At 40.9% G+C, this 63649-nt stretch overlaps 2 protein-coding genes and 1 long non-coding RNA gene across 12 annotated transcripts; 2 read left to right on the top strand and 1 right to left on the bottom strand.

Moving 5' to 3' along the window:
• Positions 1-3372: 3372 nt before the first annotated feature.
• Positions 3373-10370, top strand: LOC104605022 (Pentatricopeptide repeat (PPR) superfamily protein). Of its 7 annotated transcripts, none has more exons than XM_088902771.1 (6): positions 3373-5797; positions 7832-8013; positions 8273-8562; positions 8667-8798; positions 8892-9063; positions 9165-9672. In XM_088902771.1, the coding sequence occupies exon 1, from the start codon at positions 3734-3736 to the stop codon at positions 5711-5713; it is 1980 nt and encodes a 659-aa protein (XP_088758897.1). In that variant the 5' UTR covers positions 3373-3733; the 3' UTR covers positions 5714-5797; positions 7832-8013; positions 8273-8562; positions 8667-8798; positions 8892-9063; positions 9165-9672. The 7 variants fall into 7 exon arrangements, with proteins under 7 accessions (XP_088758897.1, XP_088758896.1, XP_088758900.1 ...); XM_088902770.1 differs by lacking the exon at positions 7832-8013 and adding an exon at positions 9992-10370 and having other exon boundaries at positions 3374-5797; positions 9165-9325; XM_088902774.1 differs by lacking the exon at positions 7832-8013 and having other exon boundaries at positions 3374-5797; positions 8273-8429.
• A 30765-nt stretch (positions 10371-41135) lies between these two features.
• Positions 41136-48374, top strand: LOC148800743 (uncharacterized). Its single transcript, XR_016085401.1, has 3 exons — positions 41136-41435; positions 47367-47598; positions 47722-48374. It is a non-coding gene; the product is annotated as an uncharacterized LOC148800743 (long non-coding RNA).
• Positions 48375-49868: 1494 nt separating this feature from the next.
• LOC104605020 (long chain acyl-CoA synthetase 1-like) lies at positions 49869-61985 on the bottom strand. Of its 4 annotated transcripts, none has more exons than XM_010269610.3 (21): positions 61606-61695; positions 61198-61256; positions 60712-60932; positions 60104-60167; positions 59894-59983; positions 59740-59796; positions 59451-59499; positions 58385-58461; positions 58253-58292; positions 58064-58158; positions 56791-56958; positions 55917-56027; positions 55671-55758; positions 55500-55566; positions 55070-55145; positions 54255-54372; positions 51542-51787; positions 51315-51454; positions 51017-51199; positions 50205-50324; positions 49869-50113 (listed from the first exon to the last, which is right to left on the bottom strand). In XM_010269610.3, the coding sequence occupies exons 3-21, from the start codon at positions 60909-60911 to the stop codon at positions 50066-50068; spliced, it is 2037 nt and encodes a 678-aa protein (XP_010267912.1). In that variant the 5' UTR covers positions 60912-60932; positions 61198-61256; positions 61606-61695; the 3' UTR covers positions 49869-50065. The 4 variants fall into 4 exon arrangements, with proteins under 4 accessions (XP_010267912.1, XP_088759582.1, XP_010267913.1 ...); XM_088903456.1 differs by having other exon boundaries at positions 61151-61256; positions 61606-61630; XM_010269611.3 differs by lacking the exon at positions 61606-61695 and adding an exon at positions 61386-61501.
• Positions 61986-63649: the final 1664 nt, after the last annotated feature.

The raw sequence follows: 63649 nt of genomic DNA, 5'->3' as shown, positions 1-63649 counted from the left end.
TAAGTATCCGCGACGGATGAGCTCTTCTATCTCGTCGCGGAGGTTCTTACAACTTTCGGTATTATGACTGTGATCTTTATGAAAACTACAATACAGATTCTTATTTCTTACATTGGGGTCCCCTTTCACTCGGGGTGGCCACTTCACATACGGGGCATCTTTGATCGCCATAAGGATCTCCGCCCGCTTCGCGTTCAGGGGTGTGTAGTCAGTTCTTTCTGTTGGAGGAGCTCGGAAAGGCCGTCCTGGCCTTGCCCCCTGAGCTAGGTCTTTTTTCTTCTTGCTATCACCTTGGATCGAGGACTCACCTTCCCTTTTCCTTTTCTCGAGCACACTTTCATTTTTCTGGTTGATCTCCTCCTCCGTCCCTATGAACTGGTCCGCGAGCTTGAGGAACTCGGTTACAGTCTTGGGCCGATTGACCACCACGTGCCACTTGAACTCTTTGTGCGTGATGCCGCTCTTGGCTGATGTAAGCCGCACTGCGGGGTCCAGGTCGGGTATCTGCAAACAAGCATCATTGAACCGCTTGATGTAACTCCGGATGGGCTCTCCTTCCCTTTGGACTATGCCGGGGAGGCTCTCTTGGGTTTTCGGGCACTGCTTGCTGGTGACGAAATGAGAGGTGAAGACTTGCACGAACTGCGCCCAGCTTTTTATTGACCCAAGCGCAAGGTTCATGTACCATGTGCGAGCTACTCCTTTGAAAGTGGTGGAGAAGGCCACACACATGTAGGACTCACTGGCCCTTGCCAAGTGCATCTGCGACTGGAAGGCGTCGACATGGTCATTTGGATCGAACGATCCGTCATACTTGTCCAAGGGAGAAAGCTTGAAGTTCTTTGGCATAGGGACAACTAGAAGTTCTAGAGATAGGGGGGACGACACTGAGAGGAGCGAAGTGGCTTTCACTTCATCCAAGCTCACCTCTTCCTTATCCTTGAGCTCGGGCAGGTTGTGAGTGGCAGTTCGGCGAGCTCGGCGACGTCTCCGCTGCTTTGTTGGCTCAGCATTAGTACTGCTTGCTTCTGTGTTGCCGAGCTCGATGGGCCCAGGAAGGGGCTTGGATTGTTGCTGATGGCTGTGAACTAAAGGGCCTTGTCTACAGTCCGCGGCCAGGACCTCGAACTGGTTCTCGACGAGCAGGAGCTCGAACTGTGAAGGCCGAGGCGACGCGGGTCTGACTAGCTGAGAGGCCCCCAACCTGACTACAGGTTGCGAGGTGGGGGGAGTAACTTGTCTTTCCCTCTTGTCGTGGGATGAGACCTAACTCCCAAGAGGGTTCTGAGTTCAGGAGGTCTCTCCTCGGCGGGGAGACACTCGCTACAACGGCGGGGTTGGGCCTACTACGTAGCGGGGTGTCGAGGTGGAACTTGCTGTTGATGCTGAGGCAGCGGTGGGAACTGCTGCTGGTACTGCTATTGGTAGACGTGGTGGAGCATTTGCTGCTGGTTCAGCTGGAACTGGTGGACCTGCTGCATTTGAGCCTGCATAGTTCGCACGTAGTGTACCAAGTTTTCTAGCTGGTTCTATCCGACCACCGGGAGAACTGACGGTTCTGCAAAGGTCACCTCCACTGGCGAAGGGAGTGGAGCATTTACTGGTGCCATGACCAGAGGCGCGCTCAGGGTAGGGATTCCATCCGCGGAGAGGGGTATAGTGAACTGGCCAATGCAGACGGTATGGAGCTGAGGTCGTTCCCCGGAGGTGTTTTGGTTGGCACTTTGTCCGGCGTTGTTGGAGGAAGCCATTGAAGTCTTACTAAAAGTTGCAGTGTTTGGTGTAGGAAGGCCTTTTGAAGCGATTCCCACAGACGGCGCCAAATGATGTAGCGAGATCTAGTCACTCCTAGCTGGCAGGGACCTCGCTCCTAGCTGACGACAGACGACACCTGAGAAGGAGAAGATGAAGGATTCACGAGGAGCTCGCCCGGTGGGAACACTCCGATGGTTAAGTTAGAACTCGGTAGAGAGCTTAGGGAGTTGCGAAGAAATAAATGCTAAGAGTGAAGATGCGCAATTTTGACTACCTTTGCCCCTTGGAAATCGGGGCCTTTATATACTGATGCTCTGTCAAATCGGGTGTAACCGCCTCTGATTCTTTGATACAACCGTTATTCGCCAGGCTGTCATGCACGATGCCGCCTGGCGTTGAGATGTGGGCGCAGTCCTCTGGACTGGCAGGTGCTGCGCCGCCAGACAAGAGATGTGGGAGCAGTCTGACAGGCACGGTCTTGTCGAATAAGAAGTTTCCCGAAGACTCCGGGTTGCTCAATAGCGAGCTCCTTCGTAGCGAGCTCCTTTGTAGCGAGCTCCAATAGCGGTTGCCTTGCAGCAAGCCGTTCTGCACCGAGCTGTAGCGAGTTGTCTTGTGGCGAGCTGTTCATGTTGGGTTTTCAGCGAGCTCCCTCCCTACGCCGAGTTGTGGCCAAGCTGTCATGCTGAGCTGCCATTTACGTCGAGTCATGTCCACGTGTCCCCTGGTTAGGAGGTCGGGTCAAATAACCCTCCATCACCCCCCATCCCTGTCCCCGATCCCCAGCGGGGAAAGGAATGACCCTCCATCCCCGACCTCGACGGGATGAATTCCCCGTCGGAGACCCAAATCCCCAACGAGATATGTATTTACACATCCTAGATCATACTGTGAGAGAAAGACTGAGAGTCTGAGACAAAGAGGCTGAGATTGAGAGAGAGAGAAAGAGAGAGAGAGAGAAAGAGAGAGAGAGAGAGAGAGCAAACCATTGCGAGAGTTGAGGTCGGCGACGAGAGAGAGAGTCTGACGGGTGACGACGATGGCAGTCAACAAGACGACGACGATAGACAAAGGTTGAAGGAAGATTAAAGAACTGAAACTCTTCTTTAAGTATCTCTTCTCTGCCCTCTGTCGAGACTCGAGTATCTCTGTCCTCTGTCCGATGTCCGACGGGCGAGTGGCGACAACGATGACGGTCGGCGAATCAATGACGAAGACAAAGGAAGACAAAGCTAGGGTTCAGAGAAAGTGTTCTCTCTTCTCTCTGTCAAAGACTCAAAGTTGAAGTGTTTTGTGTTTTACTGTCGAGGGTTTTGTGTTTTACTTTTAATCTTTTGAAGAAAACGAATAATAATTATTATAATTATATAATATTATATTATATCATATTATATATACTAAATTTATATATTAATCGGAGCTGAGTTGGGGCGGGGATTGCATTCCCCATCCCCGACCCTGATCGAGGATTCAGAGATCACCCTATCCCCGACCCCGACCCCGACCCCAACCCCGACCCCGACCCCAATCCCACCAAAGTACCCCATACCCGACCCCGTCGGGTCGGGGAGCCCGGGTAGCCGTTGGGGACGGGGAAAATTGCCACCTCTAAAAATAAGCAAAAACCTAATAGAAAATTTCGATTTATTCGATTCATTTTAACCGAATAAACTCCGGCTGATATAAAAGCGTTTACGGTGATCACTTCCGAACGGACCCTCGTGAAGATTGTGTAAAAGATTTACAGTTGATAACTTGATACTGCTACCGATACACCGCCCTGCTACCGTATAATGCAATCTCCTTTATCACCAGCTTCCTCTTCGCAAGTAATGAAATCAATGATATAGCGAAGTATCTTCTGAAATAAAATGTTCGTATTTTAGGGTTTCGTATTCTAAATTTAGGGTTCACTCTGTTATGTAAGTCGAATACCAGAGGTTTTCTTTTTTGACTCTTTTTTGAATGCGAGCACCTGATGATTCATCTGAAAGGGGGGCGCGCATTGCTTCTAAAGTACCGAAAACATCCGATTCCTTTTGTTCTCGACACCACCCCAAGTCTTAAAAAAGAACTTGAACCCAACGAAACTGCTCTGAAGGAACCCCATGTTGTGAAGCGATTGAAGCAAGAGAGAGACATCACAGTGGCTATGGAGTACTTCAAGTACGTGACCAATTCGAAAGGTTTCAGACATACCTATCTAACGTATCAAATCATGATCGAGAAGCTCGGGGAGGAGCGTCAAATTGATGGCATTCAGTACCTCTTACAGCAAATGAAATTAGAAGGAATTAGCTGCTCGGAAGAATTATTTATCAACGTCATAAATTCTTATAGGCGAGCTGGGGCTGCCGATCAGGCTTTGAAGACATTCTACCGGATGCAGGATTTTGATTGTAAACCTACAGTCAAGATTTACAATCATCTCTTGGATGCATTGCTTAATGAGAGCAGGTTTCAGGTGATCAGCCCGATCTATAATAATATGAAGAAAGATGGTATTGAGCCTAACATTTTCACATACAACATTCTTATGAAGGCGTTGTGCAAAAATAATCGAGTGGATGGCGCTTGCAGACTGCTCGTAGAGATGTCGAAGAAGGGGTGTTCTCCTGATTCAGTAAGCTACACTACCATAGTATCCGCTCTATGTAGGCTCGGTAGGCTGGAGGAAGCAAAGGAGCTTGCAATTCAATTCACTCCCTTTGTCCCTGTCTATAATGCTTTGATAAATGGGTTTTGCAGAGAATCCAAAATCAAAGATGCATTCCTCTTGGTAGATGAAATGGTGAATCGGGGAATTGGCCCTAATGTAATTACATACACAACTATCATCAATGCACTTTGTGAGGTTGGGAATGTTGAGCTGTCTCTTGTTGTTTTGGCCCAAATGTTGGTGAGAGGGTGTACTCCTAATATTCATACTTTTACTTCCTTGATAAAGGGTTTCTTCCAAAAAGGAAGAGTATGTGAAGCTGTCAAAGTATGGGATTGGATGGTTGGAAATGATTGTTGCCCTAACATTGTTGCATACAATACATTGATACACGGTCTCTGTTCTAGGGGGGATGTCAATAGGGCTATATCCATTTTTTTCCAAATGGAGGAAAAGAGATGCCCACCAAATGTCAAAACCTATACTATACTACTTAATAGCTTTGCAAAAGGTGGAGATATAGAGGGTGTGGCAGAGATATGGAACAGGATGATAAACCGTGGTTGCCACCCTAACGTTGTGGCATATACTTGCATGGTGGACGCCCTTTGCAGGAATTCAATGTATAACCAAGCCCAGTGCCTTATTGAGAATATGGATTTGGAAAATTGCTGGCCAAACACAATAACATTTAATGCATTTATCAAAGGTTTATGTCGAGATGGAAGAGCAGGTTGGGCAATATATATGCTTGATGAAATGGAAAAGCGAGGGTGTCTTCCTAATGTCACAACCTATAATGAGCTGCTGGATGGTCTCTGCAGAGAAGGAAACATCGGAGAAGCCTCTCTGCTTGTGAAGAAGATGTCTGAAAAGGGAATTGAATTCAATCTTGTGACTTACAACACAATTATGCGTGGCCTTTCTTCTGTTGGTCTGGTGGCAGAGGTTTTGCAGTACTTAGGAAGGATGGTAGTTAAGGGAATTAAGCCCGACTTGATCACATTTAACACAATTATCCATGGCTACTGTAAGGAAGGTGAGGTCAAGACTGCCATCCAACTTATGGATAGAATGAGTTCAGAAGGGTGCTCTCCAGACTTGTTAACATACAGTTTTCTGATATATGGCCTTTGCAAATGGTTTAGCTTAGAAGAAGCCATGGTTTTTCTTTTTAAGATGCTTAATGAAGGCCTTTCCCCAAATGCAGCCATATGGAATATCTTGGTGCGGTGTTTTTTCAGCAAGATGGGTCCTCCAGGGTCAATTCAGTTGCTGAATACCTTGGCAAATGGATAGGATTTCAGTGCTTTCAGATTTCCTTGTGAAGATTGAGATTACCCAAGAATCTGTCTCCTGGTTTGATGATCAATAATAAAGAAGGTAAGCAGCTAAGAATATCTAGTAAATAGTTTTAGAATTTTAAGTTGGAGGGTCTCATCTCTGATCTAGGTCTACAATCTTGAAAGCAACTGATTTATGCTAGCTTCTCAAATTTCAAATATTGGCACAATATGAAATTCTGTCAGCAATATGGCCATAACTACCATAGGTGACATCTCATTCAGATAGACCCGGAGATCAACAAACACTTTGGTGATAGTTTTACTAGGTAAGGATGGAGAGGGTTAATTTGGATTGGTGAAGCAGTGCTCCTGCTAGACCTCACCCAAAATAGAGCTCCTAAAATTTCAAATATTGGCACAATAAATTCTGTCAGCAATATGGCCATAACTACCATAGGTGACATCTCATTCAGATAGACCTGGAGGTCAACAAATACTTGTGGGATAGTTTGACTAGGTAAGGATGGAAAGGGCTAATTTGTCTTGGTAACTTTTTATCTTCATATTTTTGGGTTAAAAAAGTTTCTCTTATTGAATCAGAAAAAAAGAGAACATTTATTAAATGACATTAGATTTGCAAGAGTTTGCCTTGTTGGTGAGATAGCCTATCCAGTGCCATCAAAAATCAAAGCAATGCACAAGTTTTCCACCTAAAACTTAGGCTGCAAGAAAAGTACTGGGCTCGAAACTTCCATTTTTTTTTGATAAGTAAAAGGAAAATTTTATTAAAGAAACATTCACAACATCTAAAAACTCTCTAATAAGATTCTTAAACCAAATAATATGGAACTCCAATGGGAAGACAGCTATCTAGTGACACAAGGATAATATGGTTTCCACATAACCATGATATGGCTAACCAAATAATATGGAATCAGTTAACTTTTCTCAAAAAAAAAGAAAGATATGGCTAACCAGTTGAAGGATACCAACAGTACCAAACATGCTAATAATAATGCAAATTTCTATGAGCTTCTTAAGGATTTTTATGCCTTTCTCCAAGGATCTTGGAACAGGCTGGATACCCCTGCACCATCCAGGTAGACAGTGGCTTGCAAATTCCAGCAAAATGCTACTATATTTCTAGGTTAAGAGGCTGAGGATCCAACTGGGCCAGGGTTATTGATTGGGCTGTCATGAAAATTCACTTCGACTTCTTGATTAGGTCTCAGTATTACATGGATCCAAGTCAGTATTTCTTGATGGAAATTCTCCAAAATGTCTCTTGCAACACTATTACACTGAATCCCCAATGTCAGATAGGAGATGATCCTGTTAAGGAGAGGAGGCTGATTTACCTTTGAAAGTGTGGATATTCCTTTACTCCCTATCATCATCATCCAAGCCTTATCCCAACTATATGGTGATGGCTACATAAATCCTGTTTCACCATTCTGTTTTATTTAATGCCATATCCATTGTTAAATTTATGGGTGCTTAAATCATTTCTCACTGCTTTTACCCATGTCCTTTTTGGCCTACTCCTAGCCCTTCTAGCCCCTTTAACTTATAACAAATCACCTCTTCTTATGGGTGCTATTGATGGTCTTCTATGCACATGACCAAACCATCTTAGTTTACTTTCTCTCATTTTATCACCTATTGGAGCTACTTCTTAGGTTCCCTCAGATGATTTCAGTACTAATCCTATGCTTCTAGTTTTTCCACTCATTCATCTCAACATATGCAATTCTGCCACAATCCTTACAACTGTTTTATAGAATTTTTCTTTCAATATAAGTGGCATTTACCTATCACATTGAAATCCGGATTCACTCCTCCATATGACCCATCTTGCTCTAATTCTTTGTGCAACAATAACATCCTCTTCAATCTCTCCCTTGTTATGAATTATCAAACTAAGGTATTGGAAACGGTCACATTATGTTATCTCTTGGTTTCCAATCCTAATTGTATCGTGATTTGCACTCTTATTATCACTATATACATATCATATATTCTGTTCTAGTCCTACTTATTTTAAAACCTCTTGTTTCTAAGGTATTTGTCTATAAGCTTAATTTTGTATTCAATCCTTCATTAATTTCATCAATTAAAACAATGTTATCAGCAAACAACATGCGCCATGGGACCTTCTCCTCAATATTCTTAGACAATTCATCTATGATCAATGCAAATGAATAAGGGCTAAGTGCTGAAACATGGTGAAGCATGGGGACAACTTTGCTCTGCATGACCAGCATGTAGGCCATTCACATGTTAATTCAATGGAAGGAAGGGAAATGTTTCCTGGTAAGAATCTGAAAGGAACACTTTACAAAGAGTGCCCTTGAAGTTTATAGGTAGGCTGATGCAAAATGAATGATGAGATAACTTGGAACATGGTAGAAGAAATTGATTATATAATGTCATTTGCCATGTCTAAATGGTTTTTAAAATATTAATTATTAATAAATTTACAGTAATTAGAAAATATTCTACACTTCCAGCTCCTGTTGTAAGCAACCAAAATTCTGGTGCTTATTTTTTTGATCCTGGTGTTCTCTGACAGTTGGAAAGTCTTCTGGCAATAGTACAAGGGGTATGGTCAGATAATCCTGCTTTGCAATTGGCAGCAACTACTCAATTCAGGAAACTTCTATCAATTGGCAAGTTTGACATTCTGTGCACTGGGATGGTTTTTTCACTGGTCTTTCCCTGGTTTCCTGGTAATTAGTTCTGCTGGGTTTTGGTTTACATACTTGTGCAGAGTGCAGCCCTCCCATTGAGGAGGTAATCAAGGCAGGTTTTGTACCTTGGTTTTTTGAATTTCTTGAAAGGCATGATCTGCCTCAACTGCAAGTATGGACCATTTATAACCATCTCTCTCTTCTTTCAATTATATACTGTATGCAAAGGATCCATTCTGTAATTTTCATTAGGTTTAATGAAACCTTTGTGTGCAGTTTGAGGCTGCATGGGCTTTGACTAATATTGCATCTGGGGTATCAGAACATACACGTATTGTCATTGGCCATGGTGCTGTCCCTAAATTTGTGCAACTTCTTTCTTCATGAAGTGGTGATGTCCGAGAACAGGTTAGTTCAAGTTTCCTTTACTTTGTCATTTTTTTGGTCCTTGGAGAAGTGGTCTCATTCTCTCTCTCCCTCTTTGGCTATGTGGGCCTTCAGTAATGTAGCTGGTGACTCACCAACCTGTAGGGATCTTGTCCTTGGTCATGGTGCCCTCATGCCATTACTGGCTCAGTTAAATGAACGGTCAATCTATGCTACGGAATGCTGCCTGGACCTTATCGAATTTCTGTGATTCTGTCATTGGAGACCACCAACACCATTTGACCAGGTGAGACATCTATGGAGTTATGTTAATTTGGTAGGATTACTTTTGAAGAGGATGTTAGATTCTTAGACGTGTTAATTTACTATCGTGTTGTCTTTTATCAGGTGAAGCCTGCACTGCCAGCCCTTCAGTGCCTTATCCACTCAAGTTATGAAGTTCCAAGAGATGCATGCTGGGCTTTGTCTTATCTTTCTGATGGCACAAATGACAAAATTCAGGCTGTGTTTGAGGCAAGAGTCTGTCAACGACTTGTGGAGCTTCTCCTGTAAGATTCTATTGAAGAACTTCTCAACCTTGGGGTTTACTTAAAAAGAAACTTCTTGTAACAGATATATAGTTGCTGTTACTGGAACCTTTTGGTTAAGTGTAGTGAGGATTTTTGTAACTACTATTTTTTCCCCAAGAGCTGGCTTTGTTTATCTTCTCTATATTGTATTCTTGGTCATGGATGGAAATAGTAAAACTACCATTACCAACTTCTTTTTATTTTTTTAACAGACACCACCTACTGTTCTTGTGCCTGCTCTTTGGACAGTTGGAAACATTGTCACAGGAGATGATGCCCAAACTCGTTTATTTATCTCGTTGCCTTGTTAGTTTGTTCTCATTTGAGCACTTATCATTTCTTGACATGTGACTCTAAATACTCCATCTTGGGAAATTTGGTGGTTCTAGTCATTCCGTGGTATGTGAGTCTCCATGGCTTTTTATGGGAGTATTGTTTGAAAAGGGAATTCTCAGTTGGTGATTTCTTGGGCAGGCAGTAGGTTTGGTAGTCCTTGTAGATTGCTGCATTTTATTAGGGGACTTGACAAAGTGCATCTAGAGCAGATTTACTTGGGATTATTTGCTACTAAAGGTGTTTATTCTATGTTGTATGCTTTTGGCCTTCTAGGCTTTTGATTTGCGCTTTCTGTCCCCCCACTTCCAGGTTGCTTAAAGAAAGAAAGGGATTGGTAGTACAAAACTGAATATAATCAATGTTGGCAAAAGAAAAAGGCTGACTCTCTTTGTATCATTGCTATGCGAGTATTGTTGTGGAAGGGTATTCTCAGTACAGTTTGTCATTGCTTGGTCAGGCAGCAGGCTTTGGTGGTCCTTGGAGATTGCTGCATATATCATGGGGGTTCATGAAATTGGCATCTAGCGCAGACCATTTTGGGGTTATTTACTAATGTTGTTTCTTTCTTGTATTCTTTTGGCCTCTTAGGCTCTTGGTTCATGGGTTTCTACACCATTGGCTTTGTGTTTTCTACTAGCGGGGACCCGTGCGATGCATAGACTTTGGTGAGGAGAAGTGAAATAATGGAAATACATAATAGTAAACACTTTTTTTTTTCTATTTTTCATTGTAACACTATGAACTAATATCATTATAGGCAAGGATTATAATGTTTAAATTATATAATTCATAATTTATATAAAAAAACAAATGTATTTTAAATACAATATGAACCATTAACTTCTTTGAAGATTATTGATAATTAGTACATATTTTCAAAAAGTAATTTTAATGGTTATATTTTTTAATTTTTGGTAATTTATCATATTTATTGGAAATCATGTTAATCCATTTTTGATGAATTCTTGGATAATTTTTGGTAATTATGACAAAATTATTGGTACTTTATTTATGGTTATCTTCTTGGCTAATTTATGTTCATTAAATATAATTTTCTGCTATTTATAGCTTAAATTATATTTAAATATAACCACTTTTAATTAAAATTTAATTATATTACTTACAGTTTAAAATATAATTTAAATTATAACTTACATTAACTAACAATTTAAAAAACTGTTAATTAATGAATTAATAAAAATATTAATATTTTTTAATAAATACAGCATTTTAATAAATACCGTTAATTAATAAATATGGCAATTAATAATACTGCAATTATTGAAAAACTATAAAATATGGTTAATTATTAATACTGTAATTATTAAAAATACTGTTAATAAAAATAAATTATTTTTAATAAATAATATTAATTAATTAATTAAAATACTATAATTATTTAAAGTACTATATTAATTAAAAAACTGTTAATTAATAAATTTGGTATTTCAATAAATACTTTTAATTATTAATAATACTGCAATTATTATAAATACTGTATTAATTAAAAGTACAATTAATATTGTTAATGAATGAAATAATGTAATTATTTAATTATTGTTAATTAATAAATACTGTAATTGTTAATACTGTTTTTGAATAAATTATAGTTTACATTATATTAATTAATAAATACATTATCTAATACTATTTTTTGAATAAATACTGATAATTATTTAAAAATATTATAATTATTAAAAATATTGTTTATTAATAAATACGGTTAATACTGTTAATTAATAAAACATTGTTAACTATTAAAAATATTGTATTTATTATTAATACTTTAAATTTTAAAATATAGTAATTATTATTACTACTCCCAAATCTCTCTCTCTCTCTTCAATGTCTTTTTGAAATGTATTAATAACTTACATTAAAATAAAAGGCATTGGAAAACCCAAAGGTCTCTCTCAGTAATAGTGTGTAGCTTTGCTAATCTAATCAAGATAAGCAATGACTACTTTTTTATATTTTTAAAACAAAAGAAAATAGAAAAAATGCAAAAAATTGAAAAAATAGATAAATAGCTTCTCTCAAAAAGTAATTTTAATGGTTATATTTTTATTTTTGGTAATTTATCATATTTATTGGAAAACATGTTAATCTTTTTTTGGTTATTTTCTTCTATGATTTGTGCATTAAATGTAATTTTTTGCTATTTATAGCTTAAATTATATTTAAATAAATAATTTAAATATAATTACTTTCAATTACTATGTAAAAATTTATCTAAAAATACTGTTAATTAATAAATACATTATTATTAATAAATATAGCTTAAATTATATTTAACATTGTTAATTAATAAAAATGTTGTTAATTATTAAAAATACTATAAATTTTAAAATACAGTAATTATTATTACTACTCCCTCCCTCCTTTCTCTCTCTCTCTCTCTCTCTCTCTCTCTAATAGTGTGCATCTTTATTAATCTAATCAAGATAAGCAATTATTAATTTTTTATATTTTTAAAACAAGAGAAAATAGGAAAAAATACAAAAAAAATGGAGAAAATAGATAAATAGCTTCTCTTAAAGAGAGACATGCTGACATGGACCGCCCGATTTTATTATATATAGATACCTCCCCAGGTTGCTAAAAGAAAGAAAGATAGGAATAGACAAATATACGAGTAGATAAATCAAATTTTGCTAAAAGAAAGGAAGAAATGTATCAATGGCATCCTTGAAAATTTGGTGTACATGAGTGATAAGGACCCAGGCCATTGCAGGTCCAGAAGCCTAAGCCTCTAATCATTCACACTTATTAGAGGAAACACCAAAGGAAGCTGGCCCAGGCCCATGCATCTAGGAATGACATGTTAGTTGGTCCCTCGATCTGAAATCGCTACACTGATAGAGTTAGTTAAAGATATTTTGGTTGTAATCACAACTTTATATATATCATGGTTGGCCATGGAATGAAACACGAACATTACAGAGCCTATCCTCTCTCTCTCTCTCTCTCTCTCTCTCTCTCTCTCTCTCTCTTCTTCTTCCATTCTATTTCAAGAGGTTGTGTCTCCCTCTAAGAGACTCCTGCCGGTGAGCAGTATCTCATCAGATTGGTATCAGAATCAGGTTGAATAACACTCGATTGGTGAAACTGGATGATCGGGTGGATAAAGTGGAAGTGGAAATCCACCAGGTGATGACCGACCTTAGGGAGATTAAGGAAGCAATCACTGCAATGGCATCCCAAAAGGAGAAAACCACCACCGTTGTTGGTCGCGACAACGACAATGAGGAGTCTAGTTGGGGCAGCAATAGAAGAGGAGGTTTAACTCCAAGAAGGGTCACTAAACTAGACTTCCCGACCTTTTACGGAGGAGATCCAATCCCCTGGTTCTTTAAGGCGGAGAAATATTTCGAATACCACGAGGTGCGGGCTCATTAACAAGTGATCGTCGCTTTGTTCCACTTGGAAGGCGAGGCGATATTATGGTTCCAGTGGTCCAAGCGTTCTCGTCCCTAGATAGCATGGTCGGAATTCATGGAGGCACTGTGCATTAGGTTTGGACCAATGGGGTTCGACGATTACAGCGAGATGTTGTCCAGAGTGAAGCAAACCGGATCGGTGCGGGATTATCAGATCGAGTCCGAGGATGTGTACAAAACGGCCTTCCAAACCCATGATAGTCATTACTAATTCTTGGTCATGCCTTGGGCTCTCTCCAATGTCCCATCTACCTTCCAATCCATTATGAACAATGAATGCCTTCAGGCCTTACCTTCGGTGATTTATTTTGGTTTTCTTTAACGACATCTTAGTACACACTAGGGACTGGGGCCCTCACCTTCAACATTTGAGATAGACCTTGGAAATACTTAAGCAACACCAGTTTTTTGCCAAACTATCAAAATGTGTTTTTGGGAGAACCGAGGTTCACTACCTGGGTCATGTGGTTACCAACGGCCAGGTCATGGCTAGACGTGTTCATGGCCGGGTCAGACGGGCTCGGGCCGGGCTTTTACTCTTTATCAACATGATATATTCAGGCCCGAACTTGAGCCTGGCCCGACCTTCGGGCTTAGATCTTAAGCCAGAGCCCGTTCCTCAAAATCCCGAAGCTCAAGCCCAAGCCCAAGCCCGAAGCCTGACCTGAGAGAGTTATTGATCATATTCTCTATTGCATAAAATTGAGAAAAGGAGATAGATAATAGTAAACAACCTCTGGTTTGGATGGAATCGAAACAAAAAGCCAAAATGAGTAGTGATTGACAATAAAAGGCAAATCCTTATGAGCTAAATTACTTGGGCAAAATTCTTCTATAGTGATTTTTTTACAATATTGTAATTTCCTTTTTGTATTTGGTATTGCTGAGTGTACTACATGCTTTGATTCCAAATTTCTAACAAGAAATTAGACAAAAATAAACACTTGTTGGAAAGAATCCCCATGGAAAGAGCTTATATACTTTAACCATCGATTGAATCTAATGCAAGCAAACCCATTAACATTAAACAAATATGGGGTCAGTGAATGAGAGAGAGGGAGGGGGGTGTTAGACAGTTTTGTATGCCCTTAGCTTCAATCAGAATGATGTGCTTTATGAGTTTATTGTAAATGAATAAAAATGCATATTTGATTCATGTTCCCTTGGTATGTTTCTGTGAAATACCCTTAAACTGGACACCTAATGAGACTCGTGTTAGTTTAGAATGTTCACAGCCAGTGGGTCGGTCTAGGGAGACCTATCCTGATAAGGTTGACACGGTTGTGCCACCAAGTCGGTTGGGGTGGCCTGTCTCAGCTGCCAGGGTGAGACCCTAGGCGCATACAGTGTATGATTAATTGAATCTTTGAACTGGACCAGATTTCCAGTGTTGCCCTGGACCTTGGAGATTAATGGGCAAAACTGGAAAGTTACACCCGACCCCTAGACTCGATTATGATACTGCACTAGGTGTCGGATTGGGTTGTCTTTGATGTACCAATCAGTGAGATCCTTAGCAGGGGTCAAAACCTGGGTATGTTGGGACAGTCTGAGAATTCATCTAAGTGGGTGATCATAGTGACAGGATCAGCCCCTTTGTCGGACAAATGTAATGATCAGGGATGCACTCTTACTGATGGAAACCAAGACTGCCGGTAGCTGATTTCAATCATTGAGATTTGTTTTGCAAAATATATTTTATATGAGATATAATATGGTTTCTAAAATGTTTGCAAAAGTTTTTAATTCCCGGGATCCATATAAGTAGAGAGTGCAACACTGTTCCTTGCAGCCGAGGGAGAGGTCATCTCTTGTCTGTTAGACAGTTTTGTATGCCCTTAGCTTCAATCAGAATGATGTACTTTATGAGTTTATTGTAAATGAATAAAGATACATATTTGATTCATGTTCCCTTGGTATGTTTCTGTGTAATACCCTTAAACTGGACACTTAATGAGACTCGTGTTAGTTTAGAATGTTCACAGCCAGTGGGTCGGTCTGGGGAGACCTATCCTGACAAGGTTGACACTGTGGTGCCACCAAGTCGGTTGGGGTGGTCTGTCTCAGCTGCCAGGGTGAGACCCTAGGCACATACAGTGTAGGATTAATTGAATCTTTGAACTGGACCAGATTTCCAGTATTGCCCTGGACCTTGGAGATTGATGGGCAAAACTGGAAAGTTACACCCGACCCCTAGACTCGATTATGATACTACACTAGGTGTCGGATTGGGCTGTCTTTGATGTACCAATTAGTGAGATCCTTAGCGGGGGTCAAAACCTGGGTATGTTGGGACAGTCCGAGAATTCATCTGAGTGGGTGATCATAGTGACAGGATCAGCCCCTTTGTCGGACAAAGGTAATGATCGGGGATGCACTCTCACTGATGGAAACCAAGACTGCCGGCAGCCGATTTCAACCGTTGAGATTTGTTTTGCAAAATATATTTTATATAAGATATAAAAGTATATATATATGGTTTCTAAATTGTTTGCAAGAAGGTTTTAATTCCCGGGATCCATATAAGTGGAGAGTGCAACACTGTTCCTTGCAGCCGAGGGAGAGGTCCTCTCTTGTCGGGCAGTGTATGATCATTATGGGCTGAGAGGTTAAGTGTAAGACCATTGAGGATAATGCCTGATGGGCTAATCTTGCATCTGCCCACAGTTCCTGGGTGTTACAAGGTGGCTTGGCCCAGGGACCACTTAGTGTAAGTGTTGGACCCATAGAGCTCATTTGATGGGTTTCAGGGGGTACACTGTCTTCAGCAGCATTCGGCCAGGCCTTGTAACAAAGGCTGGGCTGAACCCATGTTGCTGATGTGTAGATCAATGCTTGGGTCCCACGCCATACAAGGAAGCCCAACTGGGCAGCAATTTGGAAGGTTTTTGAGTACATAACCTTAATGGGCCTTAAGCCCATTTCGAACTAGGCTGATTTGATCAGTCATCTAAAGGGGGCGAATTCTGAAGTGGGTCAGCTAAAAGGATTGGGCTTAGACCCTATCCACTCAGAGAGTCCAAGATCTAAATAAGATTTAGATCTGGAAACCTCCTAATTAGATTAAGAGACAGCTGATCTGATTTGCAGATAAGATAAGGATTATCCCTTATCACTAAGGGACTTCTAACCCAAATATGATTTGGATTAGCAACTCCTAATCTGATTAGGAGCTGATCCCTTTGAGATTATAAAAGGGGAAGGGGGCGGCAGCCTTTTACATCATCAACAGCATTCTTCTCTTAAAGAATGAGAGATTGAGAGATTTCCTGCATACTGCGAATTCTCTCCTGCCGCCACCTTCCTGCCATTGCCATTCCTTCAGTTCGATCTCCAGTTCTTGGGAGCAATCAAAATTGGATCTTGATTTCAATCTTTTGGGAAAAGATTGATTGGAGCTGTACTCACAAGCCGTCCAGTTGATTCTTGTGAAGGGTCAAGTTCTTTTGAAGAACATTGCTGATTCTGCTCCATCCTTTACTGCGCCATCTTCAGTGGGAGCAGATTTTGGATCCTTCCTTGGGCGTGAACACCTCCATTGGGAGATAGTATTTCTCCGTATCAAGTATAATCCTCTCCCACTCCTTTTGGTTCAGATCCGGTTCAGTTTATGGTTCAAGATTAATCCTTGAAAATATGATTTTCTAAATAGGGAATACGATTCCCAGTTGAAGGGAGAGATAAAATTTTTGAAATTCGCCCCTTATTCCGCAATCTTTGGGCGTCCATAGGATGAATCTCTCATCCCTTTCATTGTTGGGTAGTGTTTGATCATTATGGGCTGAGAGGTTAAGTGTAAGACCATTGAGGGTAATAACTGATGGGCTAATCTTGCATCTGCCCACAGTCCCTAGGTGTTACAAGGTGGCTTGGCCCAGGGACCACTTAGGGTAAGTGTTGGGCCCATAGAGCCCATTTGATGGGTTTCAGGGGGTGCACTGTCCATAGCAGTGTATTCGGCCAGGCCTTGTGACAAAGGCTGGGCTGAACCCATGTGGCTGATGTATAGATCAAAGCTTAGGTCCCACGCCATACAAGGAAGCCCAACTGAGCAGCAGTTAGGAAGGTTAAGTGAGCACATAAGCTTAATGGGACTAAAGCCCATTTCGAACTGGACTTATTTAATAAGTTAAATATGAACGAATTCTGAGATGGATCAACAGATAGGATAGGGCCCTAACCCTATCCACTCAGAGAGTCCAGATCTAAATGTGATTTGGATCTGCAAACCTCCTAATAAGATTACGAGAAGGTTGATCCAATCTGCAGATAAGATAAGGGTTTATCCTTATCACCTAAAGAGATGTTTTGATCCAAATAAGATTTGGATCAGCAACTCCTAATTGGATTAGGAGCTGATCCTTTGGGATTACAAATAAGGAGGGGGCGGCAGCCTTTAGCAGAGATATACTCACATCCTCTTCAGAACTGAAATCACAGAAGAAAGATTTCTGTAATCCCTGCAAAGATCTTTCTTGCCGCCTCCATCCTACAGCCGCCAGACATCCAGTTCAATCTCCAGTTGTGGGAGAAGTCAAGATTCGATCTTGACATTAGTTCTTTGAGAAAGAATTGATAAGAAGCTGTGCTCACGTGCCATCCTGCTGTTTCTTGTGAAGGACAGAATTCTTGGAGAAGAATACTACTGATTCTGCTCCATCCTACACTACGCCATCTTCAGTAGGAGCAGTCTCTGGATCCTTCCTTGGGCGTGAACACCTTCGTTGGGAGATACTATTTCTACGTATCAGGTATAATCCTCTCCTACTCCTTTTGGTTCAGATCTGGTTCAGCTTATGGTCCAAGATTGATCCTTGAAAATATGATTTTCTAAATAGGGAATGCGATTCCCAATTGAAGGGAGAGAAAATTTTTTTGAAATTCGCCCCTTTATTCCGCAAGATTTGGGCGTCCATACGATGGATCTCTCATCCCTTCAGGGGGGGAACTTGATGAGGCGGATTTGGCCCTCCAATGACATTATGACACCTGGCACCTCAGAACAACTAAGTGACACCCGAGACCACTTTGGCAACAACTTGCCTTTGCTAAGTTGATGGTGTCCCACCAGGCGTAGCCTACCCCTGGCGTGGCCTGGCACAAGCGCGACCTGGTGGCCTGGCCCTGGCGCGACCTAGCCCTAGCACGAGCTGGCAGCCTAGCCCTGACGCGACTTGCCCCTGGCACGAGCTGGCAGCCTGGCCCTGGCGTGACTTGGCCCTGGCACAAGCTGGCAGCCTAGCCCTGGCACGAGCTAGCAGCTTGGCCCTAGCGTGACTTGGCCCTAGCACGAGCTGGTGGCCTGGCCCAAGCACCGACCTGGCGGCCTTACACAAGTGCCAACCTGACAACCCCGAGGAGCTCACTACTGTACCCCGCATTTTACGGGATTGTGACTTCTAACGGCTATATTACCTCACCCACTCCCCAAGTCAGGCAGAAATGGGCAACCTTACCAGTTGGTGGCTTTATCCCCACCTAACACGAAAGCAGGTCCCATCACAGTGGGAATCCAAGAACTGCTCAACCTAACCCACGAGGACTCCAGTATATAAAGACCTCACCCCCCAGGGGCGAAAAGATGAGGGGTAACCTCTGCTCTCTAGCTATCTCATTCTCTAATATCATTCTCACCTCTCCACTAAGTGCTAACTTAGCCATCGGAGTGACCTCGCCAGGTTAGCCACCCCGGGTCCTCTGACATTTGGTTCCTTGCAGGCCTCTAAAAGAGCAACATAGCTCATCATCGTAACTCACCTCCAAGCAGCTCATAAAGGCAGCTCATCATGGTAGCTCACCACCAGGCAGCTCATCAAGGTAGCTCACCTCCAAGCAGCTCATCAAGGTAGCTCACCACCAGGAAGCTCATCAAGGTAGCTCACCACCAGGCAGCTCATCAAGGTAGCTCACCACCAGGCAACTCATCAAGGTAGCTCACCTCCAAGCAGCTCATCAAGGTAGTTCACCACTAGGAACTTCGCTACCATGTAGCTCACCACCAGGCAGTTCGCCACTAGGTAGCTTGCCACCAGGCAGCTCGCCACCAGGGAGCTCCACTTCAACCTCTGAGTCACAGGCCACTTGGGAACAGACGGGATGACGAGGTACTCAGCCAAAAAATTGACAGGTCACGAAAAAATGATACTTGACCAGGAACGGTTACATCAAATGGCATCGTCTGTGGGAACACGCTACAAAAAGCCAAGTTCTCATCCTACAAAAGCTAAGTTCTTATCTTACAAAAAGCTAAGTCCTCTTCTCCAGAAAGCTAAGTTCTCACCTTTTTAGAAACTGAAGCTCTCGCTTCATAGCTCTAAGGCGCCCACTTGGCAGCCTGGCGGCCCGCGCGTAGCCTGGCGGCCTGGCACGGCCTGGCAGCCTGATACATGCGCCGACCTGGCACGACCTGGCACGGGCACCGACCTGGCGGCCTGGCCCAGGCGCGAACTGACGGACTGATAAAAGACTTCCTCATCGCTCAAGACCCAGTTGCCTCTTCGGCATGGGCAAAGTTCAGGAGTGGACTATGAGTCGCTCCCAAACCCTAAGGGCTAAAACACTAAACTCACAAGCAGCTCGGCACCTGATCAGCCCAACACCTCACAAGCAGCTCAACACTTGATCAGCCCAGCACCTCACAGGTAGCTCGGCACCTGATCAGCCCAGCACCTCACAGGCAGCTCGACACCTGATCAGCCCAGCACCTCACAGGCAGCTCGGCACCTGATCAACCCAACACCTCATAGGCAGCCCGACACCTGATCACCCCAACACCTCACAGGCAGCTCGGCACCTACTTGCCCAGCACCTCGCAAGCAGCTTGATACTGCATAAGACTCAGTCGCCTCTTCAGCATGGGCGAAGTTCAGGAGTGAACTATGAGTTGCTCCCCAAAACCTAAAAGCTATACTGCTGCTTAAGACCTAGTCGCCTCTTCGGCGTGAGCAAAGTCCAGGAGTGGACTACGAGTCACTCCCAAAGCCTAAAGGCTACAATATTGCACAAGACCCAGCCGCCTCTTCGGCATGGGCAAAATCAACAAAAGTGGACTATAAGTTGCCCCCAGAGCCTAAGGGCTACAGTACTGAACTGGCAGAGACCCCGACGCCTCACAGGCAGCTCGGCACCTGGTCAGCCCGATGCCTCACAGGCAGCTCGGCACCCGATCAGCCCGACACCTCACAGGCAGCTCGGCACCCGATCAGCCCGACACCTCACAAGCAGCTCGGCACCCGGTCAGCCCAACGCCTCACAGGCAGCTCGACACCCGGTCAGCCCGACACCTCACAGGCAGCTCGGCACCCGGTCAGCCCGACACCTCATAGGCAGCTCAGCACCCGGTCAACCCGACACCTCACAAGCAGCTCGGCACCCAATCAGCTCGACACCTCACAGGCAGCCCGACACCTGGTCAGCTGACACCTCAGAGAGACCTCACCGCATAAAACCTAGTTGCCTCCTCAGCATGGGCAAAATCAAGGAGTGGACTGCGAGTCGCTCCCAGAGCCTAAGGAATTGAATCAGCACTTATGAGCTCGTCGACTTACGGGCCAAAAGGAGAAATCTACTCCCTTCGTCGAGTTACTTTCAGCTCGGGAGTGGGGGGAAAATGATGAGGGCGGATTTGGCCCTCTAATGACATTATGACACCTAGCACCTCAGAACAACTAGGTGACACCCGGGACCACTTTGGCAACAACTTGCCTTTGCTAAGTTGATGGTGTCCCACCAGGCATAGCCTGGCACAGGCGTGGCTTGGCACAGGCGCGACTTGGTGGCTTGGCCCTGGCACGAGCTGGCAGCCTGGCCCTAGCACGAACTGGCAGCCTGGCCCTGGCGCGGTCTGACCCTAGCATGAGCTGGCAGCTTGGCCCTAGCGCGACCTGGCCCTGGCATGAGCTGGCAGCTTGGCCCTAGCGCGACCTGGCCCTGGCACGAGCTGGCAGCCTGGCCCAGGCACCGACCTGGCGGCCTGACACAGGCGCCAACCTGACAACCCCGAGGAGCTCACCACCGTACCCTGCATTTTACGGGATTGTGACTTGTAACGGCTATATTACCTGACCCACTCCCCAAGTAAGGCGGAAATGGGCAACCTTACCAGTTGGTGGCTTTATCCCCACCTAACACAAAAGCAAGTCCCATCACAGCGGAAATCCAGGAACTGCTCCACCTAACCCATGAGGACTCCAGTATATAAAGACCTCACCCCCCAGGGGCGAAAAGAGGAGGGGTAACCTCTGATCTCTAGCTCTCTCATTCTCTAATATCATTCTCACCTCTCCACTAAGTGCTAACTTAGCAATCGGAGTGACCTCGCCAAGTTAGCCACCTCGGGTCCTCTGACATTTGGTTCCTTGCAGGCCTCTAAAAGAGCAACAAAGCTCATCAAGGTAACTCACCTCCAAGCAGCTCATCAAGGTAGCTCACCACCAGGCAGCTCATCAAGGTAGCTCACCACCAAGCAGCTCATCAAGGTAGTTCACCACCAGGCATCTCATCAAGGTAGCTCACCACCAGGCAGTTCATCAAGGTAGCTCACCACCAGGCAGCTCATCAAGGTAGCTCACCTCCAAGCAGCTCATCAAGGTAGTTCACCACCAGGAAGTTTGCCACCAGGTAGCTCGGCACCAAGCAGTTCGCCACTAGGTAGCTCGCCACCAGGCAGCTCGCCACTAGGGAGTTCCACTTCAACCTCTGAGTCACATGCCACTTGGGAGCAGACAAGATGACGAGGTACTCAGCCAAAAAATTGACACATCACGAAAAAAATGATACGTGACCAGGAACGATTACATAAGAACCCATTGGTGAGTTGTCATTGGTTACTACCTCTTGATGTTGCTGATCACTATTGTTGAAGGGGATGGAGTAAAGAGAAAAGCAAGAGAGAGAGAGAGACCTGATGGTAAGTTGTCGCTGGTTGCTGCCTCTTGATGTCGCTGATCACTGTTGTGGAAGGGGATGGAATAGAGAGAAAGGTAGAGGAAAAAGTGGTGACGCTAACTGCTTTGGGTACTCGGAGCTTAGAGGAGGATGCCACCATCGTCTTGCTAGTTGCTGCATGTGGATGATGTTATTGGTCGCCACTGTGCAAATTACAAAATAGAGAGTTGATTGTGAATGAAAAAAAGATGGCTAGGGTTAGAAAAAAGTATAAATACATGTATATTATTAATATTTTTATTATTTAAATTATTGTCAGGTCGGGCTTTTATGTAAAATCTCGAGCCAAGCCCGAAATTAAGTCAAGCTTAGATAATAGGGCCTGAGTCCAGGCCCACGGGCCTAATAATATGTCCAAGCCCGACCACAGCCTGGCCGGGCCAAGCCGTCAAGCTGCTTCGCCCATGAATAGGTCTAGTCATGGCCGACCCAGATAAAATAGCTTGCATTTAGACTTGGCCTACTCCAACCTCCATTAGAGCCCTACGTTGCTTTCTGGGCTTGATTGGCTATTACAGGAGATTCATTTGCAACTATGGAACCATAGCAGCACCTCTCACCGGCCTCTTGAAGAAAGACTTGTTCACTTGGAACGAGCAAACACAACATGCTTTTGACTCTTTAAAACAAACCATGATCAGATCTCCAATACTAACCCTTCCAAACTTTGAAGAGATCTTTGAGATTGAATGCGACGCATCGGGGATAGGAGTTGGGGCTGTTCTCATGCAGAAGGGAAGGCCAATTTCATACTTCAGTAAGGCGCCCATGGGCCTAGGCTCAGTCCACTTACATCAAGGAATTATTGGCCATTGTCATGGCCGTCCACAAATGGCGACACTACCTACTGGACCAAAAATTCCCCATGGAATTAGATCAAATGAGTCTGCGATTCTTATTGGATCAAAAGGGTCTTACCTTGGAGCAACAAAAATGGGCTGTTAAGCTCTTGGGTTTCAACTTCTAGATAGAATACAAACCCGGCCCAGTTAATCGGGCTACCGACGCCTTGTCTTGGAAGGTTGAATTCTCTCTGCTCGCGGGCTCCCAGCCCAGCACTCGAGGCCTTGAGGGAAGAAGCAAGGACGGACCCCACCCTTGAATCCATGCGAAAAAAATTGTTTCTTAATCCATCATCTGCTCCAGGGTACAGCTTGAGAGGGTCAGACTTGTTCTTCAAGGGAAGGTTTGTTATTTATTCTAACTTTGCACACTATAAGACTCTATTGGAGCTTTATCATGACTCAGTGCTAGGAGGGCACTCAGGAGTCCTGTGGACCTATAAGAGGCTTCACTTCTCACTACTATTGGCCACGCATGAAGAAAACGGTGGAATAGTTTGTGGCACAATGCATGGTTTGTCAACAACAAAAATATGTAACCCAGTCTCCCCAAGGGCTTCTGCAACCCCTACCAATTCTGACCCAGATATGGGAGGATATCTCCCTTGATTTTATCATAGGGCTTCCACCCTTCGACAGCAAGACAGTAATAATGGTGGTTGTTGACCATCTCTCAAAATACGGACATTTCACAGCCTTATCTCATCCCTACACCGTAGCATCAGTAGTAGAAGTTTTGATTAGAGAGGTGCAAAGCTCCATGGCACTCCTAAGACCGTCTCAGATAGGGATCCGACATTCCTTCAAGGAACAACTCTCCATCGGTCTACCAGTTATCACCCTCAGTCTAACGGGCAAATGGAGGTACTAAACCATTGCCCATAAACATATCTCAGGTGTTTCGCAAGCTCCAGGCCTAAACAATGGATGAAGTGGCTCCCATGGGCAGAATATTGGTACAATACATCCTTCCAAGCAGCCGCAGGTGTGACCCCTTTCAAGTCAGTGTATGGAAGGGAACCACCCCCACTTCTTCCCTATGAAACCGGGTCAACCACAGTAGCAGAAGTCGAAGAGCAGTTGATAGCTCGAGATGAGGTGATTCAGACTCTCAAAGACAACCTACACTGGGCCCAACAAGCTATGAAGAGGCAGTATGATAAGAAGCACAAGCCAATTGAATTCCAGGCCGGGGAATACGTTTACCTCAAACTCCAACCATACCGGCAGTCCTCAGTGACAAAGAGGGCTTGGCATAAGCTATCCCTCGTTACTTCAGCTCATTCAAGATAATCGAAGGAGTGGGCAGTGTGGCTTACTACCTGGACCTACCCGAGACAACTCAGCTCCACCCAACTTTTCACATTTCATTGCTCAAGAAATCTCTTGGGGATCAGACCAAAATCAGTGAGACAATCCCAACATTTACTGATGATGGCAACATTTCACTCCATCGTACCCAGATCCTGGATTATCGTTGGGCTCATCGTGGTAAGTGCATCATTCAAGAAGCCTTAGTAGCACGGGCTGGACTCCCACAGCATGATTCCACACGGGAACCTTACTAGCAGCTCAAGAACCAATTTCCAGACTTGAACCTTGAGGACAAGGCCCATCTTGAGGGTGGGGAAGTTGATATGGACCCAGGCCCATTGCAGGTCCAGAAGCCTAAGCCTCCAATCATTCGCACTTATCGGAGGAAACACCAAAGGAAGCTGGCCCAAGCCCATGCATCTAGGAATGACACGTCAACTGGTCCCTTGGTCTAAAATCGTTACACTTACTGAGTTCGTTAAAGATATTTTGGCTGTAATCACAACTCTATATATATCATGATTGGCCATGGAATGAAATAAGAACATTACAGAGACTATCCCCCCCCCTCTCTCTCTCTCTCTCTTCTTCTTCTTCTTCTTCTTCTTTTTCTTCTTCATCCATTCTATTTCAGGAGGCTTGTCTCCCTCGAAGAGACTCCTACGATGAGCAGAGTATCTCATCAATGAGCCAAAGCTATTTTTATTTCAAATTTTGCTATTCTTCATTAGAGGATTATTAACTACCTTGTGACCTATGTATGTTATCTTTCAATGCTAAGGACTTTTTTAAGGATATCAACTTCACCCCCATTGCTGGAAATATTTGAAAGAGCAATAGAACTAAAAAGAATTCTAAAGAAAATCTTTTTTACCCAGTATAGTTCCACATGTTATTTCAGGGGTAATCACTTCAAATTGAAATCTTAAACTCGCAAAATCAGTTTAAAAAAATGAATTTTTGGCACCGACAATTGTCATGATCCCTATACTTTGCGAAAAGGCCACTTTTTCCCTTTTACAATCCGAGGGGCCAGTTTAGACCTCAAACTCCAAAAATAATAAAGAACACTGTTAGCCCTAAAACACATGGTGGTACTGACACCATTCATAATTCATTAAGTAATGAATAAAATAATAGGAAATGTTGATGTGTCACTGTTAAACTCAAAAAGCTTAAAAATTGCAAGTGGGATCCACTTATATATTATTTTAAACATTTACTAATTATATATTAAATATTTCTTATTTTATTTAGTGGGACCCACTTAAATTTTTCAATTTTTTGAGTTTAATAGTGCCACATCAGCATTTCCTATTATTTTATTCATTATTTAACGTATTGTGAGTGGCGTCAATAAAACCGTGCATTATGGGGCTAACAATGGTTTTTTTTTTTAAGTTTGAGGTTTAAATTGGCCCCTCGGATTGTGACCTTTTCGCAAAGTGCAAGGGTTGTCAAAGCCAAAAATCCTTTAAAAAACTCAATATTGGTAGGTAGTATAATTTTCTTTAGTGGGAGAAGTTGGACTTTTATAAAATTAAATTTCTTTTGGCATCATAAGTCGCCAATATTGTTAAAGTCAAATTGAAAGAGAGAAAACAGCAGTTTGGTGGGTGTGTCAAATTTACAATTAACACCCAAGAAATTGGCATTTATTATGAAAAAATAAAAGGGACCAATCTTTCATTAATATATAGATAATAATGCACATAACAATCTAATGTACAAGGAAAAATACAAAAATAGCCCTCGACTAACTCTCTTTATCTCTACACTCCTCCTCAAACTAATGCCTAGGAATAAGCATCAGTTTGTCCATGAGAAATATATGTTGTGCCTGAGTCATTGCCATCGCCAATAGATCAGCTAGTTGGAGGCCAGAGGATACATGTGGAAGATATTAGGAAGAAAGAGATCGTGAATGAAGTGGCAATCAAGTTTGATATGCTCTGTGCGCTCATGCATAGGGTTGGATGCAAATTTAATTGCACTGACATTGTCTGCTAAGAGAGGAATAGAGGATGATGGCTCATGTAGTATGTCATGTGGGAGAGATCAGAGCCATATAATTTCACTATATACCGAGTACATGGCTCTGTATTCAGCTTCAGTAGAAGATTTTGATACTATTGATTATTTCTTGCACTTACATGAAATGAGAGAATCACCCAACAAAACACACCAGCCCGTAGTGGATCATCAAGTGTCAGAGTAGCTAGCCCAATTAGCATCTGCATAGGCAGTGAGGCTAATGAGGATGAGGAGGAGAAGAATAAGTTGTGAGATAAAGCTCCCTGCACATATCTAACAATCCAAGGGACTACAGACAAATGTGGTTGTCTTGGAGATGAGACAAATTGGTTCACAAGTTGGATTGCATAAGATATATCAGGCTGAGTCATAGTAAAATAGATTAGATTGCCTACCACCTAGTGATAGAGAGTAGGATCTTCAAGAGGGGAACCATCATCCTTACTAAGTTTCAAATTAATCTCCAAGGAAGTATCAACAGTCTTGGAATCACTGATGTTATCCATTCTGACAAGATTCGTTGCATATTTATATTAGTTGAAAAAATAACCATGAGAATTTTGGCTTACCTCAAGCCCCAAAAAGTAAGTCAGGGGACCCATGTCCTTTATCTTGATGGATTCATTGAGGAATCATTTCCCATCAACAACTCTTGCATCATTCCCTATAATGATTATATCATCAACACAGAGAAGAAGAATTGTCACGCCCTGCTCCCAATGTAAAGTAAAAAGGGAATGATTTGAGGAGCTTTGAATAAACCCAACATTAGTGATAACATATTAGAATCCCTCAAATTAGGCCCTAGGAGCTTGTTTGAGGTCATATAGAGACTTCTTGAGATGGTGGACAAGATGTGGATTTATACAATATCCTAGAAGAAACTTCATGTACACAATCTCCTTCAATTCCCCACGTAGGAATGCATTCTTCATGTCCATCTGAAGAATTGTCCAATGTTTTGTTGTAGAGATAGCTATCAGAAGTCGAACTATAGTCATCTTTGCGACTAGAGAAAAGGTTTCCTCATAATCTATCCTGTACTCCCATTTATAACCTTGAGCAACAAGCCTAACCTTGTACCTATCTAGGCTCCCATCTAACTTAAACTTCACGGAATAAACCCAATGACTCCCAATGAGAGAGGCTTCAAGAGGAGCTTTAACCAGGTCCCAGGTGTCATTCTCAAGAAGGGCTTGGATCTTAGAGTGCATGGCTTCTTTCCAATGTGGAATTGTTATGGCTTGCTAGTAAGACTTGGGAATGTTTGTGGTGGATAAAACAACAGAAAAGGAGCCATGGTTTGGTGAAAAACCATAGCGGTTAGGAGGACGAGAAATTCTAGAAGAATGATGCAAAGTAGGTGCAATGGGTTTAGGTGGAGGGTCAGATAAACTTATACGGATATAGAGGTGCAAATCAGGTCGTGCACCCGTGAGTAGCCTGTGCTTTTAGCCGGCCATGCTGAGCCTTGTGCTAGATCGGGCCACGAATTGGGCCAAGCCATGAGAGGTATATTTTCTTAAAAAATTTGAAAAAACAATAAAAATTTTAAAGTAAATTGACAAAATAGACAAAAAATTAAGAAAAAGTCTTAAAATTTTATTTTATATGAATTTTGATGTATACAATTGTTTATATATGCAATAATAAAATGAAATAGTATAACAAAATTGAAAATAAAATTTTATATATATATATATATTTTATATTATTATATAATACATATATATATATAAATTATATGGGTCGTACTAGCCTATGGACCTGGGCCCAACACGACCCACATTTCATCATGCCAGGCTGGCTCAAAATCGTGTTGGGCCACGGGTGGCATGGCCCAATTTACACCTCTACACGGATAGATGAAGTGATTGGATCAATAGTTGGTGGTAGAGAGGAAAGGGGCATTGAGACTGATGTAGACCGCTACTTCCTAAAATAAGTTTGAAGTTGCTTTAAGGATGATGTCGGTGCACTTGGAGGATCTGTAGAATCAAAGCTGTGCAATAAAGATGTAGATGGAGTAGGAAATTTAACAATATGTTCAAAGAAAGATACATTCTCAAGAAAGATTATATTGCGAGAAATTCGAATGCAACGAGATGCAAAATCATAACAAAGAAATCCCTTGTGGTCAGGATAGTACCCCACAAAGGCATACAAAGCTGCCTATGCAATTAGCTTAGTGCATTCTTGGGGTGGAAGATGAACAAAGTAGACACAACTAAATACTCCGAGCATAGACAGGTCTAGAGATTTGTGAAAAAAAGGATTGAAAATGATAAATATTGTTTAGGACAAATGATGGAAGAAAGTTTATGAGATACATAGTTGTCCTTACCACCTCCACCCAAAACTAGGAGGGTACATGAGAATCTTGCAAGAGGGTTCTGACTACACTCAAAATGTGTCTATTCTTTCTTTTTGCTACCATATTTTGTTGTGGAGTACCAGGGCAGGATTTCTGGGATTGGATAACTTATTGTTTCAAGTAGATTTGAAAATACCCACCAAAGTACTCTCGCCTTGAATTTGACCTTAGAACACATATCTTGCCTTTAAATTGGATAATAACATAAGCCTAAAATAGTTTGAATGCAAAATAGACTTTGGATTTCTTGAGGAGGAAGTAAATACAAATAAACCGAGTGCAATCATCAAGAAAAGTTACAAAATACTTGTATCTCAATCTAGAAATAATTGGAGACAACCACACATTACTATGTATTAAATAAAAAGAAACTGTAACATGTTCAAAATGACAAGGGAATGGTAAAATATGATTCTTGCACAAACCACAAGTAATGCATGCTTTATTAACATTCTTAATAGAAGTAGAATTTTGTAAACTACTAGAAAAAAAAAACTAATCAAGTTTCTTAGAAAAAGGGTGACCAAGGTGTCTATGCCACAAGTACTATTCATTATTATAATTAAAAGATTTAAAACATGAAGTAGTAGAAAGTAAACAAGTAGAAACAAAATCATCATTCTTCTCAAATTCCAATGCAAATAGCCAACTTGGTTTAAGCCCCTTCCCCTTCACCTCCCCAATTTGTTGGTCCTGTATCAAACAACCATCAATGGAAAACAAGACAGTGTTACCATCTTCCACAAGTTGATCAACAGAAATCAAGTTAGCGGTTTAACTTGGGTACAAATGAGGTTTTAGGTAGGTGAAAATAAAAGGACTTAGGTAGATAAGTGTAAATCATCACAACCAAGTATATCTAATTTGTCACCATTTGTAGCAACAATGTGTCGATTAGGGAGATGGGATTTGGAATACTAACCAAAGGTGCCTCCCATCATGTGATTAGAGGCACCTGAGTCAATTGATCCAAAGGTGATTTGATGTAGGACAATAGATAGAAGACTTACTAGATAGATCAATAGCAGAAAAAGAGGAAGAGATAGTCGATGACATGAGCTACTGAATCCTTTCTTTAGAGATACCATCGGAAGAGATAGTCTATGAAGCCACTAAAGCAATAGAGGATGAGGCATCTTAACTCTCTATAGAAGTTTGATAAGCATTATATGATCATTTCTTTTGATTTGACCCATCACCTTTTCGAGGTCAAGTGGGGCATTCTGTAATGATATGTCCTAATTGCTTACAATAAGTACATGCGCTCTTCTTCTTGCAATGTGAGGTGGCATGCCCAAACTCCTTGCATTCATAACATTGTACTCAGTAAAAATCTTTCTTCCCGTAGGTTTTGTTGTGAGGATAAGCATCTATGTTTGAACCCTTCCCTTCAATCAAGTATGGTCTATGTAACAAGCCTAGTTTCTTCTCTCAAGATTTCCCCAATGATAGTGTCAAGATCAGGAAGTGTCTATCGGCTAAGAATATTGGATCTAACAACTTCAAATGCATTAAGAAATGCATAGTCTTCCTTCTGTCAAAATGTGCTTTCATATACCTTACACAATAGTCTAAAGAATCATTTCCCATATGTGCTAGCTCATACTCCATCCAAAGATTAATAAAACCCTACATAGTATTCTTGAACTTTCCTCTCCCCTTGATAACAGAAAAACATATCAATTTCTATTTCTATTGTCTAAAAATGTTTGATTGTTGATATACCTTCTCAAGGTATTGATCATAGTTTTTAAGGCGCCAAGGCAAGGCTAGGTTACAGGGGACTCCTAGGCAATATAATTTTTTTTAAGTAAAACCATATATCGTAGGATAGTTCCATAGGTTCCATAAACATCTTTCCTTAATAATTATCCATAATTTTCATAAGAGAAGTATAAATTTCATGTTTTAAGTTTAGGAAATCAACATTTATAAGAAGAAAAAAGAAACAAAGGAAAGAAAATTCAAAAAATATAGGGGTTGAACCCCTACTTTTGTTATAGGAAAAGAAGAAAAGAAAAGGTGGAAGAAAAAGAACATTTGTAAGAAGAAAATGTGTTGATTAGACAAATTTTTAAGGTCTTCCCTTGCTTATTGGTTCAGGTTCTGAAATCTTTGAGGATTCAATCAAGGATCAAAACTTTGATACGATATGCCCTACATTGAGTGTATTCTATTGTATCTTTGGCGCCCCAATACACATGTTCACAAGTGTTTTCGGGAACCCATTTTTTAAAATAATATATATATATATATATATATATATATATATATATATATATATATATATACATTTAAAAATCAAATTGAAAACCAAAGAAATAAAAAATAAGGGGAGTATCTTTATAAGTAATGATACACCTCTACCGATACGCAGAGGTGTATTGATACTTTGAACCATGGGTTCAATACAGCAGTTATCAATGTTTGTGTTGATTAAACCCTAACAAATAAGAAAATAATAAAAAGAAATTAGTACATACACACATAAAATGAGTATTCTAGTTTAATAATGCCTATTTTATAATTATAATGTCATAAAATTAAAAATATAAAAGTATTTTATAATATAGTGCACAGAACTACTTGGCGACTGGGTGAGGCAAGCCTCCAAGGGCACCTTGTCTCCTAGGTGTCGCCTTGCTCCAAGGAATTGTAATATCTACTTCAATTGATCCAAGGATCCATGATACAATTTTTGCATTATCAATCTTCCATTGTTTTAGGACCTTAATGTATAAATCATCAGGTTTAGATATAGACCCATTCAAGTATCCCCAGAGTCCCTTTGCCTTGACATGGAATTGAAAATTAAACTTCCATTGGGCATAGTTAAGAGGAAGAAGAATAGCAGTACAAACTTCCAAAGATGAAGATAAACTTCAAAACATTGAGTAGAAAAAAATACCTTTAAGCCAATGTCCAAAAAAGGAAACTATATCAATCTACCAAACCTAGAAAGGGATCAAAACCCTTCTAGATCTAATTCAATCCAAATCAAACAAAAGATGATCAATAGTACTCTAAGCAACACCATATCTAAAGTTTCAAGCCGATCTGATGTTTCTAAGAGGGGATCCAAGGAAATGATGCAGTTTGGTAGCATAACAGTCCCGAAATCTTATATGTGAAGACCTGATTGAAACAGCCCTAGAAAAGATATTCAAGGGCACTTGAAGGTTTCCCAACTACTGTTAGGGAGACCCCAAAAAGACTGAGAAATCACAGGTACAAAAGGAGCTTTATGCATATTAGGTTGTGACCTGCTTTGATACCATGTCAAAGTCAAAATCGAGAGAGAGAGAAAATAGCAGTTTTGGTGGATGTGTCAAAAGTTACAGTCGACACCCAAGAAATTGGTATTTATATTAAAAAGATAAAATGACCAATCTATCCTTAATATTACAAACAATCTAATGTACAAGGAAGAGTAAAAGTACAAAAATAGGCCTAAGCTAACTTGCTTTATCTTGACAAATATTTGAGCTTGTCATAACCACAAGTTCTTTCTTTATCCATAAAACCATATCCCTTAGGACTGTTAATCTGGGCTTGTTCCTTGAATGTATAAACAATGGGCTTTCCATTTAGATCCTCTCGTTCTTCATCCTGATTCTATGAATGCTTTAATTAATCAACAACTGGAGGATCAACTATCTAGTCTGCGTTAATTTTTTTGGGGAGTCCATATAATATTTAGAGTGGTTATTGTAAAGTGGGATGGAATTCCAAAGTTTGAGAATTCTTTGCATCTTTGGTTTTCAATTTGTATTGTTAATTTAGTTTTTTTTTTTTTGGATTCTTCATCTTTAGATTGAAAATGTAGTTAATGGGGTCTTTTTAGGTACATGATGCATTACGATCTTTCTTCAGTATTATGACATTTGTTTGCTAGGCAAAGAGGCTCTGCAATAGTTGGTAGCAAGGTTTTTAAAACTGAACCGAACAATGAACTGGTCAAGGGTCCAGTTCCCGGGTTGAACAGTCTGACCGTTCCAATCGAACAGATGGCCCATTCTGACAAAAAAATAAAAAAATAAAAAATGGCCAAAACCGATAGACGGTTCAAACAGTTTGAACGGTTAGACCGCTCGGATCAGCGATTTACCGACCAAATTAATGGTTTTTGGCGAAATAACAGTTTTGGAGTAAAACGAAATCCGGTTTTTCCGGTCCAGTCTGGTTTTGAAAACCATGGTCGGTAACCTATCAGGAGGTTATGTTTAAGGGAACTTGCAATTAGAGGGTCCAAAGGCGGTGGTAAGCTAAGGCTAGCTGCTCTGTTTCTACATTGTAACTTGTTTCTTGATTAATTAATAAAAGTTTAGATGGTTACTAATAAAAAAAAGAAAGTTGGTAGCTTGTTATCATCGTCCAAGCCTTGTCCCATCTATATACATGATTTCTGTTTTCTCTCCCATAATATGGTGAAACGCCATCCATGTTTCTCTCCTATAATGTGGCTCACATTCAAGATTGAAGTTTTACCCACATTGTGATGAGTAGAAAGGATGTTGTAGGTCCAAATTGGCATGAATGGCTAATCTTATTATCTATGGTTCATTTTCTGGAGTATTCACCGCATTTTTGTTTTCCAAAAATTTCATTGTACAATAACAATCGACAAAGTTCAACCCATTTCCATAGATCTCATTGGAGATTGGATTGAGATCCATACTAGTAGATCCATCAGTTGGTGGAACCCAAGCACACTGCAATGGCACACATAGGAAAAGTGGATTGAATGGTTCAGACTTCAAAGGCAAGAATCTTCAATGTTGTGTACAAAGCAAGAACTCGCTAAATGGCTTTAAGGTTGTGTAGTTTATGTCTACTTGATTCTGTAGATGGTGTAATGGTAAAATCTTGGGTTGGCAAGCGTGAGAATGCAGGTAAATCTGAGAGTAGCCACTTTGTGCAAAAAAGAAATTAAAGAAATCACCAAAGTTTGGGACCCAATCCAGTCTACCTCCCAAGACCCCAGATCACTATGACCGCTATTGATGTAGGCGCATTTGGCTACCCCAATACGGGGCTAACGCATGTCAGACGGCGGGCAACAACATGGGGTCACCATAAGGATGCGCGGACCCCTTCGATATGGACCGGACGGGCCTAGTCATAGGGCGCCGCGTGTCCTCCACTAGAACATCTCGCGAACCCTCGTACGACTCGCATCTGGGCCATCCGAGCCCAACCACTCCCAAGCAGCTTCGACTATAAATGCAAGGCACCTCCCACAAGGTAAAGGATCCGAAACTTTTGAGATCTTTCATATCCTCCCCTCTGAGAACTTAGTGCTATCGGTGACCTCGTCTGGACACCTTGGCTCTAGACTTACTGCTTACCTCGTGCGGACACTAACTTGACTGTCGGAGTCCTTGCCTCGGGTTTCCACCCGAGGCCTCTGACACTCTCTTCCTTGCAGAGTAACTTCGAAGAGCTCCTCGAATGCCCCTCTTAGTACTTTCTCTTGGCCTCTACAGTATCCGAGGGAGTGGTCCACCTCGGCCTACAAACCTCAGCCTCGACACATCCTTTCCGGACCCTCAAATCCTTCGGCCCTCCTTCGAAACTTGGGAGTGAATTTACTTTGTTACCCTCAAAACCTTCGGCCCTTCCCTCAAGCAACGGGGGGTAGAAAATACCTTGTCGTTGTTGTGGACTACATCACCAAGTGGGTAGAGGCCAAACCCTTGGCTACCATCACAGAACAATCCAGAGCTTTTGGAAGAACATAATTTGCTACTTCGGCCTCCCTCACATGTTGGTAACTGACAACGGAAAGTAATTTGACGACACCAAGTTCCGGGAATGGTGCGCTTCTCTCGGCATCAAGCAGCACCATCACTACAATGGTAGAGGCCAAACCCTTGGCTACCATCACTACAATAGGCTATCCCCAAACAAATGGCCTAGTCGAGGTCACCAATAGAACCATCTTGGATGGACTATAGACCATATTAGACCGAGCCAAAGGCCTATGGGCTGACGACCTGAGCAGTGTCCTCTGGGCATACCGAACCACACCACGGACGACCACGGGAGAGACCCCGTTTGGCCTAACCTACAGTACTGAAGCAGTTATCCCAACAGAGATCGGCCAGTCGATGCTCCGGATCGAAGCATACAATGAAGCCGAGAATAGCGAAGCATTGAGTGCAAACCAAGACATGCTGGAAGAAGCTCGGGAGCAGGCACAAATTAGGGTGGCCGCCTACTAGCAACAAGTGGACCGCTACTACAACTCAAAGGTGAAAGAAAGACACTACCGAGAGGAAGGCCTCATCCTCAGAAAGGTCATGGTCCCCGAGCCCGAAGTAGGAAAGCTCGACTCCAACTGGGAAGGCCCCTACAAGGTCAAGCAAGTCCTCAGCCTCAGCACCTTTCGTCTAGAACATTTAGATGCAAGACCCGTCCCTTGGACGTGGAACTCGGGGAACCTCTAGATGTACTACTAGTAAATGTAAATTTTGATGGACAAATGATAAATGAATAATGCAAAGTTCCTCTTCGACTCAATGATTAGCATGTGTTCTCACCAAGTCCCTAGGACCCCTCGGCTTCGTGACTAGCCGAACCGCGCAACCTCTCCCATGGATCATGCACTTGTGTCGGACCATCGATAGGGCACATAGCGAGTGGTGAACGCCTCGCCAAACGGAAATACATCAGGACGACCGAGGTATTGAATGTCTCACTACCCAGGTCGGCGGCGGATGGCCTCCTGGTCTTATATACTTAGTGCGACTAAATAAAGTCAGCAACCCTGACTACCTCGGCCCGAGACCCCGATCTCCCTAGAGCGTCACCTTGGCCTCGCCGAAGTAACCACTTGGGAAAGAGATTAGCCAAGCGAGCTACACCTCTGCCTCGGCCCCTCCCCCACACTTCAACATGCCACCTTGGCCTTGCCTAAGTAAACACTTAGGAGGAAGCGAGCCAAGAAACTACACCTCAGTCGCACACCTTATGCCTCGGCCTCGGTACCCCAACTATATAAAGCAAGCGTATACCTAAAGCGAGCCATTACGAAGCATTTTTTGAACTGTGATCTCTTCGTTGAGAGGGGCAAGGACCCCTTGGTAAAAAAGAAAGAAAGACAAGAAGAGGAGAGAACAATGTACAAAAACTACTTTGATCATTCATTCATTCATCCCGTATAAGCATTTACAAAAAAAATTTGTGGCCTCAGTGGCGGAGCACATTTACATCAAAAAAGGAAAACGAAAATACAAGAAAAAAGAAAAGAGGCAGCTACGCTTCACCACCAGTCGGGGGGAGGGCAGAGTCTTCAGCTCTATCAGCAACCTTGGCCCCATCAACGGACCTCTCGAGGACCTTGATGCTTTGCTTGAGGGACTCTGGGTACACTTGCAGCCCCTCGACGTCGAAGTTTGGCAGCACTTGCAAAATAGCCTTCTATGTGTCCTCGATGTCGTCCAGGTAGGATTGGGCAGCATAGTCAACGAGGCTCTTTTGGTACTCCACCAACTTCTTCCAAATTTCAATGGTGGTTGCCCGTGCCTCGGCTTCTACTACCCGCTTGGAGGCCCCCAGAGCAACTCCGTTGAGACGGGCTCGATCCTCCTCAAATTTCTTGAGGGCCTCCTTCACGCGGTCAACCCGGGCCTTCTCCCTCTTCAAGTCATCCTCCAACATCTATCGAAGCTATTGCTCTTCCTTTAGGGAGGCCATGGCCTCGTCTCGGCTGCTCTCCACCTTGGTCGCCTTCACGGCAAGCTTCTCATTGACCTTCTTGAGTCGGTCGAGGCAATCGCGGAAGAGCTCCACTCGGTCCCCCAAACTAACAAAGTGACGGCAGACCTGCACCAAAGGAAGCACCATCAGTAAAACAAATAGTGAATCATGAGGAAACAAAGTCCGAGAGGAAAAGAGCTTACCTCGGCCAAATGGGTGAGGCCATCGTCACGCACGCACAGAGGGTCATTCTGCATCATCTCGAATTGGTCCCTCGGAAGGACCGCCCCGCTCACCAGGGCCTTGCCGACCCCCTTCTCAGTAATGGAGTCCCCCTACAGATCTCCCATCGAGGGTGAAACACCCGGGTGAGGCGCTCAGGCTCCTCGGCCCCATCTTGCATAGATACAAGGGTGGACAAAGACCCTATAGGACGCCTGTTCGTAGGGGACTTCTTCGCAATGGCCACCTCGATAGCCCGGTCCTTGTGCGCCAACTTATTAGATGGTAGATCCCGTGGAGCCTTCTCAGCTGGCCCCTTCTTCCCTCCCTCGACTGCTGGCTTCTTCCCTCGGTCCCCTTGGCCAACAAGGACTTATTGTGGGTTGGCCCCCCTAGCGGGAGAGGGCACCCGGTCACCCCTCGCAGTTGCTCCCTCGACAAGCTTCTTCGACGCCTGCCCTACTGGAGTGTTGTCCCCTTAGGCCTTCTTCTCGGCGTGGATGCTCTCCAACAGCAGCTTCTTTACGTCCTTGGGAACCTCTACAAACAGGCAAAAAACACAAGTTAGTAAGCTGAGGAAGACGAGGGGAACGTGTTAAGAGACTACAAGACCTCTCCTACCGATGGGAGTAGGGCTGAGCCCCACGAACACCAAGGAGAACTCCTCCACCAAAGGCCTGGCCTTGACCTTCCCCAGCACGAGTAGGTGGGCTATGTCAGCGGCCTCCTCGTTCCGAAGTGTGGGGGGCACCTCTCCACCATTGTACAAGCCTCTCCCCACCTCGACCTGAACGACCAACCCTCGGAATAAGAAATAAGAAAGAACTTGTCCTTCCAATTATGGACAGACGAGGGGTTGTCAACAGGCTTGCCCCTTCGAGGCTGAAGGTAATACATGCTAGCCTCAGAGGTGTTCTTCCTTGGCACGAACAAGGCATGGAAAAACTTTGGCTTCAGCTCCACATCCTGAAGCCGAGCCACTACCAACATGGATACCATGGTTCGGAGGGCGTTGGGGACAAGCTAGCTGATGTTGATCCCATATCACCTCAACAACTCGAAAATCAGAGGGTGAAGAGGGAATCTAAGGCCAAACTCTAAGAAATGTTGGTACACGCAGATCTCCCCCTCCTCGGGAGTCCATGGATGGTCACCAGCATTGAGCACTCGGAGGGAGTAGGACCGAGGTATGTAGAAGCACCTGGCCAAGGCCCTCACTTGGTCCATGTTCAGAGTACTATCGAACTTCGAATGCAGAAGACTGGTCAGGGCCACCCCTCGGGCAGCATTTTCCACCGCCCTCATCGAATTGTGCTCAAGGACCTGGTCCCCCTTGGCTAGAGGAGACCCCTCCGGCTCCCTCGACATCATAGATGTGGCGCTCTCACAGGGAGGGTCACTGCCTCGGCAACTGCCCTCGGCACCCCCAGAAGCTATCCTCTCCTTCAATACCTCCACCTTTCGCCGAGGGGGGACCTCAGCAATTGACGGCCCCAAATTATAGCTAAGAGAAGTAGGAGTCCGAAGAGAACTCCCCTCCGAAAGGTCGGGAAGCTCAAAACACTCGGGGCCAGAATCAAAACCAAACATTGGGCTAAGGTATTACCTAAAGACGAAGGATGGAAGGAACTAAACAAAGTGTGTTAGCCGAAGACTCGGGAAGCGGGAGTCTCGATTGCAAGGGCACCTAGAGTAAAATGACGAAGAAAAATCACGACTAAGGCCCCTATTTATAGGAGAATAGACGGCCCAGATCCTGCCAGATCCAACGGTGGGGAAGCCTCCGTCTCCATTGCCCATCCATGGCATGACACTCGGCACTCAACCTTAGGGAGACAAAAAGACGTCGGCCGAACCGACGGGTCCTCTCGCTGCAACCCACTGGTTCAAACTCCTTGACCCAACAAATTCGCAGACCAGCTCACTCAAAGCATCCGTCTCGCCTATGGAAGATTCTCGTTACGCGTGACCCGTACAAAGGACGACCCCGATGCAACAATCCACTCGGGAACGAGGCATGGATTCGACTTCTTCGAACCCACCTGCACAAACTCCCCAGTTGGAGTCGAGGCCCCAACAGCTTCGCCACTCCACCAAGAAGAAGAGACCGGGCCGAAGCACACGCAAGACGAACGCAATGCCACCGCAAGGTACACCTCGCGAGATGAACCCAATGGCACCTACCAATGTTAGCACTCCCTTCAGCCAAAGCTGAAGCCCTATCCAGACCCTCGCCTCGGCCTCAAGAGCGGGGGACAAGTGGTGTAGGTGCATTCGACTACCCCAATACAGGGCTGACGCGTGTTAGATGGCGGACGACAGCATGGAATCACCATAAGGACATGTGGACCCCTTCAGTACGGACCAGACGGGCCTAGTTACAGGGTGTCGCGTGTCCTCCGCTAGAACATCTCGCGAGCTCTCGTACGACTCACATTTGGGCCATCCGAGCCCAACCACTCCTAGACAGCTCCGACTATAAATGCAAGGCACCTCCCACAAGGTAAAGGATCCGAAACTTTTGATATCTCTCATATCCTCTCCTCTGGGAACTTAGTGCTATCGGTGACCTCGTCTGGACCCCTCGGTTCCAGACTTACTGCTTACCGCGTGCGGACACTAATTTGACTGTCGGAGTCCTTACCTCAGGTTTCCACCTGAGGCCTCTGACGCTCTCTTCCTTGCAGAGTAACTTTGAAGAGCTCCTCTAGACCCCTCGTATGCACAAGTGAGCAGCTGTACCTTGGTCTCCTCAAACGCCCCTCTCAGTACTTGCCCTCGGCCTCTATAGTATCCGAGGGAGCGATCTGCCTCGGCCTACAGACCTTGGCCTCAGCACATCCTCTCTGAACCCTCAAAGCCTTCGTTCCTCCTACGAAGCTCGGAAGTGAATTTACTTTCTTACCCTCGGCTAATCTGAGTATTAACATGTAATGGCCTTAAAAAATGAATCGAGTTTTTCATGGTGGCAGATTGAAGCAGAGAAATGTTAAACAAAAGAACTAATTGGCTCGTGAGCGGCAATTCTAATTATTTTCTATTACTTACCTCTTGTTTTAATACTTATGTTTTATATATTTTCTTTTTAGCTTACTTCATCTTATTCGACAAGAGAAGTTGGGGATGTATTTTATACAAGATTTTCAGTTATATATATATATATCGTCTGTCCTATGAATATTTTGCATTGGTGAATAAGATGGAGGCATGGTGTAATTTCATGAGTAACATGTTAATTGCTTATGCTGTAAAGAGCAATTTTCATGGTGTTTGGAACCGGGGTGTTTCAAGGGAATGCTTCACCTTCAATCATGGTAATGGAAATAGAGAAGAGATCAGATTTTGTCCTCACAACACTGATAGACGTGCATCGGAAACATCTCCATACTTATGTTTCCATTCATCGGAAACATCTCCATACTTGTGCACGATAGTCTATTATACTTATCAACAAGATATAGATAAACGCCACATATGACTGAAGAGGGAACTCCCCCTCGCCCCTATAAGAAATGTCTTTTTGACTTCCCCCTAACATCTTTCCATTCAAATACAAGTTTGCACATTAGAATCAGGTCGCCTATGCGGTGAACAAAAATACAACATGGTACCAAACACTACATTTGTCTAATTGTCTCAACCCTCCATTGTTGCAATGTTCTTTGAAGAATGGGTAAGATACCTTTTCAGTGTGCTGTAATTTAGAGTTCTGAACATGCAGACGGTTGCAAAAAAGGTGATGTGAAGAGTACGAAGTAGATGTATCAAATATTAATGTTATGGAAAATCTCATCCGAAATGCTTTTTTCCTTTTTCTTTCTCATAAATAGTGAACTCCTTTAGGAGGAAATGCAATTCAAACGGAAAAAAAAATGTATATTGGCATTAGTAAAAGGGTGATTTGGCAATGGCATCCTAAACTCTTTGCTTTTTAACTTTTACTTTTCACAAGTAAGCAAGGTTTTAAAAACTGATCTGGAATTGAAACCGTTCTGGCCACTGATTTTCGTGTTTACGATTCGATTGTTTGGTTCAAACTGACAGCCCGTTTTAACTAAAAAATATAAAATAAATTAAAATAAAAAGCAGCCAGCCAAAAACTATTGAACAAGTTGGTGGTTCGACTGCCCAGATCAGCAGGTCGCTGGATCGAGTTGAGGGTGAAATGGAACAGGTTGCCTGAACAGTTCCCAGGCAAAGCAGTCCGACTCATGGTTTTGAAAATTGGACTAGACCGGAAACCTGGGAATTGGTCGGGTAACCAATTTTGTTTCACCCTAAAACATCTTTTTGACCAAAAACCATTGATTTGATCAGTGACCCGCTGACCTGGGCGGTCGAACCATCGAACCGTCAATCCAGACAATGGATTTTAGCCATTTTTTTATTTTTTAAGTCAGAATGGACCATCCATTTGGACTGGATTGTTGGACCGTTCAACCTGGGAACAGTCCCCTAAATGCTTCCATATCCAATCTGGTTTTAAAAACCTTACCATCCAGGTCAATGGCAATTAGCTTTGGTGAATGAAGATTTTTTATTGATGAGGAATTCAAGGCAGAATACACATCAGGCCCGTTTGACAAGTCTTTCCGCGCAGTCTTCCGTCTGTTTAGAAGCCCGTAAGATCGAAAATCGGTCTATTCCTGGTTCACACAAGATCTCGCTGATAAAAGACGCTGCGCCGAAAAGCCTGGAGAAGCCCAATTTGGGCTGATTTCGGGAAGCTACGATTGTAGCTTCCGAGCTTTTACGCCCTCCAGGAGCTTCACCATACATGTGCGACCGCTCACACGCACACATTTGTGAACAGTAACCCTCGATGAAAACCCCCCCAAAACCCCTCTCATTCGTACACCGGACGCCTCAAGGTCTCACAGGTTCTCTTCTTCCCCCTCTTCCTCCTCGACCTCTTTCACCTTCATCATCATCATCATCTTCTTCTTCATCATCTTCTTCTTCTTCTTCTTCTTCCTCCTCCTCCTCCTCCTCCTCCTCCTCCTCCTCCGTCTCCTCTTGCTCCGCCGTCACCATCCTCTTCTTCATCTCTCTTCCGTCGTCGCATCCACCACAATTCCACTAATCATTTTCCCCCTCTTTTGCGCAAGTACAACTCCCATCCCAATATGTATTGTTAGGGTTTATTTTTTGGAACATCCATTGTTATTTGCATAGGTCATTCACTGGTCATTGTTGTTTGTTATTTTATAGCGTTTGGTTACATATCAGATCATTGTTGTTTGCGTTAGGGTTTTTGGTTACATCTCGTATCATTGGTATTTGCATTAGGTTTTTTTTTTATTTGGAACATCCATTGTTGTTTGCGTATGTAATTGTTATGAGATCATTGATGCTTGCATTATGGTGTTGGTTATATCTCAGATCATGGTGATTTATCCAACTTTATACATGGCAGTTTATAAAAGGATGTGCTAGTTAGTGATTGTTATGAGATCCATGACAGCACAGTTGTATGGAATTCTTGAGATCTACTGTAATCTCAATTGTTTGCAGATAATACAACCTTTTTTTAAATAAACCTTGGATCTAGGGAAACATGAGGTTTTTGAAGTAGAAGTTTACAAGCTGTAGATGCTTGGATATTTGTTTCTTTATGTAAGGATGAATGGTAGATTAGGTATGTTACCTAGGTGGGGGAGTGGGTTTCATTCGGACTGTTAGTTATGCAAATGAGTGATCTATGACTGCAAATGGGCCCTATTCTTTATGTAAGGATGAATGATAAATTTATTGGTATGTTACCTAGGTGGGGGAGTGGATTTCATTGGGGGTTTTAGTTCTGTTTTTATGGCTGTAAATGAGTGATTTAGTGATTCAGTGATGGATGTTTAAGTTTGGGTACTCTTGGGGATGTCATTGTATAAATGATATTTGATTTAGTTCTATTTTTTTCATTTGCTCTTTTTTTTTACTCATTGCTTTATATCCAATACAATTACTATTGCCTCTTATTGACAGCCTACTCTCTGACTAAACTGAAATCAAATTATCTATCTTTATGACTGTAAATGAGTGATTTATGACTGCAAACGGGCCCTATTATTTATGTAAGGATGATTGGTAGATTTATTGGTATGTTACCTAGGTAGTGGAGTGGGTTTCATTGGGGGTGTTAGTTCTGTTTTTATGACTGCAAATGAGTAATTTAGTGATTTAGTGATGGGTATTTAATTTGGGTACACTGGGGATCTCATTGTACAAGTGATATTTGATTTAGTTCTATTTTTTCGTTTGTACTCCTTGCTTTATATCCAATCCAATTATTATTGCCTCTTATTGACAGCCTACTCTCTAACTAAACTGAAATCAATGCAAAGGGATTCAGAGAATACAGCTTATGGATGAAAAAATATGCATGTGAACCCCAGGCTGAGTAATACCAAGTAATTCCATTCAAGAAAGAATTACAATCTATCACATTCCATGCTTGTGGTCGAACTTGCTGGCCCAACCAATGAACAAATAGTACTAAGAAAATCCACAATAAACTCTTGGGATGTCTTCAACAATGATACTCCTACATTAGACATGGCCTTCTTGGCAAAACTAATTTAAGCCCCAATGTCTAATAAGGAAAACCCATTTGAGAGAGGGAGGGAGGGAGATGACTTTTCTGTCCCCATACGATGCATGGAGACTAATTGGATGACAGCTTGATGAATAAGGACCATCTATCTCTCGGATAACCTCTCAGCTTTTGGGCCAAACTGATGATAAAACAACAGTAGAAGATTGACTATTTTTAGACACAGCAGTGTACATGACTGTACTATATATCTATCTTCTATTTAATTTTTTGTTTCCTAAGCAATAAATGACCCCATCTGTTTAGGTGAGATGGGAAGCTGGGAAGCAAGCTTGGCTGAAGTTCTAACTCGGATCATGATGACTGTTAGATCCAACATAATTTCCATACTATTAGCAATGAATAAACTTATAATTATATAAATGAAAGGATTAACAACTTATTACCTGATTTAAGTGCTTCCTTACATCCTCCCCTAGAATTTGATCTAGTGCAAGAAGTGAGCTAATAACGATTGCTTGCCTTTGACCACTTACTTGGAAGAAAACATTCACACAAGCTTCATCCTTTGCAAGTACTACATCTTAAGAGTGAAATTTAACTATCAACAAGCATGTGTTTGTTAATTCTACAACTTTCTTTATTGCTTTGTATTCGGTGTATGGGTTGTACATATTGGTTAATGTGGGTTGTATCAACAATTTGCTGAAATTCATAACTGATTTAATTTGGTTCAAGGCTTGAATCTGTCTCTGATACTACTGAAGGGATGAGAGATCAATCATATAGATGGCCGAACCCTACAGGAAAGTTGGGTGAAATTTCAAAAATTTCTTTACCCCCACATAGGAATCCTCTTCCCAATTTAGAAAATTGCATTTTCAAAGTTCGTTCTTGTAACCAAACCAGACCAAATTTGAAACCAAGATTATGGAGGGATATACCTGATACGGAATCCATACAAGAATGCTCCTCCCAACGTAGGTGTTCATGCCCAAAGAGTGTATCAAATTCTCCATTCACTGAAGATGACACAACTTAGGATGAGGCAGGATCAGCAAGTAGTTCTTCACCAAGAACTTGTTATTCTTCAGCAAAAATCGAATGGGATAGTGAGTACAGCTTCAAAATTGTTTCTTCTAGCAAGAAACAATATCAAGATCAAATCTCGATCAGATCCAAGAATTGGAGATCGAATAGGGTAGGGCGGCAAGAGTAGGAAGAAAAAAAACTGAAGGCAAGATCAGTCTAACTGGGTTGTCTTCTATAATGTCTATGTCTTTTTAGGTTCGCCTTACTCTCTATTTATAGCCTTAAAGAGACAATCGCCTAATCCGATTAGGAGTCTTCTTTCTTTAAGTGATAAGGATAATCCCGTATCTTATCTGTAGTCTAAGATCAGTTTATTTCTAACCAAATTAGGAGTTTCGTAATCCAAATCTCTATTTAGATCTTGACTCTTTAAGTGGATAAGAGTTATTCTCTTATCCTTATCTGTTGATCCAAACCCAGATCCACCCCTATTTAATCAATCCAATTAACTCGGTTCAAAATGGGTTTTAGGCTCGTTAAACTTTCAGGCTCACTTCCTTTTAATATTGACTAGCTTGGCTCTCTTTGTATGGCGTGGGACCCTAACATTGATCTACACATCAGCCACATGGGTTCAGCTTAGACTTTGTTACAAGGCCTGGCCGAATTCACTGATGAATACAATGAACTCTTGAGTTCATCACTATAGGCTCTTAATGGACCCAACGTTTACACTAAATGGTCTTTGGGTCCAGCTATCTTATGAAGGCCCAAGGACTGTGGGTAGATGCAAGATTAGCCCATCAGGTATAATCCTTAATGGTCTTACACTTAACCTCTCAGCCCTTAATGATCAAACACTGCCCGAGAAGAGATGACCTCTCCCTCGGCTGCAAGGTACAGTATTGCACTCTCTTTCTCATGGACCCCGAAAATTAAAACCTTTTGTAAACATTTTGAAACCATAACATATATAAGTATATCTCTATATAAATATATTTTGCAAAATCAAATTTCAAACACATTTGAAATTTATTACCAACAATTTAGGTTTCCATCACAGAGAGTGCATTTTCCCGATCATTCACTTTGTCCGACAAAGGGCTTGATCTTATCACTATGATCACCCACTCAGATGAAATCTCGGACTGTCCCAACATACCCAAGTTTTGACCCCCTCTAAGGATCTCACTGATTGGCACATCAAATACAGTCCAATCTGACACCTAGTGCAGTATCATAATCGAGTCTATGGGTCATGTGTAACATTCCAGTTTTTCCCATCTATCTCCAATGTCCATGGCAATACTAGAATTTTGGTCATGTTCAGGGTTTCAAGAAAACTCACACTACATGTACCTTAGGTCTCACCCTGACAGTTAAGACAAGCCACCCCAACCAACTTGACAGTACACCAGTGCTAGCCTTGTTAGGATAAATCTTTCCAGATTTATCTAACGACTATGAAGATTCTAAACTAGCACGAGTCTCATATGTGTCCAGTTTAAGGGTATTATACAAAAACACACTACAATAACATTAATCAAATATGTACTTTATTCATTTACAGTAAATATCATAATGTACATCATGCTAAGAGCATACACTATCTAACAAGGGAAACATCTCAACTGACCCACCTGTTGGTGAGACCCAACAACCATCAGCAAGAGTTGATGAACCAAACAATGGTGATAGTGACTAGATTTCGGCTACAAGCACCAAAACTCTACGCAGGAAGAGACCATCTTAGTTTTGTAAAGCAATGGTTGATTAGGCTACATTAGCTGATAAGAGGTTTGATAGGTTAGTTGAGGCAATAAATGGATTGCGAACAAGGGTAGAGAATCCAACATCCATGTCTTCTGTGCTAGTAGAGGTGAACACCATTGAAGGGCTTGAGCATAATGACTATGCCAAAATATATGAGGTTTTCCATGACTTAGATGCGAGAGAGTTTTTTATGAACATGCCCCCCACCCTTAGGAAGAGTTGGGTGATGAATGTCATAGGTCGTTGAACATGGTGGTTGTCTAACTTTGATAAAAGTTGACTAGGAGTTTTTGTTTGTTTGTTTGCTTTTTTTTTTTTGTGAGGAATTGGTTGTTTGGATGGTTAACCTTGAAACACATATGACTTGATGGTTTGATTTTTTATTTTTTATTTTATGGTAAATGGATGGTTTGATAGATACATATTGTGAAGACAGGTTTATACATATTTTTTGTTATGGATGTAGATGTTGGTGAATGCAAGTTTTAATTACTCTCATTTGTTGTTATGGATATATAGGTACATGGTGAATGGATGGATTTGGGGAGAGATGTATGATGAATGCAATTTTATTTGCTCTTATTTGTATGCTTTTTTCCTTGATAGTTACACTTGACATATGTCCATGGTGTATGGATGAGATGGGTAGATATGTATGGCTATGTATTAGATGTTTGTGACAATATTATGGGCTTGAGGTAGGTGGATGATTACGGGAAACATGTGTTTGATTGTCATGGTGTAGGTGTCAATGTATGATTATGGGTCATCACCATAAGCATTTGTCATTTGACATCATGATCCAACCTTGATATGTATCTTATAGTCATTCATTATTCATATGCTAGATCAAAATGGTTGACAGCCTAACTAGGATGGCATTGCTTTCAGCAATTATACTTGTTGCAGTTGATGATGAAGAGCAACAGATGATGACAAATATCCTCATTGTGAGAGAATTGGAAAAAGAAGATATGTCAATCCCTAAGACACCCTACCATGATGACATGTTAACAAGGTCAAAATATTTAAAGAATGTCATCTACGGTGGTGGCACTAGATACTTGGATATGTTCAAACTAACACCAACAGTGTTTCTTAGATTAGTAGCCTTGTTGAGACAGAGAGGGTTAGTGAAAGACAATCGGTATGTATCAGTTGATGAGCAAGTTGAGATTCTATTACAAGTGATAGGGCACAACAAATCTAACCGGGATACTGTAGACCGTTTTCAACATTCTAGTGAAACAATTTCATGACACTTTAATAGTGCTTTGAAGGCCATCTATGAGTTTGGCAAAGAAATTGTGCGACCCGGTGATATGACAGTTGTTCCACCCCATATTCTCAATAATTCGAAGTATTTTCCATGGTTTGAAGTAAATCATTCTAATTGCCAGGTGTTTTACTTCTCTTTGAACCACTATAACAAAATGTTTGCCTCTCTCTCTTTTTGCAGAATTGTGCTGGTGCTATAGATGGTACACATGTCCATGCATGTGTTCCAACTAGTGAACAAGTGCCATTTAGGGGACACAAGTCAATCACCACCCAGAATGTGATGTGTGCAAGTTCATTTGACACGTTATTCACTTTCGTTGTAGCAGAGTAGGAGGGTGCTGCTCATGATTCAAGAGTATTTTTGGAAACAGTCCAAAACCCAAATAATAGGTTTCCTCTACCACCAGAAGGTTAGCAAAACAACCAGAAATAACTATAATTGTATTAAAATCACCAATACACTAATAAATGCAATTGCATTTTCGTATAGGAAAGTATTATGTTGTTGATTCGGGTTTTACAAATATGCTTAGATTTTTATCTTCATACCGATCTGAGAGATACCATCTGAAAGACTTTCAAGGGAGAGGTGATTGTCCAAGGAATGGCAAACAATACTTTAATTATGTGCATTCTTCATTGAGGATTGTCATAGAGCGGTGTTTTGAAGTTCTAAAAGCACGTTTCCCAATTTTGAAGTTGATGCTTCCATACCCAATTCAAAAGCAAATTAGGATTGTGTTTGCTTGTTGTGTGCTACACAATTTCATCTAAATGTTGCGGATAGAGGATCCGCATTGGAATAGATTCCTACAAGAGGATGTTTCCGTTGAAGGAGAGGGAGGGATGTTTCATAATGTAGCACATACTCCTATTGACATTGGGTCACAGGCCACTAGACAGATGGAACAATTTAGAGATGAAATCATGTTCAAGATGGCTAATCACTACAACCTATGTGTTAATCGTAATTGACCAATAAATAGGAGACAATCTACATAGATTGTGTGGGTTTTGATTTGATACTTGGACTGTTTGTTTTCTCTTTGAACTTGTATGTGTACTTCCCACTGTTTGTGTTAGTTTGAATACTTTGGTTGTTACTTGTTTGTATTTATTAATGTTTGGATAAGACAAATTAATTGTACTTATGGAATGATAGTTATGGCCACTATTCATAAGGGACCTATTTGTGCATGCAGACAAGAATGTATGAGGTTATTCATGGCAAAAACCGAAAAAAAAAATTATGGAAGATGGCTTTGTACGAAACCAACAAATCAATATTTGTCAATCATATTATTTAATATGAAAAATGAGTAATGTGTCATCGCTTTTTGTTGTTATTATATTTCAGCCGCATGAATACAACTTCATGTGGGCAGATAATTGTATACCAGATGAACCTCAAGTGCAGATCATTGAACAACACAATAATGCTCATGACAATGCGGACTATAAGAAGAAACGTGTTGTTGCACTTGGAGTCTGTGCATGCTACTTTGGAATGATGTGTTTCATCATTTTAATGATGTTGTTAATTATCATTTTGTTAGTATGGAAATGACTTGTAAGGATACTCTTTGCAAATTCTTATAAACATGTTTATGTAAGGTACACCCATTCAGAGATACAATATCATATTGTTAGTTGGACCAATTAAAATTAATTCGAGTGGGCCCCACAAATGGTTTGTGGACCCCACATTAAGGACATAAGGACCCCACCCATGTTAAAGCCATACAGGAACCATATGGTGTTTATAATCAATGCAAGATAGTACTCAATATGTGTGGGGCCCACACAGTACATAAATCAATGTAAGGTAGCTAGGACCCACAATACCCGAATCCACTATTATTTGGGTAATTGTGACCCAACCATGATTGGCCAATTGTCATATTGTTACTTGGACCAATTAAAATTAATCTAAGTGGGCCCCACAAATGGTTTGTGGATCTCACATTAAGGACATGAGGACCCCACCCATGCTAAAGCGATACGGGAATCATAAGGTGTTTGTAAAACGAAAGATAGTACTCAATATATGTGGGGCCCACATATTGTTATTGTAGATGGGTCCCACATGACCCACATCCACCATGGTTTTGGGCCACTGTGACCCAACCATGATGGGTCAAATGTCAAACATGCACCAAGTAGCCCAGATCAGTAATGTGCAATAACCACCACTTACCAAACAGTCTTTGGGGCTGATAATGTCTTCCAACAGATCGACAAATATGTACACTTACCAAACAGTCTTCGGGCTGCTCAGGTCTTATGTCAAAAGCTCAATGCTTCTTTTGACTGTCAGATCTATAAGAAGATCTTTTCAAAAAGACTTATTAAACGGGCTCAGGGCCGATTGGTAAATCTTTTTAGGAAGATCTTCTAGTAGCTCTAGCAATTAAAAGATGCAGTGAAATTTTACATTAAGATGTTGACAGCCTAAAGACAGTTTGGCTTAAATATATCTTTCCGCATGAAGACGAATGGAAAAATACTGAAAAGCTAATGAGCTTCCCGAAATCAGCCCAAAATGGGCTTTTCACGTCTTTTCGAGATAGCTACATCTACCACAAATCAAAAATGAAAAGACCGAATCACAATCTGCCAAACTTGTTAATAGCCAACAGACCATGCAAAAGACGCACCAAACAGAGCCTAATATTCACGATTTTGCATAAAATTTCTTTCTGATTGCATTTTCTTCTGCAAGTACCAACTATAACAAGTCAAAGTGGTGTTCCCCACATTATTTATTGGGACAAGGATATTATCATTTTATGCTCGGCGGCAGCTACTGCCATGACTATGCTGCACATTCCTAGTTATCAACCAGATGATACATCTAGAAGAAGAAGAAAAACAAGACTAGCATTTCTCTCCTGTCAAACTTCGATAAACATTATTGATTTCTACCTGCAAAAATATCATGAGACCAGATTTGAAACAATGCAATATTAATAGTTAGAATAAGAATTATAATAAAAGAAGACAATGATATATTTACCTGATAATGTTTAAGCAGTCGATCTCTTCTTTTCTTCAACGTAGGAGTTACCAAATCTGTTTGCATTTCAAATGGCACTGAATCCAAAATAACTCCTCTGATATACTCAAAACCTCGCAGCTGGTTTTGAAGGGAAGAATAAATCAAGTTAAACCGTCTCATAATATTAAGCAAAATCTCTTCCAATAAAGTATACAGAAAAGAAGGTAGACATGAAGGTACAGCTCCTTTAGACCTGATATCAATCTCTCTCTTTTTTTGGTCCTGGGTGACAAATACGGAAGCAGCCCCATAACTCAACATCAATACCATAATGAATCATTACAACCACCAGGATCAAAGCTCAAGTCACACAGTGTGATACTCCAATTTAAGTTTTATTTAACAAAGGTAAGCCAGTGATGAAGTCATCTCCTAATGGGTGCGTAGTATAAGCTGTATATGGCAATGGAAATGGGAGATGAACTATCCAGAAACAATGAGATTCTAGAGGAGAAACGCCAATTATTAAGGCAATCAACATGCATTTTGACAGACTAATCAGTCTCCTACACTTCCCCACCCCCAAAAAAAGAGAGAGAAAGAGACAAGCTGATTGTTGATGTTTCAGGAGACAAAACTTGAGAGACTAAACAAGGAAATTCATATAACAATATGATGCTAATGTTGAATACAGCTATCCAATAACAAGGAAATTCATTATCAAGTGATAAGAATATGCATCCAGATCACTTCCAAGTACATAAAATGCACTTTTTTAAATTTCATAGATACCATTAATAATCATTGACTCAAAATACAACAAGACTTACCTGGTTTTTCTCGGCTACAGTTTTTAGCTCAAGGACAACATAATTCCGCAGATGATCGAGCAAACATAGTTCAGAGGAGGAACCCTTATGACCATTTAACTCTGCCCACTTCCGGGTGTTCTCTTCATGCAGTATGACCACTGCTACCAGCATTGGCTTGTAGCTGTCTCCATACACCCATATCTTAAAGAAGAGGAACAGCCGAACAAGAAGCCATCTTAGGGACCTCAATGTAGGTAACCAGCAGAGGAGGAATTCTTTCGAGAAATAAAATTAGAAAATTAAGAAAATCACTTACATCTGCAACAATAGGAGCAAAACTATAGATTTTCTCCAGATACTCAACTGCAACATACTCTCCTTGAGAGAGTTTGAAAATATTCTTCTTTCTATCAATGATCTTTAGGCCCCCATTAGGCAGAAGCTCACCTATATCCCCTGAGAGAAGAAAAAAACAATGTTACTTTTTCAAGATATACCATAAATCTTCTGATCAATGTATAGAAGAGAACAGCTATGTTCAACCTGTATGAAACCACCCATCTCTAATGGATTCCCTGGTCAGTTCAGGATTTTTGTGGTACCCTGAGAATATGCTCTTTCCTCTGGCACATATCTCACCACGTGGAGGATTGCCAAATGGACTGTAGCCCATATCTGGAACTTCTTCAAGACGTAGGTCAGAATATACAAACGGAACACCAACACTGCCAAACAATGGCATTACATCTGGGAAGCCTAGTGTTGTCATCCCGCATGTCTCTGTCAGTCCTGTATAAGCCACAAAATACTGATGGAATTCCCAACCATTTCAATATATCTATTATATCTATTATATCTATCTATCTACCTATCTATCTATCTATCTATCTATCTATCTATATATATATATATATATATATATATATATATATATATATATATATATCAATATAAATATATCAAGTCGAAATGTATACTTAAGAAGGCTTGAGGATGAAGGAAATGGAATCTAACAGTATTTTTTGCCTTTTTCATAGAAATTACAAGAATGCCACTCTCTCCTACCAACTCTCTCTCTCTCTCTCTTGCTTTCTTTTCTTTTAAATTACAAGAATGCCACTCTCTCTCCAACTAAGGGAGACCTTAGCTCGGCATCTCAACTGCTAGGGGACCTGCAATCAAAGGTAGTCGAGTTCGAGCCGCACCGAACTCGAACTTCTAAGCTCAAGCTCAAGTCTCTAATTCAAATCGAACTCAAGCTAGACGACACCTCGACCACTGAGGGAGACCTCGGCTCGGCACCTCAATCACTAAGGGAGGTCTCGGCTCAGCACCTTGACAACTGAGGGAGACCTCAACTTGGCACCTTGTCAACTAGGGGAGACCTTAGCTCGACACCTCACCTGCTAGGGAAACCTCAGCTTGACACTTCAACAACTAAGGGAGACCTCGATTTGGCACCTCGGCAATTGAGGGAAACCTCAACTTGGCACCTTGGTTGCTTGAGAGACCTGCTATCAAAGGTAGCCGAGCTCGAACTTCCGAGCTTTTGACTCGAGCCGAGCTCAAGCTCGAGCTTAAGTCTCTAATTTGAATCGAGCTCAAGCCTAATAGTTTATGAGTGAACCCCTACAATGCAGGGCCCCCTCCGCTAGTAAATATATTAAGCTGAAATGTGTACGTAAGAAGGCATGAGGATGAGGGAAATGGAATCTAACAGTATTTGTTGCCTTTTTCTTAGAAATTACAAGAATGCCACTCTCTATCAACTCTCTCCCTTTTGCTTTTTTTTCTTTCAAATTACAAGAATGCCACTCTCTCCTACCAACTCTCTCTCTTGCTTTTTTTTCTTTCAAATTACAAAAATGCCTCTCTATCCTACCAACTCTCTCTCTTTCTTATAAATTACTAGAATGCCATCTCTCTCTCTTGCCATCTCTTTCTCTCTCCTTATAAATTACAAAAATGCCACTCTTTCTCCAATTGTGGGAGACCTCAACTCGGCATCTCAACTACTAGGGGACTTGCAATCAAAGGTAGTCGAGTTCGAGCTAAGCTGAGCTCGAACTTCTAAGCTCAAGCTCAAGTCTCTAATTCGAATCGACCTCGAGCTAGACAACACCTCGACCACTAAGGGAGACCTTAGCTCGGCACCTCGGTCACTGAGGGAGATCTCAGCTCAACACCTCAACAACTGAGGGAGACCTCAACTCAGCACCTTGTCAACTAAGGGAGACCTTATCTCGGCACCTCGCCTACTAGGGAAACCTCAACTCGACACTTCAATAGTTGAGGGAGACCTCGGTTTGGCACCTCGGAAATCGAGGGAGACCTTAGCTCAAAACCTCAACTCGGCACCTCGGTTGCTTGAGAGACCTGCAATTAAAGGTAGTCGAGCTCAAACTTCCGAACTTTTGACTTGAGCCAAGCTTGAGCTTGAACTCCAGTCTCTAATTCGAATTGATCTCGAGCCTGATAGTTTATGAGCGAGCCCCTGCAGCAGGGCCTCCTCCGCTAGTATATATATATATTAAAGGAACATCGTCAGGCGAGAGTTCCCCACTTTTAGACACGTGGTGCTTCAATTTTTTCAAAAAAACAGCATTTTAGAAGTAGTTAACTATATTTTCAAATAGAATTTAAACAACTCTTTCAAAATAGAATTGTCTATGTTAGCATCTCCTCTCCATCATTGTACACTATTTGTCTAAACTTACATTTTTTTAATTTTTAACATTATCTATTGCTTCTTAAAATATCTCCACCTTCCTAAAATACTCAAATCAAAATTGCCATACAAGTACTCAATCACAAACAAAATAATAGTTGCCCTGTACTTAGGATTTTGCCATGCCTACTACGTAAGTTAAAAAGAAGAAAAACCATAAATTGTTAATTACAAATTAAACCTCATTTAATTTTCTAAATTAAATAAAAAAAATCAAAATCAAATTTAGCATATAGGCACAAGTTCTGAATCTCAATTGAAATAATAAATGATGTGACCATGCTTTTAGATAAAATATGGTAAGCCTTTTAAATCAAATAAAAATCTATAAAAACAAAATAAAAAAATAAAAACTTAACTTAAATTTCTAATATAGGTTATTTAAAAAACAATCTAAATTTCTGCTTATTGAAACAATCTAAATTCTCAATATATAGCTCAAGGTGCATTTTTCGGTACTTGTAAGTTGTACCAAAGAACATTTTTTTTCTGTACCGTAGAATTTCTCAATAATAATTGATTACATACCATAGCCTTGGGTAAAATAGGCACAGCTAGTAACTCGCAAGAATTCTTCCACCTCAGAGCTCAAGGGGGCACCACCAGATATTATTAGTCGAACTCGACCACCCAGTCCATCCTTAACCTACAATCACAGGATAACTAAATTAGATAGCCAAGGAACAGGTAAGGACTATGTAGCGGAAATATCATATAACTGGTGAACCACTTTATTGAAGTGGGCGTGTGTTCTGGAAATGTAAATTGTTGCAGCCCTGGATCCTAACCATGTTAGGTGATTGCTAACAGAGAGTGTGTTGCTTTCATCAAGACAGCTCAAACATTGTGGTTTGCGCTATCCAAAGGCTGTGTTTGGAAATGATGCAAATAAATGTGAATGTAAATATATAGAGTGTAAAACAGTTTATATAAATTGTAAAATTGGGTTAGTTTTGTACTGACAAATTTGCATTCTTACCAAACAGATTTTTAGCTTTAATGGATGTAAACATGTATTCCAATAAAGCATATGCATTTTTTTTATCAAAAGCCCACTTGAATGCAAATTTACTTTTTTTTTATTGATGTACTTTTACATCTTATTATCAATGTAAATATGCATTGGTCTGTCATTTGTTAATTCATAAATGTAATGTTGCCAAACACAGGCAAAAGTGAACTAGAATGTAAATTTACCCTAAACTGGGATTTACACTCTATTTGCATTGTTTCCAAACGCAGCCAAAGTATAGAAAACAAGAATAATTTGTAATCAACGATTCCTCGCAATAATTTCACTACTGAAAATAGAAGGATAAGCACAACAGGATGATAGACAGCACCTTCCTGAATGCTAGTAAGTCTGCCAGTGGAGATGCATATTTCTGTTTGTACCCTAATCTCATCCAACCAAGTTTGCTGCATTGCAATAAAGAAATGCAACTGTCATTATTCAAAAAGTACTAAGGCTCCATTTGGTTCACGGGAATAGGGTTCTTGAATCAGAATTGGTATGGGCCATTTCGATTCCAACTGTTTGGTTGAACGAAATCAGTATCATATTCCCATTTCTGATAGAATGACATTCTCCCATTTAAGAGAATGGTGGTCATTCCCTCCCTCTCCCTTGGGAATTGAATCCCATTCCAGATGATTCCGATTTTCATTCTGATTCTTGTCTGAACCAAATAAACTATGGAAATATACCATTCCAATTCTGCTTCCAACTATGAAGTAAACGGACTGAACCAAATAGTAAGTATACCAACTTACTATTTGTAAAGAATGTCAAAGATTTTCCTCTTTATTGGACTGAGTTCTTCTATTTTCTTCATTGCTCCTGAAACCAGATGCATTTGTTACATCATCTTGAGTCTAAATAAGCATTAATCTATTAAAAAATAAATGGAATATGCTGAAAGACGTGCAACATGAATTCCTTGCCTTCACGCACTCTTTCAAAAACTCGTGGAACACCAGCAAAAAAAGTGGGCTTCAATTCCATCATATCTTCCTTCAACGCATTAATATCCTTCAAATGAAAGATAAGATCAACAACATTTTCTTTTATGAAAAATAAAATAAAGTATTCAACTATATATATATATATGGAAGACATAGTTGAGGAATGAGAAAGAAACTTGAGGATTTCCAAGTTCAACTAATAATGTTCATGATTAAATCACATACCCCATGATAGTAGCCAATAGAAGCACCTCTGTGGAAAAAATATTCCTCGATCATGCGGTCCAGAATATGAGCAAGAGGAAGAAAAGAAAGATAGACATCATCCACCGTCATCTATCAGTAACCCACTTGAAAATGTCAGGGAAATACAATTAAAAAAAAGGAGAAATATGAAATAAAAAAGTAAACCTACGGAAACCTATTTAACAAGAATATCAACATATTACACTGTCTGACTCTGATGAGATACCCAACTTTTTATCACATTTTAGGTATATTTGGCATTGCAAAGTCTTGGCATGTGTCTGTAATATGAATACAATATGATGTTCAACGCATCCAGATTTAATAAAGTGCAATTTCAGTTTTACATAAATAAGTATAATACCTCAACAGACCATTAACTAAGGTACCATAACAATCTTAACCACCACATAAGATATCTAATTTAAATTTGACCAGGTATTATCATCAAACCATCAATCAATGACAAACTTATTGAGAGTAGAAAAAAAATAAATAATAAATATGACTGAAAATCAATAGACAAGGTCAACAATTTGGAAGGATAATTAATTAGGACCATTAAATAGGATAATTCTTGTTACAAAAGATCCCCAAGGTAAGATCATCAAATCTGACACATACCCTCTCTTCCCAAATCCACTGCTATTATGTCAACAAACCAATATTAGAATTATCACCAAATACCTTACATACACTCTCAAAGTTCAGGAAAAAAATTGAGTTCTCTGTTGAAAAAAAAAAAAAACATCATCGAAATTAATAATGACCATTGATCACATCAACAGAGAGTGGATAAAGTGGGGAAAGAATATTGTAGACAAATAATTCTCTTAGATGTTCAACCTTTTACCTTGTCTTCAAATTGTTCCAGAAAAAGATCAACTCCTTTCACATTGATTGCAATAGTTTCATGCGTCAAAACAACACCTTTTGGGTTACCACTGGTTCCACTTGTGTACATTATTGTACATACACTGAAAGGCTGAGGTGGTGAAAGTTCAACTGGATTTTCTTTTCCCTGATAAGCAAGAAACACAGGACATCAACTAAACAGACAAAGAACTAAAGGGGCTAGTAGGAATCTACTATAAATAAAAAATGACACTTGCCATGCCCACTGTGTATGTATATGAGTTCAAAGTTATTAAGTACACCATATCAATTGCAAATCAAAAAATGTACAATGGAATTAAATTGTTAGGTCAAGTTATGTATATGGTTACTCCAATGCTTTATTCAATGTTACAGATATAGACACAACAGTATGAAATAATATGATCTTAAGAAATGGGAAAAGAATAATCCAGTACAATAAAGGACCAAAATTCTAATTAATGTAAATTAACAAACGACATAAATCAAAAGTTTCAAGAAATTATACCATGAATTGCTCCCTGAAGAATTGTAAAGAAACACTACCTCCCAGCAGGTCAACACATGACCACACCCAAATGTACAAGATATTTTTTCAAAAACACATAACTTAATTTTTGGACATTATGCATCAGATATGGAATGAGCCTGGATGATCAAGCTTGGTACAATGGTTAATTAGTTTGCTCCATTGCAACCTGGATGATCAAGGTTCAAATCTTGGAAACAGCCTATGTATCATCAGAAATAAGGTTGTGTACATCTGTCCCTCCTCAGACTCCGCATTGGCAGGAGCCTCGTGTACTGGGCTGCCTTTTTTTATATGAATTCACATCTGCACCCCACACAGCACATTCCTGCCGTGTATTGGAAACATCTCCCGATGATAGTACCAGACCCAATGATATCATCATCGGAAGATGTTCTCAATACAAGTGGGACGTTGTGGGGTGGCCTGTCGTGGGGCACAGATCTGAACTCTTTTTATATAGAATGAGAACATGATTTTTCAGAAACTGTATGCCTGGACCTTCAATTTTTGTGTGGCAAGAGGAGATGCTATGTAGAATTAGAGCACAATTTGTTACTCATGTTGGAGACCAAGATACCTCTAAATAAAGAAAATACAACACATTTGAACTATTTTCCGCATTTTCAACATGCTTTATAACATTAACCAATATACTGACAAGAAATGCACTTCTATGTTCTGGTTTATTAAGCCATCAAATTACTATGCAGAAACTAACCATCTCGAGGAACTCATTCCAGGAGTACGGTTTCATTCCAGTGATGCCAAGATCATCTTTCACTTCACTTGGGAAGGAAGTAAAGCAGATTATTGCTGTAGCCACAAGGAGAAATCAAGAAAATGTAAGACAAGCCCATTCTACCAATTGAAGCCACGAGATATTTTCTCCAAATAGAAGTATGCTTACATTTGAGTCGTTGAGCTGCTCTGCAATCAGGACTCAGAACCTGTAAATAAAAGTAAACTTTACCCTTTAGTATGATGAGAGTGGTAAATATAAAAAAGCTAGATTTATGCGGAAATTAAGAAGGTTCCTCACTTCTTTCACTTTCTTATCTTGGACAAAAACAAAATCTATCTCTGCGTGATCTATAATGAAATTGACAGCCCCTGGCCCTGCATTCGAAAGACATCAAAGAGAGTTCAAATAAATTACCTAAAATATCCTGAAAATGAATAAAAATGAAACAAAGGAAAAAGATAACTCAACTCGGCCTTAATCCCAACTAGGACTGTCAATGGGACGGGTCCGATCCGATGGACCTGATAGACCTGAACCAGTTGGGCTGGTTCTGGGTTTTGTTACAGTGTCTCGATAATTATTGGTTCGGAACCGGTTCCATCCAGTCTTAAACTGATTCAGAGCTGACCCGAGTTATATACATATATATAAAAATATATTATAATATTAAATAAATTATATATTATATATTAAATATATTTATTTATTTATGATAATCGGGTCTATCAGGTCAAACCCAACTGTACCGAGAACCATAGGTTCAATTCTGGGTCTAAAATTACAGACCTTATTGGGTCCGATTTGGTTCCGGGTCATCAATATTTCATATTGGATCGGTTCCAATTTTAGCTGGTCCCAACCTAACCTGACCTGTTGATAACCCTAATCCCAACTATTTGGGATGGGCTAAAGAATGCAAAAAATGATAAATAAAGAAAAACAAGTGAACCTTGTATAGGAAATATAGAGTACCTATAGGTAGAATTAGGAGATAGTCTATCATTATATTATATTATATTATATTATATTATATTATATTATATTATATTATATTATATTATATTATATTATATTATATTATATTATATTTCGGGGTCTAGGGAGGGGTGGACAAGATACGGACCCAACCTTTGGCATTTTTGCACTAGATGGCTACTCACATTCTCATTTTTGTCGGCCCAATATTTTACCATTGTACCAAGTAATGGCCTCCACGTACGATATATTAGCCCTTACAAATAAAGTGATAAATTGCTTTCATGTGGGATAATAGGAAATGACAGGTAGAAATAGAAATAAAGCAAAATTGCAGGGGGTACAAACAAAAACTTCTAACAGCAGAAAATTATGAAGAAAGAATTACCAAGGCTATCATAAAGTGGAACACAAATTAAACTGTGAGCATTGCATGCCTGCACAAGATGCAAACTACTTAATTAGACAACTCGTGGTAGGAAGAAACTTAGGCAATGTAGGCTGTGTTTGGTTGCAGTGTAAATTTATTTGTACTAGTACAAATTTATTTGAAACAAAAATAGATCAGAATTTACATCCAAATCATTTGTACTGTCATGGTTTTGCATCAGTGCAAACTTATTTGCATTGCAACCAAACACAGCCTTAATGGATAAACAAGAAGAAAAACAACAGACCTCCATTGCCACAATCCATTGAGGACAGTTTGAACCATATATTCCAACGCAGGAACCCTTTCACAATACAATAACATTGAATTCTTTATATGGATTTCAACGATATGGAAAATTGATTTCAATTAGAAGTGCCCTAGTTGATGTAAGTGCTTACAGGTTTAGCACCAGATGCCCGCAATGCAGAACCAATTTGCAAAACCTCCTCATAGACTTCTTTATAAGTTTTCCACACATAAGGCCCTAGCTGAAGCCCAAATTAATTCATTGAACATTTAAGGAATGCAAAAGAAGGAAACAACAGTGCAGAGTTAAATAACCTATATTTCCAAAAAAAAAAAATCTGTAGCTTCCAGCAAGAAATTACCTTCCCATTTTTTACCTCACGCCTTCCAAGCATCTTATTTCCAGGATATTTCTCTACAGAGTTCCTGCACAATAAGACAATATTGTTGCTGCTAAAGACTAAAGAGATGAAATACTTATGGAAAAGTTTGGCCACTCAGGGATTGTTTTACATCATATTTTTCTTTTCATCTGTTTCTAAAATTGCTACATCACTAAAAATTAGAACATGTTCTTGAACTGTGTTTTTATTTTGAGAAGCAGAAAAAAATTATTGTTTTTTGAAACCATCAAAGTAATGGTTTTAAAACAAAACCAAATTTTGGAGTATATAGGTATTATATGATTTGTGAAACATGAAATCAAATACCAGATGAAAATATTCTTTAAACCAGAAATTCAATTACATGCTTTTGGTTTCAGTTTTGGAAACCAAAAAAAAAACATACAAAACCAAGAACATGATTTCGGAGTTTTTGTTTTAAGAACCAATTTGTTTTCAAACAAGACGGTTTTGATTTGTTTTTGGAACTCATAACAAGAAAAACAATTCAATGAAGAACACCTTAGCCTTGGAAAGCATAGAACCAGAGTACCAGATACACCATTAATGTACCTCTTTCAAATTACCTGAAAATATCCCACGCAGTACTAGTCTCAGGATCCATTGGTGGAAATCCATTCTTCGACAGTAGATTCCTATACACTGGACCAACTGACGGCATACCATCCTTCCCTTCCTTTCCACTCTCTACCTCAATAGCAAGAAATGATGGTACACCATCCTCCCCAAGCTTTACTTTGTTTACTTGATCAGAGAAGGCCTTCATTTTCCTCCTTGATTGCTGACCCTGAACAACAAGAACACCATTGCCCAAACTCTTAAATAACAAATTAAGGAGTGTACAAGCTAAAAAGAAAAGGTCAAAAGTTAGCAACTTAAAGCAACCTTGAGCAACTCGAAACTCAAGTCATATACTATGAGCAACCATAAAAGCAGACAGTGATTGTATATAAATAAAGAAAGTATTGAAAAAAAGGAAAAGGTGAAGAAACCATAATAAAATACAGAGATCAAATGGACTAAGCAAGCGGCTTTGAAACTCGAAACTCAACTGCTTATGCGTGAGATGCAATTAATTTGACATCTAGCATCTAGCACCTTTAAGCATAACCTGCAGTTTGAGAATTAAGAAAAATCCAATGAACCCAGATATAACAAAGGAAACACCGACTGCATTCAAATTTCAAAAGGGGAAACACCACAGCTCGCATTGAGTTCAATGGCAGAAACACATGATCACCTTAAAAGCAGTCATAAATAAAGTTATCATAAACAAGCAAACAGACCAAACCCCAGAAAACCCAGAAGGGCAGAAGGTGAAGCTCCTATGATCCAAACAAAACCATTTGGCCAACTCCATCAACAAAAAGAAAAGGAAATGCCAATCCAAGAAACAAAATAGAAAACCCAACACCAAGAGAACGAAAAGCAGAGCAGAAAAAAGGGAAGGAAGGACTTACAGAGAGAGAAACACAGCTCCCAAGTCATGTGAGTGTCATCTGCTTGGTTACTCGAATTTATGGGACAGCGCCATCAGCATTGTTAATATGGTAGTTGAAATAGGTGAATGAATTCCCGTTTTAATCTCTCTTCATTCAAACTTGATAGCAGACATAAAACCACCCCGTATTATTCCATCGTGCGAAGAAATAGTAAGCTTAAAACTTAGTAGCAGGCTAGCAGCAGCAACCTCGTCCTTCCTCTAAACAAATCAAGATCTCTTCTTTTGCATAAATAAACAAATTTTGCTGTGCCAGAAGAAATCGAACATCATTTTTTTTTTTGTGGCGTAGAAACAAAGTTTCCTCTCCTCATTTGGGCGCCAATGTCTTGTAACCGTTTTTGTGAAGTCGGCACCATTGTTGTAAAAAAAGAAAGAACAGAAATTCGGCACAGCTCAAGAGTCAAGTCGACCCGATTTCATTACTCCGTCCTGCCAAAGGACCACTCTTCAGTGCCTTGGGACGATCCTTACCGTCCACACCTCTTAAGAAGGGACCCAATGTCCCACAAAATTATAATGGTCGAATGGATGTTACAACAACCAAACCATCAGCTCAATTTAAACTTTTGTGGTACGTTTGTTTGATACCGTACGATATTTAATAAACAACAGCCATGAGCTAGCCGGTTATATACGGTATGATACCGGCACAACGTTGAACAGTAGGGATATCCGTGAATATTGACGAATACCACTTGATTTGTACGTGCTTGTTGATTATTTTTTACCCACCAGATATTAAGGGAAGATATACACAGAGATATTCTACTTCTGGGTGGTCACAATTAAAGAAGGACCTAATTTTAGAAATCAACTCTCAAGTCTCAAGTCGTCATAAGCATTCTGTGAATTATGCCGAGCAAGTGGTGTCATGTGCACGTGGAAACATTTAAAAACCTGAAATTGGTTTATTACCCTTTGAATGTGTTTTCGATGATGTTTTAAAATTTGACACGGAACCCGAACTACTTTGGCCACTGGTTTTATTGTCTAGTTTGAATGGATGGCCAATTTAATTTAAAAAATTAAAAAAAAATAGTAAAAAAATATTATCTGGATCAATTGCTTAATTGCCCAACGGGTTATTGACAGGTGAAATGGAAGTAATTGTCTGAACAGTTCTCAGGCCGAAGATTCTGACTCTCCAGATCAACGACGATGGGTCAAAATCCATGGTTTTCGAGACTGCTTTGTCCATGAAATCTATAAAATCCTAGTTCTTTTTCAGATTTGAACTAACATGGATTGAGACCATATAGCGATGTGTCCATGCCATGTCCAGTTCTATAATTTTACAATTGTATTCTCGCAGTTAGTGAGGACATTTTGATAAATTACAAATTTACCATTCATCATAACGTCAATCAATAGATTTTGTCTTGCGAGAATGACTGTTCAGCCCACCTCAAAAATTTTAGTCAACTGTACAGGTGGGGTGAATCCTGACCATGGATTGATATCAAATCTATGGGCAGGATGTGGTATATAAGAGGCTGTAATTTAAAAATTATGCAGTAGACTGCAATATACTTCTCCACTTTGTCTTGAATATTGATTTTTAGAAGTACAATTAAGTACTACTTCCACACAAGTGAAAATTGAGGCGCTTAACTTTCACCCCACACCCCCTAGTAGACTGACTAATAAAGACAAGGAGATCACATCTCCTCCCCACAAGGGGCCACCCCACAATGTCCAACAGCACATCCCTGCTATGTATTGGAAACATCTCATGATGATAGTATCAGAATTGATGATGTCATCATTGGGAGATATTTCCAATATACGGTGGGGATGTGCTGTAAAACGTTGTGGGGCGGCCCCTTGTGGGGAGGAGATGTGAACTCAAAATTCTGAATGAGAGCCCCCCATAATCTACTAAATAATTCTAACCTGAATTAATCAGTCAATTCTCTTTAAAAGACAATTCATCGAGTCATGGAAGAGTCAGATCAAGTCTATACCTTTCACACTCACATCACGAATGAATCTACCGAATT

Source organism: Nelumbo nucifera, chromosome 4, assembly GCF_055504915.1.
Source record: "Nelumbo nucifera cultivar China Antique chromosome 4, China Antique-T2T, whole genome shotgun sequence".
In the NCBI taxonomy this organism is placed as follows: domain Eukaryota; kingdom Viridiplantae; phylum Streptophyta; class Magnoliopsida; order Proteales; family Nelumbonaceae; genus Nelumbo; species Nelumbo nucifera.
This window is presented reverse-complemented; position numbering and strand designations above follow the sequence as displayed.

Bases quoted from the DNA above. Each gene is read 5' to 3' on its own strand.
- LOC104605022 (XM_088902770.1), top strand. From the start codon at position 3,734: ATGATTCATCTGAAAGGGGGGCGCGCATTGCTTCTAAAGTACCGAAAA.
- LOC104605020 (XM_010269612.3), bottom strand. From the start codon at position 60,911: ATGAAGGCCTTCTCTGATCAAGTAAACAAAGTAAAGCTTGGGGAGGAT. The intron at 58,159-58,252 runs GTAAGCATACTT...TTGTGGCTACAG, and splicing joins AGCAGCTCAACGACTCAAAT to CAATAATCTGCTTTACTTCC. The intron at 55,567-55,670 runs GCAAGGAATTCA...ATCTGGTTTCAG, and splicing joins TTTTGAAAGAGTGCGTGAAG to GAGCAATGAAGAAAATAGAA.